This window comes from Miscanthus floridulus, chromosome 1, assembly GCF_019320115.1.
Source record: "Miscanthus floridulus cultivar M001 chromosome 1, ASM1932011v1, whole genome shotgun sequence".
In the NCBI taxonomy this organism is placed as follows: Eukaryota; Viridiplantae; Streptophyta; class Magnoliopsida; order Poales; family Poaceae; genus Miscanthus; species Miscanthus floridulus.
Window position 1 is genome coordinate 152,265,360 of NC_089580.1, and position 72,089 is coordinate 152,337,448.

Genomic DNA, 72,089 nt, shown 5'->3' on the forward strand with positions numbered 1-72,089 from the left:
TTACTTCTAATGCTAATTTACGCTATATACGATAAAGCAAGGGTAATAGCTACTCTATTTATCAACTCACTCTAAGGCTACAAGTTTTACAGCAAGTACATAATAACCTAGTGAGCCTACTATAAAATTTTCATAGCTATAGCTATCACCAATTTACCACAAAAATTCCTACAATTATTAATCTACATAATACTAAGCTCTTCAGTTTGAATTTATGAACCTACCATTGTTATAGCTAACTGTAATCTAACTACACTAATAAGTAGGTGGTATTTTTATGAACCTAACAAACTTAGTTTCACTATTTTTGGACATCTACACAATTTACTACAATTTATTAAAGTTCAGCTCAAACTAATATTGAATAAACATTCATGAATTTACACGAAAATGAAAACTGATTTCTATCTCGTGGCCCAACCCGCGATGCCCGCGTGCGCACTCGCGCAGCACACCGGCGCAGCCCAGCGTGGTACGGCTAGCGGCCCACGGAGGGAAAACCCGCGCGCGTGCCACATTAAGCAAAAGAGCCCTCGGATTCCAATCAAATGGAACCGCAGTCCATTCCACTATTCACTTCTCTCACTGACTCTAGCACTTAACCCCCTGGTTTACTTCGAATTTACGTTACGACATCCCTGGCCAAATTTAACAGAGACCGCGACCCTCCTGGCCTAACACCGACGAGCACGCACCTCCACGGCCTCGATTCTTACCACCATGACACTCCTTACCCTCCATGGCCCTAGTGCGTGCGTGTGTGCGCGAGTCGTGAGCCAGGCGTGCAACAGCGGTGTGGATCGAGCGACAGTGAAGGCCGAGCGGCCAGCGCGCGGTGACGATGGCGACCAGAGCATGGCGATAGAAGGCTATGGCCAGCAGCACAGGGACCACGCACGCGGACGTGCTTGCATAGGCGCGGCGGTGGTGACATGGCCGGTGCGGCAGCGCGCTGGTCAAGCCAGAGCAGCGATGCCAGGCCAAACAGAGGCGGTGACAGCGCCCGGAGGTGCAAAACATGTCGTGCATGCTTTTTAAAGCTGCAACAACACCCAATTCGATGATCCTAAAACCAAACCAGCCATTCTACCCTCAAGAGGGTACATAGGGCTATCGAGCTAAGCCAAGACATCTCGCCACATCTTAACCCTATCGCTCTACAAAAATTACCGAACATGGCTTCGTCGACCCATTTTCAAACTTATGCGAAACGACTAAGCTTCAAACGGTTTCGCGTTGAATTCCTTTTCCAAGCTACTTGATACACTAGCTAGCGAATCCCGTCTTTGACCGCACGTATTTTATCGTCGCCTACGAAGTTCGTACTATGAACTTTATCAAAGTTTCGCATAAGCGTTCTATAGCATTTTTGTTCGATAAAAATTCACTTAGAATACTAAACGATATAAAGCGACATGAAATGTAACATTTGTTTCTTGTTTCAAATGAACGTTTCAAGTTCCGAATATCTATGTATACCCTATATTACACACATTTACACACAAGTTTAATGCTCATGCAGTGTTTTAGCAAAAATTGAACAATGTAACACCGAGAGTGTTACAACGTCGAACCAGTGTGCTGGTCAGCGGTCGTACAGGGAGTAGGCAGCATAGTGACCATGCGTCCGTCACTATTGGCGATGTGAGTTCCCTGGAGTGACATGTCGTGGACACGGGTCATGTTGAGATGTACCCGCTCCCTGCACGATGCTAGAAGTTTGACCTTGGGTTGTACTTTCTGGCCTGTAGTGGTTGGCGGCGGTACGAGCTTCTGTCAGGAGACGCACCTGAGGGGTCGGGCAAGACGAAGCCCTCGACCTAGAGGCTGGGTAAGGCAGAGCCCTCGACCCAGAGGCCGGGCGAGGCAGAGCCCTCGACCCTCTAGAGGTCGGGCGAGGCGGGGGCCCTGACCCAGAGGTCGGGCGAGGTGGAGCCCGCACACTTGGGGGTTGGTTGGAGCTGTAGTCGCGCTCTTGACTGCTCGAATGAATCAATGTTGATGACAATTAGCTCCTCCTCTTCGGGCACCCTAGTATTAGTCCCCGACAAATAGTGAATGTATAGGATTAATATCGTGGAATGTCATCCATGTAGTTATACTCCCTCCGTTCCAGTTTAAGGGTCATTTTGGCATTTCTAGATATAAAACTTTTATTATATATCTAGACATATCATCGTATAAGGTATGTAGGTTCACGGCAAAGCTATGCTATCGAAACTAGAGGTCTTTAGCTAGGATAGTCCAGCTACGACTATTTTAGATCGACCTGCTTCGACACTCGATAGAAGCGCGTTGTCGGTATGTTTAAACTCTTCTTCTGAATACAATGATACACAAATCTTTTGCATATTCGTGAAAAAATTAGCAAAGCTATGCACCTAGAAAAGCTAAAACGACTATAATTTAGAATAGCGGGTGGTGGCATATGACATACCTTATAAGTTCCAATAACGATAATATGCACAATCTATCTGCAGCTACATATCACTTAATTTCTTGATCATTAAAGTCATTTCAAATAGTATAGTAAATTAAAATTTGATTTTAGATGTATAATTTGTACAAACAATTATAGGAAGTGATAAGACTAAAAAATTAGATTGTATCGAGACAATGCGCAAATGGTAAAATCAATAAAAGCCCAACATGTTTGTTCCCAAAATATCCAGTTTCAAATCTAGAATTCTAATAATTCTTTTTGACGGAAGGAGTATATAAAAAACTCATCCTTAGATCCGAATATGGCCAAAGCTATACCAAAATGCCCCTGAGGCCTTGGTTGATGTAAATGATGAGTCTGTCTACCTCCAACTCAAGTGTTTGAGACGCCGGGAACACTGATTTTTTTTTTGAGAGAATTTTTTGTGAGCTATTAAAAAAGATTGTAATCTTCTGTGAGTTATTGAAAAAATTTGGCGGTTTTCAACGCCACTGCTCTAACTTTTTTTTTTTTTTGCTCTTCATGCCACTACCGTCAGACTAGGCTCTAACGGTGTCAACTGCAGATACGAAAAGTCGAAAATACCCTTAAATCTAAATATATCATTAATTTTTTAAGTATCTTAACGACTTCATTGAAGTCGTTAAGATGCTAAAAAAAATTTAATAACATATTTAGACTTAAGGGTATTTTCAATTTTTTACACCTGCATTTTAATACCGTTAGAGTCTAATCTGACGGCAATGGCATGAAGAAAAAAAAAAATTAAAACAGTGACGCTGAAGAACGCTGAACTTTTTTTTTAATTACGATCTTTTTTTTATGGCTCACGAGTAATTCCTCCTTTTTTTTTTTTTTACGAAGCTTCTTCCTCCTCGTGTCCAGCCCAGCCGTACTAGTCCCAACCGTACTGGTCTTCTTCCTCCTCTTGCTGCCCGCCGCCGCCCGTCCCCGCCACGGCGCGGTAGGGTCTGGAGCTCCGTCGCCACCGCGCCCGCGGCGGCCACCCTCTCCACCCCCCACCCCACCCTCCTCCCGCCGCCGCTTTCTTCCTCAACTCCGGCGAGCTCGGCCGTCTCCATCTTCTCCAACTCCGGCGAAACTCCCCCGCCCCGACCTGGCCCGACCGCCGCTACCACCGCCAGGGCACCTAAAACGCCCGGCCACCATCCCCACCGTCTGGCCTGTCTGCCTCCCCCTGGCCGGCCCCTTCTATAGCCGCCGGAGTTGGAGAAGAAAGAGGGGGAGAGGCTCGCCGGAACCCTAGCCACCGCCATCGTCGTCTTAGGCTAAAACACTCGGTTACATGTACGTTGGAGTGGTTTCCCGTGAAATTCACCCATGAAATGGATACCTACCAAACAAGCCATAACGGCCCCGGAGTCCCGGACTCCGGTCAAAACAGGCGAGACGGGGTCGGCGATGCGCCGTTCCGCGGTCGCCACCCCTCGTCCTCCGTCGCGGGCTCGTCCCGTGCCCGTTCTGCACTTCTGCTGCCGCGACCCATTCTCCGAGGTTCGCTCCTCCCTCCTCCTTCACTCACTCTCGCAGTGCCTGACTTCGAGATCTCTCCCCAGCACTTCGCCTTCTCTGCTTCCCCAGTACGTTTGAGGAACCCCTTCTCTATTCTGAAGTTCTGAATCCCCGCCTCCCCCCCCCCCCCCCCCCTCCCCCCCATGCGCGGATACCTGGACGTCAATCCAGGCTCCATGATGGCTCTAGCACTGACATTGTTCAGTTTTGGGTACAAATCATTCAACATGCTTAAAACCTGCTCAGGATTTGGTACTAACTTATTTTCTTGTGCTAGCGACAAACTAGAGTTAGTTGGGCTCCTTGTTGCGCTCCAAACAATCAGAGTAGAATTACATAATTCTCATCAGAGTAGAATTACATATTTCTCTGTGCTTGCGCAAGGAAGTTGAACTAAAGGCTTTTTTATTAATATAATCAGCAGCTCTCCTGCTTGGTTCATTTTTTTTAAAAAAATAAATAAAGGCCATCTACAAGTGTAGTATATACTACTAGGGCCTCATGGACTGCCTATGATTCCATAGGCTGTGGAAGATGAGTAAATGGCATTTTAAAACCCTGCTAGCTTAATGGATCAATGTGGAGGGAGCTTCCCTTCGAGGAATGACGAGAATAGTGCCAATGCCCTGCGAGGCTGGTAGTATGGCACCATGTGCCCAGCTCCTCTGACCGTTGCGAAGACCAGCCCTTTGTACCCAATGACGTAGCCAGCAACCTGCCGATTAATGAAAAAATAGGAAAAATGTTGTTATTTGTCCACAGCTATTGCTAGACGGAATAATGCATTTATGATGTTTCAACATGCACACTCTTTTGCAGCAATTGCGTGCCAGCTATAACCACTTTATGTTAATTGCGTGCTCATAAGCAATTTATCTTCAAACATGATGAATGCTGATATTCAATCTTTTGTTTTTGCTCTTTATAGGAAACACATACACAACTTGATCCAAAGGATTCTGTTGACATGAATGCTGATATTCAATCTTTCATCTGATGAATGCTGGGCTATGCACCTCGTTGTCGACGCGCCATGGACGCCAAGATGCTTCTATAGGAAGCCCAAGATTGTCTAGCACATATTGTGTTGAAATGAACGAACACACTGCATCCATATCACCACTGGTACACAACGGCATAGTTTAAGTCATGTTCTTATGATGTAGCACACTGAGTTAGGTATTTTGACACACATAAATCTGAACATATGTACCTGTACAGCCATATTCTGGTGCCACTTGAAATGAGTTTCTTTATTGATGGCAGCATTGTCTCCGGTGAATCTTTCCAATTCCAATTATCATATACATGCTGACTGCTTGAAGGTATAAATTAATCATAAACATGTTGTACTGTTGACTTCCCCCCAGTCCTAATTGCTAATCTAGTAAGAGGTTTACTTGAGGCTGAACAAATTCTCAACAATTAAAGGTTTATACATGAATGAGTATGCAACACGCGCTAGGGGCATATTTGCACTCGATAGAAACCATCAAGGATGAATCAGCATACATGCATTTCAGTGCATACTCAATCGTGTAGATATCCAGTGCATGCAACCCAAGCCCCTAGGGGTGCCTTTGGGTTAAATATCCTATGATTTCAAATAGTTGACTGCTGGTCGGTCAGAATATAGGCTTGAGAATACAAGGGTTTGTGTTGTAAGGGTTCTTGCGCCCTTTTCTTTTTAATACAAACTACAAAGGTACGCAGCCCTCTGGCGTGTTTGAGAAAACAAAAGAATATAAGCTTGAGAATCATTTGACATTGTGCCCCTTTTAGTGTTGACTTACTAATACCTTTTTGAATACACCATTTTGTGCTAATGGAATAATTATCGGGAACTGTGGTTCACATACTCTTTGATGGTTGGCTGGAAGAGGCTGTTGATACCTTTTTAGAATCAATGCTATTGTGAAGTGAGTGATGGAAGATACATAAGTATTCTGTATATAAGAAATTGTTTGTACATAAAGCACCTACCTTTTCAGATTGCTTTAGGAAACCAACACCAGATTGCTAATAGGGTCACACAAGAGGTATGGTCTGACAGTGCACATAAATTGGAGGGAAATATGATATTCAGATATTCAATTTACATACCTACAGTCCATCCATGGGTAGCCTAACCCTGTTGTGTTTGCATGGAGTGCCCTTTGGACCTCAGGGCGATTTAGGTAAGAGGAGACATAGTGGTTTGTGCATGGATCACCAAACACTAACTGAAATAGTAAACAAAAGTTTTAGTATACCAAAAATTCATATAGAAATGGAAGTTAAAACATCTGTCAATCTGTGATGTGAAGTTTATGTCTGGTGTTGTATACCGAGTCACTTGATTTATAAGGGTTTGAGGCATCGTGGCATATTGGTGCATAGATGTCATAGTCATCAACATTTCCTTTTTCCTGGATAACTAAGTTCATGGCATTTAGACAGTCTTTAGTGTATGTCCCATTAAAGCTGCACTTATCCTTGATGGCTATATAAGCTTTTCCAGAAATCATAGCATGCATCCAATAGTAGTCATATGTTGCTCTTAGAGTCAAATTATCATCCAAGTCCGCATTTCCAATCTGTTCAAGTTTACAGTGTTACCATGATGAGAAATTTACCAAATTATAAGTTTCAAATCAGTTAAGACTGAAAACTTACCTGCAACACCTTTAAGCTTGACACTGGTTACATTGGTTGCTCTATTCTTAGAAACAATCAGATTAGCAAGCTCTGGTATATAGTGACCTGCGTAGCTCTCACCAGCTATGAAGAAATCACGGTCCCGATACTCAGGAAATTTCTCTAGCCAAGTAACAAGAAAGGTATATGCATCATCTGTTGTTCTTTGGTCACCAGTGTTATAATAATCGGATGTAGTGTTTGAATATGAGTATCCAACACCAGCTGGGATCTCGATGAACAACATGTTGGCCACTGCATTCATGAATGAACAATGGAATATCAGTATGGGTGTTAATCCAACTAACTTTATTTACTCCCTTTGCTTGAAATTATAGTTTACTTTAGTTTTGTCCTAAGCTTTAATTTTGACCAAGTTTATAGAAAAAATGTATCGACATCAATAGTATTAAATTAGTTTCATTAAATTTCCATGAAATATGTCTTGGTAGTGCATTTATTTGAACATGTAGATGTTAATATATTTTCTAAAAACTTGATCAAAGTTAGAACAAAGCTAAAGTGGACTATAATTTGGAGCGGAGGAAGTAACTATTAATCAAGTGAAGTTTAAAGCGGATGTTACCTCTGTTCCATGCATGCTTTTTCTTGTACAGTGTCTTGTTGTCACTATGGACAGAGAAAGGTCCAAGTTCAAGCATGGCCCCAGATCCAAAGGATGAACAGCCAGGCCCTGCAGATACAGTAAGTGTTTCATCTTATTCTTTTCAAACTAGGTGTCTTGCTGTAGCATTGCAAACATGGATGATGTATGTTCGAGAATTATGTACGTGTTTTTTCCAGTTGTTTGTTGACCCTCATTATAGCAAGTAAATAGACCTAAAAAGAATTATAACAGCATGTTGAAGAAATAACTCTACAGGACATATGAGCTGCCCCTGTTTATGCAGTAAAATTTGCTACAAATTGCGATGAACACAGCCAGCACATACCTCCATTCAGCCATAGGACAAGCGGTTTGTCTGAAGGATCTTGAGGAGCCTCAACAAAATAGTAGAACAAAGCCCTTCCAGCCTTTGCATCCACCGTCACATATCCTGCATATTGGTCAAACTCTGCTACCCCTGTTTGCCCTGGTATACGTACGATCTTATCCTGCTCCCGTTGATTGTTTGTTGAGCCTCTATGCACTGATGGACTGGTTCCATTCTTGGGAGTTGAATCTTGTTTTCCTTGAACATATTTCCTGGATATTTTCAATTGATTGAACTCAAGAGGTTGGTTGGCCTGGTTTCTAGTGTCTGTGTTTGCAACACTGAAGTAGAACAAGGACCAAAGTATCAGGAGGCCTCTTTTCATCTTGATAGGATGCGTGTGCATGGGTGTTTGGTGTCTTGGGCTAGGTTGCCATTGGTCAATCTTTATTTATAGAGGGGCACATTCTGTTTGCAGTACAGTTGAAGAGTCCTCCAAGGAAACCATAATATGATTGATTCTTTGACTTTTTCCGTGCAAGTTGGACTTAAAGCTCTTAGCATTCCATTTCATTTGGCATCTATATTTGTAGTGCCAATGACATTCATTTAAAATTTTTAGTTCCTTTAGGGGACTGCGACCTAACAAAGTCATCAAACTTCCTAGAAAGGTACAATAGCTATCTCTGGCTCAATTATATCACTATATGGGAAAGAAAAGGAAAAGGTATGCAAATCAGATTGAGGGTGCCTCATCCATGGCAACATTGATTAAGTATACTGTGTGTATCTTGATCTTTTGACTTTATTTTGCTACCTCCTCATAAGCTTCTTGTTTACTCAATTGTTTTCTGCCAAGATTCCCAGGCATCTTTACTTTGATGTGCTTTCCTTCTGTGGTCTGTAGTCCAAACAAAGGGGTTGCACTTGCATCCGTTGCTTCTTCTGACTGCCTTTTAACAGGAGTGCTGTAAACTGTAAAAGCACATTTGAAGAAAAAACCATTTGATAATCCAGCGACCCCTGAGAGCTGGGTGAGATTATTATCCTAGAGAAATTTGTTGTTTCCTAGTTTCTGTGATGGTTTGACTTGTTATTCTATTAAATTCAGGCTCTACTTTTGTTGATAAAAAAGCTGTGGAATTTAATTAGGATTCATGATTCTTTTGTGGTTTCAATTGGTTTAGGTGAAACTAATCACAATGATGTTGCAACAAATTGCTAAGTCAAGTAAACATGTTGATACCCACTACTCAGAGGTGACTTATGGCTCAAAAAAAAAAACTCAGAGGTGACTTGTTGATAGCATCTGGTCAGCGCCATTCACTGTATTGAAGCATCGGCAGTTGACATCTTGTCATTTCCACTTCAATTAACTTTTATATGTTGCTTCCTTCTCATACATATCTTGGAAAGAATTATTTGATCGACCTTCCAAGTATGTGTGCACATTCCATTTTGTTCTTGTGGTGTGGCTTTCAAGCAACCTGCCTTTTCATCTGAAACTTTCCTGCAGAAAAGGAAGATTCCAAACTTGAGCTGTGAGCATAGAACAGCTATTTTCACCAAACTGCCATTGACTGTTGACAATAGCCCCTCTTCTTCAGGAAAAGGGAACCTGAAAAATAAAATGTTTTAGGAAAGGTATAGTCTCCTGGTGTCATTTTTCTTTCTGGTCGTGTCCAAATTCATAACATTGCTATGCTGTCTCTGAATAGAGCATCTCTTAGCTTAAATCCGTGTGGGCATCATATAACCATTGTGTTGGCACATTTCAATCGTTCTTTGTTTTTTCTTTCCAGTTGGTGGTCATGCACTGAGTGGACCCACTCTTTTTGGACTTAGATTAGAGTTGAAAAACGAGTTGATGGGACAGGAAGAATCAACTTTAGAAGGGAATCCCACTTTCTAGTAGTGCACATATGCAAAATACCTTCCAAGACAACACATATTGTCAAAGAGAAGTGAGCAAGAGGAAGGAATGATGTAAATAGAGCAAGGCTACCAAGGCAGCAGGGAAAATCCCCCCCTGTTGGTATTCTGGTCCCTTATGAGTTCATATGCATAATATTACGAATAAAGAAAAACTCATATAGTCAAGTTTAACTCTGCCAAAAAAAACCCTATGAAAATCATCCTCCAGTGGCCATGCAAAAAGGATTCCCCAACACCAATAAGGGCAAAGTCAACTATTTCTTTTTTGGTCCGTTTGACTTCTGTAGGTTGCAGATTGGGAAGGAACCTGCCATACTTTTCTTGAGCAAACCAAGGCGCCCTCTGCTGTTTGATTGCTTGATGGACGTCTTGGATAAAGAGTTAGATGTTGTTAGAGAATCATCTTGTGGTGCGTTGAAACATACAGCAGTGAGGGAGACCTTAGTGCACCAAGTATAAGAATTAAGAAGCTAGTCCCTCACTCCCTCTTATTCAAAAGTATGTCGTTTCTGAATTCCTGCAGATCAAACTTTTTAACTGTGACCATCATGACTAAAGCACTTACATAATGTTTAAATATCTTTATTTGAAATGCCATATTTCAAAAGAAATTGTTAGCTGATCTCACATTGTAGATCGTGTCATTACCCTAAACATCATTTCTTTTGAATCGAAGGGAATATTTAGCTTATGCCGGTAATGTTGTTATAATGATAATAATTGTACATTTTTAGCTACTTTGTTCTCCTTGATAAAGTCTGCATTTCATCCAACTAAAATTGATTGGAACCACACAAGAAACATCCACAAACCTACACCTTCCACTATATCCTGGAAGCATAATTTTGTTGTTTTTAGTGAAACTCGAAACATCTAAGAATCATAAGTTATAAGAAGTTTGTATCTGCCACAAAAACCATTTCGATACAAGTATTTCATCAAAATTGTTTAGGTTGGACTTTTTGTAGAAATTGGATGATTCAGAACGCAGTGTTGGTTCTTTGTAATAATCTCAATGGAAGCAAGTATACTATGTTTCTATTATTTTTTCTGCAATCACTCAGGTGGCAGCTTCCCATTCAGGAATGACGAGAACAAGGTGAGCGCTCTTTGGGGTTGGTAGGTAGGAACCATATGTCCAGCTCCTCAGACTGTTGCAAATATCAGAGCCTTTGTATCCAACCTGCCATCTCATAAAGAAACAACTTCAGAATCTTATATGGACAATAAATTGTTATACAATATCGTTTAGTTTGTTCATACCTCACCATCATCAGAATACCATGCCCGCCGTGATGAATTTATCTTCAGCCCCAGGATGTCTAGTGAATACAGCGTTGAAGTTACTGGGCAAATGGCATCGATATCACCACTGAAAGGTAAAATAGATCATTTCTTAGTAGTGTGGTTTAAGCAGAGATTAAATAAACTTTTAGAGTGTGTTTGCATGAAGGGAATTGCTTGAGTCTTATTTTTTGGATTTCAATCAAAGTTTGAACTGATCCTAAGGATTTGGATCCAAATGACCTGTATCCAAACAGGCACTTCACAATGCTTGTGGACTTACCTATACAGCAATGTGCTAACTCCACTTGAAATTAATTGCTGAATAGATGGTAACATAGAGACTTGGACATCTTTCCAATTATATATATAAAGAACAGGAACAGGAACAGAGCAGAGAAAAAACCCAGAAAAGGAAGGAAAACAAAACAAAAGGGAAGCTAAGAAGACAAACAAGATGGAACCTAGCCATTCACTAATAACAGGGAGATAACTCTTCTTTGATGATGCATAAATCCATGCTTAAACTTTAATGCTTGTGGACTTACCTATACAGCCATGTGCTAACTCCACTTGAAATTAATTTCTGAATAGATGGTAGCATAGAGACTTGGGCATCTTTCCAATTTTCAGGAGAAAAGATATTACTGGTGCTCAGAAATAATACAGAACTTGGTTAACTGACTTAAGGCTAAATTTTATTAAGAAATACTTGCAAGAATATCAGCTATGTTGTTTCACCTGCAATCCGACCATGGTTGTTTCAATCTTGTGGTGTTAGCATGAAGTGCTCTCTGCACCTCTTGGCGGTTCAGATACGATCCAATATAGTAACTGGCACAGGGGTTATTGTTGGTTACCTGCAACACTATACTGTGAGTTAGGGAGAAGTTGAACTTGTTTAAAATCTCAGAGAACACTTATACCGAGGCATGCTGCTTTTGGGGATCAGAAGCATCCCAGCAGAACGATGGATAGATGTTGGATTCATCGATAAGGTCCTTATTGTTAGCGGCTTCTATCGCGGTTCTACAGAGTCCTGTGTATGTTCCATTAAAGCCGCAATTTTCCTGGACTGCGGTGTGAGTTTCTTTGGAGATCATAGCATGTGTCCAGTAGTAATCGATGGTTGCTCTTGTGTTTGTGTCATCATCCAGGTATGCATTCCCAATCTGTTCCCACAAGTAAAGGATTAGAATGTAATATGGTATACACTGACTCAATATCCTTTGTCGAAAACTTACAGCAACTCCTTTGAGATTGATCATAGTGGTGTTCATGATTTTGTTATTTGACAGAATAGTGTTGGCGAGCTGTGGTATGTAGTGGCCGCCATAACTTTCACCAGTTAAAAAGAAGCTGTGGCCCTTGTACTCTGGGAACCTCTCAAGCCAATTGATGAGGAAAGTATATGCATCTGCTGCAGTGCTCCTGTCACCAGTGTTATTGTAATCTGATGTTCTGTTCGAGTATGAGAAGCCAACACCAGCAGGGCTCTCAAGGAAGAGCATGTTTGCCACTGCCATCGAGAAATAATCAGTAACATGGAGGTATTCTAAGTGTAATTGTCATAAATAACTGCAATTAACATACCATTTTCCATGCATATTTGTTTTTGGACAGTGTCTTGTTATCTCTGTTGATGAAGAATGGCCCAATTTCATGCATAGCTCCTCCCAGAGAAGAGCAACCAGGCCCTGAAATTTCACGGTAACTCTTTTTTAGTTGTAAAGAATATCTCGCGATAAAATTGTCAGCCATATGTTTTTTCAGGGACATATTTGCTAAATATGCTAAGGGTAGGATAACTTGTGATTACTTAAGACCAGCAGCCAAGGAGCCCAAGTGTGAAATATACACACTAATAAAGTAATTGTTAGCATTTAGTGTGACAGATCTATTACAGATAAAACACTCTGTTATCCAATTAGGAAGAGTAATCCTCAACCTTCCACTTTAGGCAAGCAGCACAGAAATATGTCCTGGATATCTTAACGTTTACATAAAAACATAAAGCAGAGGGATAAGGGATGCTAGGGAGAGTGCCACCAGGACCAGATCAAGTTTAGATGGACAGATATTTGGTTGCCCTAGCTTTAGAAAGATTTCATCCACTTTGAACTCCCATTCGATGTGCGTCATCTTTTCTCCTCATCCTACCTGATGCCTCTGCCATCTCTCTGAGCCACCATTGGAGATCTCACAATATCACCTCCTCTCTCTGTTCTAATCTTGCATGTTTCCTGCATACCGTCCTCCTTTCCTCTACTTCTAACTCCTCCCTCTCCTTCCTTGCGTCCCCATGCTGCTTCCCTATTCCACCCACTCCATCCTCTTGTCTCCATCTCATGCCGCCTCAGCATATCACCATTGCCGCTGTCCCCTCCCATGCCGCTGGAAGGGAAAATGTATGTAATCAAAAGAAAACTTTGACAAAACTTCACTGTTTTTCGGTATGCTTATTTATTCTTCAACAGAAGCAAGATGTTTAAAATATCATAGATTAGCCTACCTTATTATACTGAAATGTGTAAATGGTTTTCTCACTTACTGATTCGAGTTCATAATTAGGTTGATTAATTGGAAGCTTTCTATGGTTGATTAGTTGAGATCTTGGTGGCAAGACAAGTATGGTTCAAATTATTCACTCCATTGAACCTAGCAGATTCAGTCCCCCGACAAAACGAACTGAGTTTTGCTGACTGGTGGCGCAAGACGATGAGCAGAGTTAGCAAGGAGCACAGGAAAGGAGTGAACTCTTTAATTATTCTAGGGGCCTGGATTATTTGGAAACATAGGAATGCATGTGTTTTTGAGGGGGCTTCTCCTTCGATTAGCATGATTTGGAGTGAGCTGAAGAACGAGCACAGCCTCTGGTGCATGGCTGGGGCGAAGAAGCTTCAAGGGCTAGGACTAGCGCTTGCAGACTAGTCCTTTTAGCTAAGGTCGAGTCGTGTTTGTTCACTATGTGTTTAAACCATGACTCTGTGTAATCGCCTCACTCATATCTGGTCCCCGTATGAGTGAGGATCCTGTTGGGGACCCCACCTTTTTTTCATCTCTATAATACAATGAAACGCAGCTCTCTTGCATTTTCAAAAAAAAAAAGTAGTTGAGATGTTGAGAGCTAGTTCATCAGGCTTGGTACTAGGAACTGTCAAATTTGGACACAGCCTGCCTTGATAACTTCCTTTAAATTAAGCTTCTCTTGTATCATTTTCTACAGATGAGAGGGTTATAGTTCATCCGTACTACTGTATTCTTCAACTATTTAAAATACCTTTTTATCCCCTCCATTTGATTGCCATGCCACATTATCCTTATCAGTGATATCAGATGATGAAAAGTATGTTCCAATATATTAGTGTGCAATTCAGTTACCAGAAAACAGAAAAAGAAAGAAGATGCTTATGATTGAACAATGACCTGAGTTTATGCAGGGATTGAAAAGCATGCATTGAACAATACAGAACTTCAAGTTACTGAACACAAGAATGGCAATGAAGATTTCAGGCTGCTGTTGATATTTTGGTACCAAATTAGTTATACGTACTAAATCAATTAAGGTTTTACAGGTTGGGAGTTGGGAGAGTCTTAAAATTAAAGCCTGTTATGCGGCGTCAAGGATTGGTGTGCTCAACAAAGTATCTACTTCGAGCATCGTGTTTAGGTTAGTTGGCTTAACAATAGAATAATTACATGTGCCCTGTTTGTATAAGCAAACATGTTCGGCTTACCCCATATTCGGCTTGTTCGGCTTCTTTTTTCAGCTGGAACAGTGTTTTTCTCTCACGACAATTCAGCCGTAACAGTGTTTTTTAGCCAGTTTCAGCCAAAATTCTGCCAGCCGAACGGGGCCGCTTCCATTTCAACAAGATAAGGTTGATACTAGGTATGATAGACTGTCAGCTTCCATTGTCCTTTGTCCCTCTTTAGGCATTCTTGGTAGTAGTGACCTTCACAAGCAGCAACGAACGCAATCAACGATGAATTCTTCCAATAAGTGGCTGTGGATGTTTTGTATTTGCTAGGCCTAGCAGGAGAGAAAAAAACCCTACTATATGGCACTGATTTGTAGCAAATCCCAACTGTTTTTTTTTCTTTCAATTTTGAACCTTGAAATCATGCTTGTATCAAATGGATGGTCAGGGCAATCTTCCCATCCCTTTTTGGTAGACTAACAAGATCAAATAAAACAGCAGGCAAGCAGAGCATAGAAGCACACTTGTATGATGAAAAAGTAAAAATAAACCACATACCACATACAATTGGTTAGTAGGCTTCCTTACCTCCATTGAGCCACAGGACCAATGGCTTGGTAGATGGATCTTTAGCAGCCTCTGCAAAGTAGTAAAAGAGGGCCTTCCCAGATGTTGCATCAACCATGACATAGCCGGCATACTGATCAAAGGCGGCCTTCTCCGGCTGCCCAGGAAGCTCGATCTTATCAGCCTTCTTCAACCCATCTTGCAGACCCACATATATTGGACGATCCATGCTCCAACTCGTAAGCATTTCATTGTCTAGACGATCATGTTACATCTCCATTCTTAACCTTGAAAACTCCTGCAATCGGCAAGCCTCATCAGCAAGTGATATTTGCTCGAGCACAAGGCTGAACAACTGGATGACAAATGCATCTCTTCTGATCTTGGAGACCAAAGGAGAACAACGCCTATGACAAGAATTGGACATTGCTGATGCTGTTTGTTTGGCCTACTCTGGATGGGTCACAAGGTTCTTATATAGAGGGGGCCATATATGATATTTGTCCCGTTGGGTTCTTTGATTAGAAATAGATACACTGGAATACTGGATCATGCCAAGGATATGACTAAATAACAACCATGAGGCAATAAATGATTCTTGAATGGACATATAGGTACAAATATGTAGTGTCTTGATTGTTTAAATCTTGTGTTCCAAAATTTAATACCTTGCTCGATTAGTTGGGTTCATCCAGTGGTAAAATTAAGGTGTATTATATAAAAATAACATATAAAACGTCGGTTTGCCTGTGAGTTGCACCGTGAGTTATCAGGGAATACTTTGGTACTCTGAACTTTATTGGGATGTGAATGGTGCAGCATCTGTTGCATCCAAACACAAGTGGGAACGAGGAGTTTGTGCACGGAGCACTGAGATTTGCATGTAACTGTATTATTAGATCTGCATCATCGTTCTTAATTAAGAGTATTTCCTAGCACTTAAATTTCTCTATTCATATATTTTGCAGTATCGGTCAAGCAAGAAGTGACCATACATAGCGACTGAAATGACGGGAATCTGTATTGTTAATTAAAGAGCACATAAATCATAAGAGAGATTGGCCATGCATCAGCATCAGGTATCTTGTTCTATTCTTTTCTCCCCCTCGTTCTGGCTCCACAGATTCAAAGAGACATCGTCCATTCGTGCTGCTATTGTAGGATAAAAGATGCTTCATGCTGCGTGATCCGAATATATATATTTTCCCAGCTTATTTATCTGACGGGGTCTACATAATAATGCACTTGTTCTTTACATGGTTCAAATTGTAGTACTAGTAATTAGTACTCCATCCGTTTTAAATTATAAGACGTTTTGGATTTTGTAGATACATCTTGAGTTTATCAGCCAAAATCAGCACTACTTTGCAGTCATAGAATAGTGTTTTTCTCTCACAGTAAATCAGCATCAGCAGCAGCCTAAAATCAGCCAGCCGAACAGGGTGGTGTATATCTAAGTGCACAACAAAAACTATATATCTAGAAAAACAAAAACATCTTATAATTTAGAATAGATGGAGTACTTTTGGCCATCTTTTTGAATGCACAGTGACTGTTAGGTCTATTATTCTTTTGGTAAGGTGGATATTAGCTAACAAAAACATCTTATAATTTAGAATAGATGGAGTACTTTTGGCCATCTTTTTGAATGCACAGTGACTGTTAGGTCTATTATTCTTCTGGTAAGGTGGATACTAGCTGAGTAAAACTCTGCCGGTTGAAGGCGTATAAATATTCTAGTTCTACGAAGCAGTGCTATGACGTTATAATCTAAACAATTTGTTAATTAAAGAAAAAAAGGACCACATTTCATATTGGACTTTGGGCTAGGTATTCGGATAACAGAAAATGAAGTGGCATGAAAAAACATATTTAATTTTTGAGATTTGAGCAGCAAATTCAGCAGCAGCTTGTTCCAGGCGTCAATGGGATTGGGCAAGATTTTTTAATCGGCCACTGAATCACCGATAGCAGTTTATCGGCTATGAACTGTTGGTAAGTTGTGCTGTTGAATTACCGATTGGTTCTATACCGGGTACAGCTTCGGATGCACGTATTCCGGCCTCTGTCTTCCTCAGCCTGCTGGCTGCTGCTATGCAGGTAGGGGATGTCTGGCCGGCCGGGCAGCTGGGGGTCACCGCAGGCGGCCGCGCCACCAACGCGCCGGTGGCTGCCCCGGATTCCTCCTTTTTTAGCAACGTAGTAGGCAGTAAGTATTGAAAATGGCAATGGAGTTACCTCCATCGTCTTCATGAAATATAAAGGAATTGAATCATTCAAATTTTTATCCTAAATTATAAAATACTTTAGGCCATTATTAATTCCCCCGGAGCACCATGTACCTGTTATTAATATCTATCACCAAGCTCAAATACGATAAGTACAAAAATCTCTTCATAGTTATTATGTGTAGTTTTTTTTAACTCGTAATCTGTTCTATGATTTCTAAGGTATCTTGAATTTTAGGGCAGAGAGAGTAGTTAGAAAACTAGGTATCCACTGTTATTAAAAATGAAGAGAGAACAATTACAATAAAACGAATAAACAAAACTATGTATAAAAGAATATTTACAACTAGTTACCTACTATTTGAGCAGACAATCTTACTAATTATATATCAGAAAAACAAATCCATGTCAAATGGCATGCCCTCTGTTTGTTTGTTTTTAAAATGACATGCCCTCTGTTTGAGCTCATTTTGCAACCGAAGCTTTAAATCGGACTAATATGGTGGACAACTAAGGTGGTGTTTGGATCTAGTGACTAAAATTTAGGAGGTGTGTCGAAAGGATGTTGCATGAGGTGTTCGGATACTAATAAAAAAATAAATTACATAATCCGTCAGTACTCCACGAGACGATTTTTTAAACCTAACTAATCCATCATTAGCACACGTTACTGTGGCACAACATTGTCAAATCATAAACTAATTAGGCTTAAAAGATTCGTCTTGCAAATTAGTCACAAACTATGCAATTAGTCTCGTAATTAATCTATATTTAATACTCCATGCATGTGTCCAAATATTCGATGAGACATCGACTAAAATTTAGGAGGGGCAGCTAAACACCACCTAAATCTGATTAGGTATGTTATCCGCCAAAAGGAGTTCATATACCACACGACATAGGGCAGTAGCGAAGGGAGTCACCATCCCTGCTGAAAAAGGAGGCACCCCGTCAGATCCGAACTTATTCCGAAGTCATGGACGAGGTCGGCGTATGCCGATGCGGCAGCAATGGCCTGCCTTTGTCAATAGTCAACGCCCGCAGCTAATCCAAGGATCAATGAATCAACTCATATACATTTCTCAATTCACGCAAGCTAAACTACATTAGCTCAACATAAAGATAACAAACCATGAACGAACGAGCATGATGATATAACCTGAAATTTTTACTGCGGTTTCTAAACAAGTCTGGTTCATATCAATCTGCTCTTTTTAAGAACCGGATAGTACACTTTTACAACGAACAGTAACAATGGTTTCCCCATCCATCCATTACCCTGTACTTTGTATTCACAGTCGTAGGGACAAATAGCTACGGAGTACAATTCATAGAGGACAAGCCTTCTTCTCTTTCCAGTGATCGGATCTGAGCTAGCTAGCTTCAAATTCTTCCAACAGGTGTGGCTATGCTTCATGCAGTTGTTGATCTTTCCGTTTCTTGGATTAGTAGCAAAGCAAACAGAATAAATATGGCCATTCTAGATGCTGTCAAATTTGATCTCAAATTAAGTCAATCAAGTTAACTGCTTGCTTAAGATCCATCTCCTCCGATCGATTCATGACATTCATCGATAGGAATAAGACAATAATAATACAATATTTTTGATTCTTTACCCTACAATGTCCCCTAAACAACACTTCTGCAAATCCTCCAAACGCACAATTGGATCTGTACATGATTTTTATTACGAAATGATACCTGTGTTATACAACAACAGCGACAAGGAAGGCAAACCTGGGGACAAGGCAATCCGGCGACCCCATACCATACACTCAGGCGCAGGCGCAGGGGTTGTCGACGACGACGAGATCCTCGCCGTCGCTGCTGCGGAACGCGAGGTACCCGAGCGCGAGGCCCACGACGACGGCGATGAACACGCCGCCGTTGAACGACATGACGGCGAGCATGAGCAGGTAGCCGAGGCCAGAGTTGACCCCGAACATCGCGGCCACGGCCACACGCGCCGGCCAGCGCCCGGCCGCGAAGGCGGGCGCGAGGAGCGGCGTCCGCGGGTCGGAGCTGGCGGGTGGCGGGATGGAGGAGGCTGCCTTAGCCTTAGCGCCGCCTCCTCCTCCTCCCGCGACGAGCTTCATGCGGATCCGCAGGGCCTCGAGGTACTGGTAGAAAGCGGCGGCGAGGAGCAGGGCCACGAGGGAGAGAAGGTAGCCGGCCCACGTGGAGGTGCGCCAGCCGTCGAATAGGATCGTGGCGGACTTGCCCCAGTAGAAGGTCATGTGCATCATGTTGGCCGGCGGCGAGGGCGGAGAAGGAAACGATTGGGTATTGGGAGGGAGCGGCGATGGGAGGAAGGAGGAGGATTGGGGAGGAGCGGCGATGGGAGGGAGGAGGAGGATTGCCGGCGAGGAGAGAGACCGGTGAGATTTACGGTGGGTGGAGGATTGCCGGCGAGGACACAGACCGGTGAGATTTTAATAGAGGGAGGGATACGGTGGGTGCGGCATGGAGAAAATTGAATATTTGACACCTAATCTGCGCGGCCGTGAACATTTGACATCTAATTCGTACGTCGTTGAAAATTTAACACTCTCGATGTGAATTCGTTGAAAACAGGTGTTTTCTCATTCTTTTCTTCATTCAATATTTTTTCTATTCTCTTTTGGCTTTCGAGGCCAGGCTAAATGACCAAAGTACCCTTGGCCTTTTATGCATCCATTTTTTCCGAGAACGAACATCGACGCGCTACGGGCCTGCCCCGAGCCGCTCGCACTGCCGAACCTCGCACGCCGCCTCCTGCTCCGCCTCCACCGCCGCGGCCCGCTCCACTTCCTCCGCCTCTTCCCGCACGTGTTCCACCTCCGCGCCCTGCTCCCGCTCTCGCTGTCCCTGACCCCGCCGCCGCGGGCCTCCTCTCCGTCGCCAGCTCCCCCGCCGACGCGGCGCGGACGCTCCACCGTCTCCTCGCGATGTCGGTCACCCGCTACCTGCCCCTCCGCGCCATCTTCCGCGTCTGGCGCGAGCTCGCCCTCCCCGACAACTTCGAGGACTCCGTCGTTGAGGGGCACCCGCACCTCTTCAGGCTGACCAAGGAGTACCCCGCGCTTCAGGCGTTGAGGAGACCGAGTACAGAAGTTCAAGATGTGTTTTTTTTTGTCTGAGATGAACAATTCTTTTGTGCAGTGCTGTGAACTATGCATCGGTGCAATTTGTGAATGATGTATATGAAGCCGATTTATGAACAATTCTTTTGTGCAGTGCTGTGAATTGTGCATCGGTGCAATTTGTGAATGATGTATATGAAGCCGATTTGTTCAATCACTTGAAACTGAGTAATCCTGTAATGCAAGAAATTGAAGTAATGGAACATGTGCCTCTGTGGCCTCTTACTCCTGCAACATTGAAAATATCTATATCATTGCATTGCTGCCATATCACAACACGCATCAGCATAACCAAACCGAAGACCAAGAAAATGCTCAATTGATTCTTCAGTTCAGTTCAGTTTTCAGTTCTCACTCAAGACCTCACTGTGTCAGTTGTGCAACTCTTTGCCATCTACAACTGGAAGCAAGCACATAGAGCTGAACACACACAAAGGATACCACGCTCTGCCACAGGCACAAGAATACCTACCGCCTGTTTCTTCCCTCCCTTGGTGCTTATGCTTCAGACGACAACACACAAGATACATACATACTCTGAATCAAAAGACAGGGAAATTAAACAAGCACAAGTTCGCCTCATGTGTAAGGATGGCAACGGATCGGGTTTGGGGCGGATATCCGCGGGTTTCGGGTTCTGCGGGTTCGGGTTTGGGGATGGTTTTTCACCCACGGTTTTCGGGTTCGGGGCCCCGAAACCAATCGGGTTCGGTTTCGGGTTTAGTTTTCCACCCGTGGATATCCAATGAATATCCGAAATAAATCATTTGGAATTAAAACTCATGTTTTATAATATACTAATAATAATTTGTTTACTTAGATTATTAAATTTATTTAAAGTTGACTCATGAAAATATTTATTATTTGTTGCCTCTTGTTTATACATAAATATTTGTTGCCTCTTGTTTATACATGTGAATATGTGTATATATATCCGCGGGTTTCGGGTATCCATTCGGGTTTCGGGTATCCGTTCGGGTTTCGGGTATCCGCAGGTTTGGTTTTGGTGATGGATTTCCACCCGAATCGGTTTTCGGGGCGGATTTGGGTTTCGATTTCGGGTTTTGGTTTTGGGTGCACGGAGACTCCACCCGATCCGACCCCGACCCGTTGCCATCCTTACTCATGTGGTGCCACATACTATCATTTCACGTTCAGACTTCAGAAACATGCCACTGAGGATCAAATAATTCAGAGCCAATCACGGGTTGTGTTACTCCTTCACGGTTCCACAAGTACATGTACATCTGGCGTTGCCGGAGGGCACGTGGCTCTCCATTGCCCACAGATGCATCATGCATACATTACACCCAAACAGATGCCACAGTACCACATACATTACAAGGTTTCTTAGGAATTTAAGAGGTCCACAGTTTAACATAGGTAGAGGTATCATCTAGGTGCACATGTCCCTGGGAATTTAGAATTACAAAAGATATGACAATATTCTTGGATTGTCTCATGCGGCATAAATTTTCCCCTTCCTTGGAGTCAGCTTTTTGTTGATAGCTCTCTTTGTTGGAGACTTCTTTGGCCTAGTTGGGGTAGTCATAGGATCTGTTGCTCCACCAATTTGACTGAAAAAAACATAAAGTCTAAGGCAAGATGAACGAGCTGCAAAATTTGTCTTTCATTTGAACAAGGATTTTTACCTTCTTATAACAGGTCCTGGGTTAATATTGACGTGACTTGTCTCTCCCATATTCTCCATGGTTAATTGCAGTTGGCTAAAAAAAGAGTAAATGTTCAGTTTGGAAATGGAAAGAATAAAATGTACAGATTCAACTATTGTACCTTCTTGTAACTGGCATGGGAGTTAAACTTTCCTGCGCATCAACCTTTTGCCTTTTAGGTGTACCACTAGTTGCATCTCCTTTGTTGGAGGCAACTGGATTACAAGGCCTCCCTTGCTTGGCACGACTCTTCCTGTAAAATTAAAAGGGTTGAGATTAAGAAATCTATTTCACTCAAATAGTAGAAAAATATATTTTTGTACCTCTTTTTAGTTCCAGTAAGCGGGCACTTTGGGGATCCAGTTCTATGCCCATAAGCAAAGCAAGTCTTGCATTGTACCGCCACTTGCCTTTGGTCCTTTTCTTGTTTCCCTTATCTTCCATGCAGCCAGGAATTCTAAGCTTCCTTAGTCTCCCTACTGGCAATTTAGATAGAGGTGGCAGCACCCTAAAACCAAGATTCACTTTTGCCCACTGAGTTTTGTCCGGCAATGGTTTAATGACACCACCATAGGCAATCCTAAAATGATAAACTAAATAGTAAGGATGCATGTAATCTTGCATCTTAGGATTTCGACATGTAGTAATGAGTGCTAATGCATGTGGGCATGGTTTCCCCGAGACTTGCCACTCCCTGCACGTGCATACATGATTTGTAAGATTAACCACGTGTCTTATGATCTTGTGCTTCTGAGTGATCTCTGTCATCTCTGCTTCATCTCTTCCTGAAAGTGCATGTAGCCCTTTAGTGGGTTTTGGATGATTGAATGACAACGTGATTAAAGAACTAACCTGTTTGCTAAGTGTGGACAGGTAATAGGTTATCTCACAGGTACTTAATGAAAGCCAAAATGATGTGTTATTGTGTAAACAATCTAGTTCAAGCACAAGACAACAATGCAAATAGAATTCATGCAAAGGCTTATTTATTGTGGGATTTCCATGTTCTATGTGAAAGCAAGCTTGTAAGAATTAATTAATGAGACATAAGAGATTGCATATGGATTGGTCTCATATTTGAAGCTTGCTAAATTGAAATGAAAAAGATAATAATACATATGAATAAATGATTCAACACAAGATGTGACTTAATGGCTTGAGATGGTGAAGATAGCAAGGAAAGGCTTCGAGGTACTAAGCAAGGGTGAAGGGCAAGCGACGGCTTGGCGGCCGAAGAACCTAGCTAGGGTGAAGAAGAAAGTACTTGCATTTAGTTGAGGTACTAATCAAGCTAAGATGGTCATATTGATGTGAAGGATCAAATCTATATTGGACAAGTTGACTAAAGTGACTTGATGCATTTGGAGTTATTCATATTTGATGAATGGAATCAAGTCACATGCTCAAGATGGCTATGCTCAAGTGAAAAGATCAATATTGACATGTTGGCACCCTCACTTGATGAAGATTGAAAGACACGGTATCAATTTAAAGAAGATCAACTCAAAAGGTTTAATTTCGTTTTTCTTTTGATCTTGAGTTAATAGGTATGCCGTACTATTAAGAGGGATGCAAGTTTAGGTGGTCTGAGGAAGATAGAGTGCTCAAGCATAATAATTAAATCAAAAGAGAGACACTCTAGCACTTCACGAGCACAAAGAATAATTTTCTGTGACTGTCGGTGTCGGAAGTCCCGACGTAAGCCGGAACTCCCGACAGTCGGAAGTCATGACTCTTGCCGGAAGTGCTGACTCCCAGTCACTGCCTGTGCCATGACTGTGGACGTCGGAAGTCCCAACATGAGTCGGAACTCCCGACAGTCGGAAGTCCCGACCCAAGCCGGGAGTCCCGGCATCGATGGTTCTACTGACCTGCTGACTGTGCACGTCGGAAGTCCCGACGTTTGTCGGAAGTTTCGACCGTCGAAAGTCCCGACGTTCGTCGGAAGTTCCGACGCTGGCTGTCTCGAGTGGACTTTGACCTCGCATGAACAGTGTTTTCTTCATACGTCGGAAGTCCCGAGATCTGCGTCGGAACTCCCGACGTAGATCTGAACGGTTAGATTTTGCCTTGGAGTATATATACCCGTCTCCTCCATTCTAACCGTTGCCCACTCATTTCATTGCAACAAACACTCGGCCAAAACAGCCCCCAAGCATTCTAGGCTCGCCACTCTTCTCTCCTTTGCCTCCAACTTCAATTCCTAAAGGGTTTGAGTGATTGGAGAGTGGATTGAGTGAGAAAAACACTTTGAGCAAGCTTGAGCACTTGATTTCTTCGTCAAGCCGGTTTGATTTGCATTTGTTACTCTTGGGGATTTTCCCCTAGCCGGCTAGACGTCGCCCAAGAGCTTCCATCTTGTGGAAGAGCCTTGGGAAGTTTGTATTACCCTTGATTTCTAGTGAAGAAACTCAAGTGACCTTTGTGGTATCCTTGAGTGAGGCAAGGAGGTGAAAGAGACTCCGACCTAAGTGGTCACCTCAACAACGAGGACGTAGGAGCTCCTTTGTGGGGCTGCCGAACCTCGGGATAAATTCTTGTCTCCCACGTGCTTGTTGTTGTTGTGATTTGCTCGAAATTACTTGTATTTGGTTGTCTCCCTCTCTCTAGCTATTTCTTAGGGTTTGGGACTCGATCTACGGAGTGGTGGCTTATCAATGTCAAGAGAGTGACCCAACACCTTATCTTACCACTAGGAAGTGGGTTTGTAAGTTATCGGCATCACAAAGTTCATTTTAGCACTTGTAGTTCATTTCCCGTAGGGGTCGGAAGTGCTGACAGTTTGCGTTGGAATTTCTAACCCAAACTGTCGGGACTTCTGACACGTCGGAAGTTCTGACCCAAACGTCGGGACTTCTGACACGTCGGAACTTCTGACCCAAACTGTCGGGACTTCCGACATTAACTGACTAGTGCATTTTGATTCAACTCTTTGGTTGCCTTTGTTTGGCTCCCTAGGTTTATCTAGTATCTTTTGTATACTTTGTGGCTAACTTGTGAGGGGTTGTATTACTTTGATTTGGAGTTTCCATTTTGGAAACTCCTATTACTAATCATTTCCGCTTTTAAAGGTGTTGATTTTTCAGAAATGCCTATTCACCCCCCTCTAGGCGACATCCTAGGTCCTTTCACTTCCACCTTCTTTGACATGTAGGTGACCCAATTGCCTACTCATTGCATAGAGTTGGCGAACTACAATAGGGAGCATTACATGGCCTTCTAATTTTTCACCAATTCTTCTCCTTTTTGCATACAACTCCATAAACTTAGACCGAAGAGTGTCTGCAAGATCAGCCATGGGAAGGTCCTTGCTCTCCTTCACCCAATTATTCCAAGACTGTGCAAGATTATTGGTAATGTGATCACACTTTATCTCTTCTAAAAATTTGCTCCTGGACCATTTCAAACTATGGTGTTCTTCCAACCAAGGCTTCACATCTGAACTTGCTTCATATATTTTATTCATCAGGTACTCATGATATTCTGGCTAGAAAGTCCTAGCTGCAGGATACATTCTCCCATATGTAGGCCCTCTAAACTTCTTGAGAAAATTCTTCATCAAGTGGACAAAACATTCTCTATGTTCTACCCAAGGATACACTTTCTTCACAGCATTTGCTATGCCCTTACAAGCATCTAAACATATAGCTAGATAAGGTGGATTGCCAATTGCCTTTTGCAGCTGCTACATAAACCAAGTCCAATTGTCATTTGTCTCACCATAAAAAAATCCAAATGCAACCGGAAACATACAGTTGTGTCCATCTAGAGCAGTAGCTGAAGGTAGGTGTCCATTCCACCTACCATTGAGAGCCGTGGAATCTGTACTCAGATATGGCCTACAACCATTTAGGAAGCCATCTATGCTAGGTTTGAAACAACAAAAGAATCTATGGAAATATACACCATCTGGCTTCTGTATTACATCTATCTCTACAACACTTCCAGGCATTCTGAGCTCAACCTCTGCCTTGAAATTGAACAAGTATCCAAAGCTCTCTTCCCATGTACCAAAAATGTGTCCAGCTGCCTTCTTCCTACCGAGGCACACTGTATGATATCCAATTGAGACCTGATACTTGTCCTCCAACTCTTTTTGTAATTTCTTGGGACCCATGTTTGGGTCCTTCTTTAGAAAAGGGATTGCCTTCTCTGCTACCCACGGGTAGGTTGCCATCTTTGTCCTCACCCTCCCAGTGGATGGACAAAAATGTTCTTCCTTATTCAAAGTAACCTGCCAATCAAAATAGCATATATTAGTAAAATTAAAAATATAGTTAAGTTTGTCATATCAATAATTTTAGTTAAAAGTCCAATCAGAAAATCACAAAAAGTTAGCAAAGTATACCCTGACATGCTTTTTATCACTCATCAACCTTGCTACAATAGCCCATGGACAGCCCTCGGCTTTGCAGTAGCCCCTGAATAATGTTGTACATGATTTTTCTGTTCCAAGATCAAATTGACCCATTATAGCATGTTGTCTCACAGCTGATCTGAACTCATTCATACTAGCATATATGGTTCCAACTTCCATTGGAGGGTTTTCCTTGTCATAAAAAATAGAATCTTCACCAGGAATACAATCATCAACAGGCAACTCAGCACCCTCTAGGTCCATAGGCCCAGCATTAGTTTCATTTTCATTTTCAGCATCAAAGCTAGCTTTCTTTGCTCTCTCATCCTCTGCTCTAAGACCAAGAAATTCATACATTGCATCTTCACTCATCAAAGGGACTGCGCTACCAATCTTATCTTCTGTAAGTGGAATTATCTCTAAATTATCCCAATCAATTCCATGTTCAATAGCAGGCTCAAAGCTTGATTGCACTGGTGCACTATTATTATCATTAACCACATTGCTCAAGATTTCTGTTGCTTCTGAAACAACTGAGGTTGCAACCAATTCTACAGGTTTCTCTTTCACATCAACATATAGAAACATCTTCTTATCGATCAGTCTTTCGGAGAAGGCAACAAACAAATCATTATCATCCACTATTTTCCTTTCCCCACCTTTGCTCATATCAAATTCAGATATTATAGGATGCTGGTTGCTTCCCCACTTGGCCCTAATTGTCAGGTCCTTTTCTAAGTTCTGCAAATTATAATAGCGATAGTCCACCACCCATTCATCATATTTGCATTGAACATCAGCTGAGTTAGTATTATCTAGTTTTGCTGTGAAAGGTGAAACCTAAACACATAGTTTAAATGCCCCATCCGGATCGACCCTACCGAGTTGAAAAAAGAGAACATAACCATGAGCATCAGCCATGCTTCTCCCCCAAATCCAAAAAAGCAACCTTGGAGAGGACAGGGGAGGGATAGGGATCTGCGTTCTTACCCTGGGGGGACCTCGAAGGGGATCATAGCTGGCCTGATCCGGCCACCCAAAGCTCCTCCTGTAGTCCGAGGACCAAACCCTAGCAGCTTCTGTTCACTCGTGAGAGAGAGGAGGCAATGAGAGAAAGAGAGAAACTGGAGAGAGAGAGAGAGAGGGAAGGAATGCAATGCTTCTCATCCAGCAGATACGTTCCATAAAGAGATAAGGCTAATAGGTACTTTGGTCATTCAACCTTGCCTTGGAAGCCAAAAGAAAATAGAAAAAATATTGAATGGAAAAAAGAAAGAGAAAACACCTGCTTTCAATGAATTCGCACCCAGAGTGTTAAATTTTCAACGGCGTGCGAATTGGATGTCAAATGTTCACATGCGCGCAGATTGGGTGTCAAATATTCAATTTTCTCGTGCGCGGCATGAGGCACGCCTTTTGGGTCCATTTAATTACATCCGAGCCACTGGAAATCTGGAATCGGGTCGGTTTTCCGGCGAGTGGGCGGCGGTAGATGAGGGTAGCTGCCGTGTCCGATAACTAGTAGAGACACGAGACACGACTAAGCGAGGCATTCTCCACCCACGCGGCCATGCCGCCATCCCGGCCCGCATCCGGGACACCTTCTTCTTCCCGCGGTTCCACGGCACGCGACTCCTCCCCACCGGGGCGCGGCCCGGGGAGCCGCATCCGCACCTCGTCCTCAACGACCACCTCGCGGGGCTTGAGGCGGCCTGCGTCGCCGACATCACGATCGGCGCCATCACGTGGCCACCGAGCTCGACGGAGCCCTACGTCATTGACCACAACTTCCTGGGCGGGCTCTGCTCGCTGATCAAGTTCATTTCTGACATTCTTCTAGAGACCCCTTAGACGCATCCTTTGGGTCCTTATTATTATTATTAAGAGGATCTGGCATTTTCGAGTTGATAACAAAGGTAATGCTCACCCTGGATATGTTAATTGTTCTTTTTGTTTGTTAGATTTGCTGCTTTATATGGAGGTATTGTCTTATTTTATATGGGGTGTTTAGATGCTTTTGGAATGGTAAAACTTTTGCTCCTAATCTTTTACTGTAAAACTTTTGCCATTGCATTTGGTGTTTAGATGCATGGCAAAACTTTAGCCATGCAGACACAGCACGCGCTCCCAAGATGTTTTTTGCCCAGTTTTGGGCCTCTCAGGTCGCAAATGCCAAAAGTTTTGCAGCCCAAGTTTTATTGTTTTTGCCTATGATGTTTAGATCTATTTTGCCAAAAGATAAGATAAAACAGCAAAAGTTTTAGCTAAAATGAGGAACTAAACTGGCCCTTCGATGTTGTCTTGCCATGGGAGCAGGGGATAAAGTAGACGAAAGATTTGCTCATGTCACTGTGGTCCTCAAATCTGCTAGGATATTTGATCTATCTAAATAAAAGATTATAATATTGTCGCCTCATCGAAAGCTAGGATGCCAAAATAAATAATTGATTATGCATCTGGCGATGTTAATGGTAGACTGGTAACTTTAGGCATCTTCACAATTGTATAAAAGTTAAATGATGATAGGAACATGCTATTCAAAAGTACAGGTATTTGTTCTTGAAAACATTTTTTACTTGATTGTTGAGTGGTATGTGTAGCATGAAAATAATTCGAGGGAATCAAGGTATTGGAATTGGAATGTATTGTTATTACAGCCTCCGAATTTGTTAAATGATTCTAAAATTATTTGTATTCCTGATGATGGGGTCATGGATAGGTTTTACCCTTTGAAGTTGGGATATGTTATACATTGAAGATAATCCTCTTTAGAGCAACTCCATCAGATCTCTTACATTATGTAGTAAATTTTTGTAGGAGAGTACTCTAAACCATTTGAGCATATAGGCGAGCACTGCTGCAGCAAATTACCTTAAATTTGTCTCCTATATTTCTTTAAGAATAGGGGAGAGGGGGTTCTCTCCTTTCTTTAGGCGAGAAAGGGCTGTTTTTAGGAGATGTCTTAAAAACTATAGGTGGGAGATGAGATAGGAGATCTGTTGCAACACCTCTATCTCCTAAAATGCTAGTTTTTAGGTATGGGATATTTAGACAGGAGACACTACTGGAAAACTGTACTTTGCCGAGTGCCTGATACTTTGCCGAGTGCAAAATATCGTGGCACTCGGCAAAGCAATATTTTGCCGAGTGTAGCACTTGGCAAAATTTTGCACTCGGCAAAGCAGGCTTTGCCGAGTGCCAGACACTCGGCAAAGTCAGGCACTCGGCAAATCTAGACTTTGCCGAGTGCCTGGCACTCGGGAAAGCCAGGCGCTCGGCAAAATTTAGCCGGACCGTGACGGCGGCCACCTACCGTCAGATTTTGCCGAGTGCCAGTCATCATGCACTTGGCAAAATTTTTTTTTTAAAAAAAAACTTTGCTGAGTGCCATCCTTAGGCACTCGGCAAAATGTTTTTTTATTTTCTGAAAAAAATTTTTGCCGAGTGCCTCCTCGGCCCGGCACTCGGCAAAGACATTTTTGCCGAGTGCTTCCCATGGCACTCGGCAAAATATATATATTTTTTTGATTTTGGACCCAATTTTTTTGTGTAGCCTTGTGACAGTATTTAAAGCTCTACTCTAAAATTTGGTGAAATTTTGACTTTTTTAGGTATATTTTATTAATTTATTTTGTTTCATTGATTTTTTCGGCGTATTTCAAATTTGAACTGCAGGTCCATGGAATAATGGAATTTGGTCATCCAAAAATTGATATTCATGATATTTAGCGTATGTTGAGGCCATATCCAAGGAGTCACATGAAATCTCGAGCATCTCGTTGACGTAACATGTCGAGTTAGTTGCGGGAAAAGTGAATTTAAATTATATAAAATCTAAACGAAGTCCGAAAATCACGAAACTTATGGAGGCAGTCGTGTTATCGCATGTGGAGGTTGTGGTAAAAAATTGAGAAGATTTCGAGCAAGTAGTGACGTCGGATGCCAAAAACCCAGACATCTCCACATGTGATCACTTTGTTTTTGGCATCCGACATCACTACTTGCTCGAAATCTTCTCAATTTTTTTACCACAGCCTCCACATGTGATAACACGACGCCTCCACAAGTTTTATGATTTTTGGACTTCGTTTGGATTTTATATAATTTAAATTCACTTTTCCCACAACTAACTCGACATGTTACGTCAACGAGATGCTCGAGATTTCATGTGACTCCCTGGATACGGCCTCAACATACGCTAAATATCATGAATATTAATTTTTGGATGACCAAATTCCATTATTCTATGGACCTGCAGTTCAAATTTGAAATACGCCGAAAAAATCAACGAAACGAAATAAATTAATGAAATATACCTAAAAAAGTTAAAATTTCACCAAATTTTAGAGTAGAGCTTTAAATACTGTCACAAGGCTACACAAAAAAATTTGGGTCCAAAATCAAAAAAAAATATATATTTTGCCGAGTGCCATGGAGAGCAATCGGCAAAAATATCTTTGCCGAGTGCCGGACCCAGAAGGCACTCGACAAAATTTGTTTTCAGAAAATAAAAAAACATTTTGCCGAGTGCCAAAAAAATAATACTCAGTAAAATTTTTTTTTTAAAAAATAAAAATAAATTTTGCCGAGTGCCCGACCCAGTAGACACTCGGCAAAGAAAATCCAAAAAAAACGCCCGCGGCCTAAATGCCCAACCGGCCCACCCTCACCCCTCCCTCCAAACCCTATCTTCAGCCGCCCGTGCCCGACCCCCGCACGCGCCGCGCCACCGCCACATCGCCGCCCGCCGCCGCAGCGCGCCTCCGCGCAGCCCGCCCGCCCACACAGCCCGCCCCCGCAGCGCCACCCGCCCGTCGCCGCAATGCCTCCGCGGGTGCCACCTCCTGCCCGCGCGCGCCTCCACGTGCGCCGCCGCGCTCGCGCCACACGCAGCGCCGCGCCCCCAGCCCATCCCCTTGGCCACCTGCCGCACCCGCGTGCCCTCTCGTCCTCGTCCTCTTCCCCGCTCCCGCCGCCGGGGATGGAGGCTTCCTACAAGTTCGGGCCCTACAAGATCGACGCCAGGGAGGTCTTCCACGCCACGTCCCTCTCCTACGCCATGCTGAATCTCCGCCCGCTGCTCCCAGGTGGGTCACACACATACCCATGATCCCTCCCTTTCCACTTCACCTCTGATGGTTCTTGCTTGCTTCGTTGCTGTAGACGCAGCCACTCCCGAACTCACTGCACCGTAGCATTTTTTTAGCTTGGGAGTTGCTGGAACAAGAAGATTAGTCGCCGCGACAGAAAGTGGGGGAAAGTATAAAAATCCCAGCTTTCTCGCGGAAATATGGTTGATGGAAATTAGATTGATCAAACGTTGGGTCGCGAAACGCTAAATAAAACTTGTGTATTCAGAATCATGCCTTGCTTCTAAGAAATTCGGCAAGGTAACAGTGTACCACTGCACCATGACCAATGGGGATTGTTTTGTTTCAGTAGGCAAGGATCAATGGATCATGGGCATTGCCTTCTGTTTTGGCTGGGAAACCCAACCCAATTCCTGCCATCTCATGGTACTTTATCTAATCCCTGCCTAGTGCCTACAGAACAAGCTAATAACAGTGTCATTCTAGATTTCCTCCTGATGAAACCTGAGACTACTGGCTAGTCCTTCCCTTAGACATTGCATTTAAGCTTTGCATATCTCTAAATCACCACATTGCATTTCTTTTCTTTTTTTTTCTCATAGACACTGCATTTAACAATACGAATCTTTCTTATGCAGGTCATATCCTTTTATTTCAGCGAAGCTGGCACTGTAATTTCTTGGAAGCTAGTTTTACAGTTTTTTCCACTCTGCAGGCACTGTCTAATGATTGCTCACTTCAGTATAGTTCATGAAGAGCACTGAAACAGATATGAAAGAAACTGAGCGATGGCATTTTTCGACAAACCTTTGCATTGGCTCTCTTATTTTTAGACCTGGTTATCTAGTCTGTCTAGGGGGATCAAGTTAGCTGTAGGTACTCATTTTGTGAGGACTCTGTTTTATCGAGCCACTGACTTCATATTTGGTCATCTTTCCATGGAGACCATCTACAACTCTATGCCATGATTATCTGTTTTTCATATCATGCAACAGTTCCACTTGCAGAATAACTGTATGCCTACAACTCAAGTTGACTTTATTAAAGCAATTTTTTTTTGACTCTCTGATTGGAATTGTTAAACATTTTTTGTTGTGTTGTCATTTGGTGCAAAGCTGTCATAACTCATAACCCACCTGAGTAAATTTATTTAACTCAAAGATTAATACATCACATGTTGAGGAAGATGTGTTCTTCTATATGCATCATTTTTTCCTTGACAATACATACATGTTCTTGTGTGCCCCAAGCGTGAAGTGAAAAGATTCGCTGATCTAAGCTCTGATGAGATTAGTGACTTATGGGTTACTGCATTTGTTATATTACTATTCGTACTATGCCATACAGGCTATGGTAACTCCATTTTGTTCTTTTACTATTCGTACCATTGATTAGCTTGTTATGGACTTATATTTGTTATATTATATTCTATGATGATGCCATGACGTTTCTTATTAACAAGTGATATTACTTGTCAGGATGGTCCTCAAGCTGGCCAAACAGTTGCACATGTCCACATTCACCTCATCCCGAGGAAGAAAGGGGATTTTGAGAAAAATGATGAAATATATGACGCGGTTTGTGGCCCATTTTTCTATTAATCTGGTTATTTTATTACAATATCCAATCAAACAAAGTTTACCCTTTTCCTTGCTATGATAGATTGATGTGAAAGAGAAAGAACTGAAGGAGAAGCTTGATCTGGACATTGAGAGGAAAGATAGAACCATGGATGAAATGGCTCAGGAGGCCAATGAGTACCGTGCTCTTTTCTCCTAGAATTACATGATAGTATAGTAGTTAGTTTCTAAGTTGAGCTGACTGTTTGCTAGAAATAAGGCTTGCTACTTGTCCTTCGTTGTTGCAGTTCAGTTATGATTGCGCACTGACATTGTGATGGTGTCCAGTTCTGGTGTTATGTTCTGTACTGTGGAGAAATAATCATTTGTTGCAAGGAATGCATTCCTAGTGCCAACTCTTTTAGATAGATTAGAAACTATTTTTTTGTGTGTACTACAGAGCGTCAACTGTTTTCTGAAAGAATTATGTCTTTACTGCAATCTTTTTCTTTGTGGAATTGTAAGAGAGGATGTACCATTAGTCACAAATTACCCCTTCAGCAGTTTATGCAGGATTAGTTAAATTAGATGTCCATCTACTGTTAAACAGAATTGATTAGGACAGAAAGATTGTGTTTAGTTCTTTAGTAGCGTGCTAAAGTTTTATTCTAGTGCCAACTGTCCATTATGTTTTGTTCTGTGCTAGGAGAATATTGGTTGACTGTAGCCTTTTCACTGACTAAGTTATTTATTTGGATGATGCTACTGTCCAAATATCAAAAGTTGATCTGATTCATGAATGCAAGATTCTGATCCTCTCTAGCTGTTGTAGGCCTAGTTAAGCTTTATTCCATGCCCCCTGCTGATGCTTATGTTGTACAGTAAGTTCTTGACAACTCAAATGTTCTGATTAAAATCATGCTGATTGTTTCAGCTTTATGTCTTTTGTAGCAGTCCTTTGAAAAACATTGATCATAGCTTTTCACTTTTTGTTTTCTTTGTCTTTATTGTTGTCTTATCCTGAAAACTTTTTTTGGGGGTGGAGAGGTTATGGTCCGTTGATCACAGTTGATGTGATATAAGAATGTAAAGAGGGCACTGGCTTTGCTTTGTCTTGAATGTTAACACTTGGGTTTGCTTTACACATACGTGAGCACATCTCTTGTAACTGGATAGATCTTCAACCCCCCCCCCAACTTTTACTGATTTGCGTCTTGGATTTCATTGACTTTAGTCACTTTTATCCTTTCCGTTGCGCTCTGTTTGCTTGGTATCTGGAATTCGAACTTTGTTTTATTGGATTGGATGCCCCTTGCTGTGCAGGCCATTGTCCATTGTCATGATGGGATGGCCTGGGCTAAATAGCTCTTAATCCATCAAGCTTTGTGTCGCGAATAGCGGTCTGGCACCATTTGTAGTGATGAAAATGTACATGTTGCCAAATGGCCAGTCTATTGGTCAGGGTCAGGGTGTTGCTATGCTGTCTCCTGTCGCCATCAGAAGACATTGCTGCTGGACTAGGTCACCTGCAACTGCAAGCCTGCAACAACTAGTTTCTGGTTACAATTGTGTGCTTGCCCTGGCGTACTTGACATGTGCAAACAAGTGGTTGCTTTTGTGGTGGGAATCCAGACTGTTGCAATGGAATGTAATTTTTTTTTTTGCAATTCTCGGGGTCTTTGCCGAGTGCCATGGGCAAGGCACTCGGCAAAGACTTTTCAAAAAAATATATATATAATTTCTTTGCCGAGTGCCTCGCCGCGGCACTCGGCAAAGTATTTTTTTAAAAAAATTCAGAAATTCTTTGCTGAGTGCCTAAACAGGGGCACTCGGCAAAGAAATTATTTAAAAAAAAATAAAAAAACTTTGCCGAGTGCCTGGGCAGGGGCACTCGGCAAAGTAATTTTAAAAAAAAAATAAAAAAAACTTTGCCGAGTGCTTGGGCTGGGGCACTCGGCAAAGTAATTTTAAAAAAAATAAAAAAAAACTTTGCCGAGTGCCTGGGCTGGGGCACTCGGCAAAATAACAGTTAACGGCCGGTGCCGCAACGGCCGAAAATATTTTGCCGAGTGCCACCCCAAGCACTCGGCAAATTTTTTTTATTTTGCCGAGTGCCCCGATAAAAAGCACTCGGCAAAGACCCTTTGCCGAGAAAAATTTTGCCGAGCGGACTTTGCCGAGTGCTACACTCGGCAAAGCCTTTGCCGAGTGCAAGGGGATCTTTGCCGAGTGTAAAAACACTCGGCAAAGCCGCGGCCTCCAGTAGTGAGATCGGGGGTAGATGCGTGGTTGATCACTAAGGCAGCAATGTAATGGTTTCAGTCCAGCGTTTTTTTGTCAATTACTGCTCGAGTCATTCATGCTTTTACTCAATAAGAAGCTAAGGATAAAGATTGTGTGTAGAACATCTTGTTGACCTCAGTGGCTGTATGTCTACAGATTTGGACTAAAGTAAATTGCACTTAAGTTCTAGTCAAATAACTCCCTAATTTTTTTATGCCACACTCTTCATGACCAATTCCATGCTGCATTGACCATTGGTGTGACTTTCAAAATCTTTATTTCAGCACTTGCGTACTTATCTTATCGAGCTAGGGCAAACAGGACCATTGTGTCACTTCTATATATGGGCTTATGAAAGCTATCTTTTTTTACAATCTTTATTGCTAACCTCAATAAATCATTTCGTCCATACAGAGGGAGGGAGAGCCCTCCATAGATCCTATTTTCTTATTATTTCTGGACAAAGAAAGAAGACCATTATGTCACTGCTTTGCACCATGCTATTGAAAAATACTAGTAACGTTTTTATAGAAACAATAACAGGTACTTATTCATACCATACGTCACTTGAGATTACATCTACCTTGCTATTGCTAGCTATTAGTCTACAGCATCATTCTCTCCATCAGGTTATTATACAGCAACTGTGTCAGTATGGAAGTTAACACTGTCACACCATGAATAGTTATTTCTCTTTGATAATTTACTGTGTCATCACAGCGTATATGTTAAATCATATGCAGTAACATATCTCATTAAAATTGATGTTGGTGATGCTTTTTGGTGGTAAGCTTTAGTGTTTGATGTTGTTTCCTCCGTTTCTGCTTCTTTGTGATGCTAATGCACTGTGTTTCCTATAATACATGAAACTGTGAAATGTAAGCTTAGGTGCAATACCCTAGTCCCACACTCCTATTATAATTGTTTTTTTTTTGTTTCAGTTGATTTACAAATGATAGATCTGAGTTGGATAAGCTTGTTAGTCCCTTTGATGCACTAATGAATTCCACAGTAATTAGGTAGATTTACATTTGAGACATGAGGTCTTTTGAGATAGTATCAATGCCTAGAAAGCAAGAAGCTGCTGAAGCAACAAGCAAGTCCTGCCTGTATCAAGGACAGGACTCTAAATAGAAGCCAGAATTAGAGTATGCCATATTGTCAATGTAGGTGTTTGTGCAGTAGTCTTTTTTTGGTGCACTTCATTTATTCCCCGCCTTTGAAATGTGAGTGATGGTACTTGTGACGGGGTTGTGTTAGTAATATGAACAACTGGTGAAAGTCTTATCTGTGGTCATTTCTGTATTTTGGCAGACCCAAGAAATTCCGGACACTTTTAACGATTGTGATTTTCCCTGCATAATCTATTCTCTGTGAAATCTCAGTTATTTGAAGCAACTTGTTTAACTAGGGGACCAGAATAGCAACTTTTGTTCAGCATTATTTAGAAACACTTTGGTTGATTTATATAACACATAAAATGTGGCTTTGTGGCATCTTGTATTTGTCCACACCACCGATGAATACAACAGGTTTATCCATCTCAATCAATTATTATCTTGCTTAGCTAATTTTAGAACAGGGTTGGCACAACACAAGTATGCACATGAGTAATAAGCAGAACCTTTTTTTTATCGTTTGGTGATCACTATTGAACTTGCATTGTTGCTGTCCTGCAGTCTTGTCCGGAAACCTCCGAGCTGCTGGGTATGGAAATTTGAGACGATCGGCTCACCACCTGGTTGCCTTCCTGCGAACATACGGCAACCTGTTCCTTTTTTGAAACCCTTTCTTCTGAAGAACTTTGGGGTTCGAGTACGTTGGATCTGATTGCATTGTAGAGGGGGAGAAACTAAAGCTCGGCACTCACTCAGAGGGGCCTGGTAAGCATGCAGGCGTGTTGATCCGGCCGGCAACTGTACTGCTAGTCTTGCGCTGCTTGCCGTTCCTGTGTGAACAGATTTCTTTTCTATACAGTGAGAATTTCCGGTGACCTGAACACGGTGAGGGCGCATTCGATGCAGCCACTCTACTATGTAGCTGGTGGGACGCGACGGATTTTGCACTGTAAAATTTAAAATTCAACCAGATTTTAAAATTAATACCTATTAGTCGCTTAGCAAAGGAAAGAAAGTAGAGTTTTGGCTTCACCATGCGAATAACTAGGTGAATGCAGGATAACAAACGCTACGGCCCACCAGCAGAGAAAAGATGATCCACAAAAACATCTGAAATTGAGCAGCTGAATGCAAGGGAGCATTGCTCCTGTGCATGGCGCACAGTTTGTGCAGAATAAGCTAAGCATGCGAGCTTTGAGTTTCAGTACCTAATATCCAAGTAGTGAAGAGTTTCTATCGTCTCGTTTTTTAACTTCCGCCCTCCTTGTTTTGTACGTGACTTAGACTCATGATCCCTACTCATATGAGTTAGGATAAATCACATCTAGCAACGATAAATCTCATTCCAATACGTGTTGGGTCGCGTCCTATGTATCTCGTACGTGACCCAAACTCATGGCTCGCGCTCGAGTTAAAACAACTCGCATCTAACGATGATATAGAGTCTGATTCATATACGTATTGGATCCCGTCGAAACACACACATATGTTTGCCAGTAATAAATGAAAATTCAAAAATAAAAATTTGGCAAAGCACAGACACCTCACCGAGGCGGCTAGGCCTGAGTTAGTTTGTGAAACAGTATTAGGATCATGGATTCATGGTCCATTATCGTCCCTGTACATCTGGACGCCACTGGCCCCAACTCATTCATGCGGCCTTACATTTCGAGAGCTTGGGATTTCTTCCGTGTAAAATGGGTCTAGCAAGCCGAGGCCCATCTTGACTATATATATACAAAGGCTGGGCCCTATCTAATATGCATTTAGATTGCCTCATGCTCTATTTGTGAAATTATGAATAAGAGCATTTCTATTGCTGAATTAGGCTTTGATAATTATATTATTATGTCAAGCCACATAAAGGAGAGAAAAATAAAAAATATAGAACGTCCTAAATTGACCATAAGGGTTGAAAAATAAAATAAAAAATATCACAAAATAAGAGAACCCTACGAGGCTGAGCACAGTGCTTTCAACGTCGAAGCGCTCTTCCATGGCGTCGGGAACGAGTCGCGTCGGAAGCAGCGCAAGCGCAAGGCCTCTTCCTACGCTGTGTCGCTGCCCTTTTCTGGTTGTCTATCATTTATGAAACATCAAAATATGTATCTGTTTGCTAGGATAGTCTAGCCCACAGCTATAATTCTAAAGACCTTCTAGGGCTCTTTCCACGAGCGCGTTGTTTGTATCAAACTTTTTTATACCTTAATTACAACGAGAAAAAAAAATCACAAAATAAGATAAAAGCGCAAAAGTGAGATATATCCGATGGGCCCTCGGGGGCTATTTTTCTGAAATACAGTAGCATGTTTGTTTGATGTGCCAGACTTGCATAGAGAAGCTACCGTTAGTATTATGAAGTAGTTCTTTAGTAGCACTACATCCGTGTTTGATGTTTCTTTAACTTCGTGTTTTGCTTTTCCCCCCCTGTTCCTATATACTGAAAGCTGCACTTGAACAAGTACCATCAGGAAATCAAAGGAGAAAAAGGATTGGGAAAAAGAGTCCCAAGTTATTGGTCTCGTTCAGTACGATCAGTTTCATCCTTAGCTTTGAGCTTTGAATAAAGCCAAAGGACGTTCCAGATAACAGATTATATAACCATAAAGAACAAGCAACTAGTCGATGTCACAAACATGTGCTGCGTGTGTGTGTGTGTGTGTGTGTGTGTGTGTGTGTGTGTGTGTGTGTGTATTCCATTGATATTCGCTACCTCTGACAATTGCTTTTGAAGGGAAATAAAGTATTGGAGCAAAGAAACATTGAAAAGGCAAATGAGCGGAGGAAGTTAAAGACAACAGATCATTTGGTTTAATTAAATATGGGATTAAAGAGAGGCTACCAGTTTCTTAGGGACAAACAAAATCATACTTTTTTTGAAGCAAAATCATACTTTTTTCGGTGAAGAAATAAAGTGGACATTGCTAGCTACCGATGATCTAGTGTGCATACCAAAATTCGCAACAAGAAACTGTGGCTTTGTCGTGTGCCACAGGCACTCGGCAAAGCCCACAAAACACTAGGCAAACGCTTTGCCGAGTGTAATACTCGCCAAACAGCACACGACATCTACAGTGCCGGCAAACGTCTCTTTGTAAGTGTTTTCTATCGGGCACTCGGCAAATACTTTGTCGAGAGCAGAAACCGACGCTCGGCGAAAAAAAGTAACGCGACGGCGCGGAAACGGTCACGGCGCGTTTGCCGAGTGTCCCGGACCTGACACTCGGCAAACCTACCTTCTTTGTCTAGCGTCAAATCCCGGGCATTCGGCAAACCTGCCTTCTTTGCCGAGTGTCAAATACTAGACTCTCGGCAAAGACTGACCCAGAACGTACAAATATTGGCTTCTTTGCCGAGTGTCACAGCGCAGACACTTGGCAAAGAAGCCATTTTAGTCTCAGAATGCACAGAAATTTACCACGTGTCCGCTTATCCGAGTGTTTTTACCCTAGCACTCGGCAAAAGGCCTCTTTGCCGAGTGTAACACTCGGCAAAGCGACCATATATTCCCTGTTTTTATTGTTCGGTCACGTATAACGTACCCCACTCAAATAAACATTACAGGCATCACATATAGTTCACAATAAGCATCACATGCAGTTCATATAGATATATCGACAACACATAAGTACAAATAAACTTCAGAATCACTAGAAGGTTCATTCACAACCACAAATAGTCACAGGTAATCCATAAATGCAAATGCAAATAAAATCACAAGTAGTCACTTAGGCCATGGGTTCCACTGCGACCACGTTGGGTCATGAGGCTCATTCGATGCCGCCGATTGATTCCGCACAAAGGAGAAGAGATTACATGTGTGAGACAAGATTGAATCTGATGGCGGGGAAACGGGCGGCTATGACCCGCCTCCGCGTCAGTAGAGACAAATTTGGTTTTAGTTAAATTTAATTGGGACAAAAGAAAAAGAACAGGTATTGTAAGTCCATACTTCCATAATTCTTATATTTGCATAAAAATTATGTTAATTACTTCTCCGTAGAGAACACCTCTGATTAAGAGCTCTAAAATGAGTACATAAAAAATAAGATTACATCATATGGTTTTCTATTACAAACTACAAAAGAGAACAAAAGGTCTCCAATCTTATAGTCGCCGATAGATGAATATGCATGCTTGGCATAAACTTGGATTTGATAATTGACATCTCTTTTCAATATGACATGAGTTCATTTCTTGATAAACTAATGCACACTCTTTATAAATACGAATGACCGATAACTTATTTGGGTCTTTTGGGAGACCACGGTGTGCATGTATCTAGTTCATGCAAAGCTTTTATGAATATCGTGTTATTTATTTAGGCCATGACGTAGTTAAGTCTTAATAACTCGGCATAAGGCCTCTGTATGATTATTTGGACATGTATGCATTTTGACACCATGTGCATGCCGACGATAGGAAGTTTATACATTTATGTGATAAACATTTATTTGATGCATTGTATCATATATATATGCACGTGATTCATTATATCATGCAAGATTATGGATTGGAATGCTTTGACATATATGATGTAATATTTTATTTAGGGCTAAGCCAGTATGTTTATTTTGCCATGGCTTAGAAAGATATGTTGCATCACCAGACTAGACCGTGACGTATGTAGTTAACTTATTTTATCAGAGTTAACGTGCGTACTCATAGCATGGTATTTGGCCATGGATTAGCATATATTATGCAATTTACTTTAATTTGAATGCTAGAATTATTATTCATGGATGCGATCACTTACTTGGCATCATATTCTCTTTTGTGCAGTTACCTAGGCAAACAACGGCACATATGCATGCCGGGCGGAGCATATTGGGATATTTTATTACTTAGGGCGTGCAAGTAGGTGTTAGCCAAGCAGTATATTAGAATGGAATCCTTTAGTTGCAAAATTGTGTGTTTGGAGATGAACCGTGTAATGCATTTGATCTTTCTTACGTTAACAAATATTTAATATTGAAATGATGATTGGTTTTGTGCCGGAAGATGCCTGGAAGCTAGCAGTATTCCCAGCATATTGCATATGCATGGACTGAAGATTTCTACATGCAGAACATGGCTATCTTTTATTTTGGCATAATTTCTAATGCACATATGGCTATTTCTTCGATTTGATATAAACTAGCGCACGAACTTTCTTTATGGCCGTAGCATGCACTTTATTTATTCTCTTTGATGCACAGTATGAAAATAGGCCGACGGGGCCATGGCCAAAATATATGCAGATTTATTTGAGTATGGAGCCAAATCGCGTCCATATCAACTTCACCATGAATCAGGCAAAGCCAAAACGCATCCGTTCCCAAATTTCAACGAGGCACATCTGTTGGCCTTTTACATCTTTAGCGGGGCACGAAACCCACGTGCATCGCGCAAAGATGGCGCTGCTGACCGATTCTTTACAAGGGCATCAGACTCATATGCATAATGCATTCATCTTTTTACCATCTCTTTTACCTTTTACCAAGACATGACGTTCATGTGTGGGGCACCGCCCTCACTAGCCCTATTTACCAGAATGGAAGAGGACAAGAAGCTTGTCGATGAAGTTGTCGCAGATCAAAAGGGAAGTAGAGAGACAGGAGCGAGGCTCCTTGATTCATCTCTGAAGATTGGACTGAGAGTCCGAAAAGAACTGGGGTTCCCATCTTGTTTCGGGCACCGATGAACGAGCATAGCTGCTTCCGCCGGCTGATCCTGAGAGGGGCCTCCAGTGTGTGCTTCGACAATGCAGGAAGGCAGCCGGACGGTGCTGTGTTTGAGGTGGGTGAGTGTGGTGCAGCAGCCTGACGGTGCTTCTCTGGTTTGTGCAGCAACTACGACAGCCTGACGGCACTGTGGATCAGAGAGCAGGGGCCTTTCTCAGTCTCATGGTGCCCACTATTTATAGAGCAGAGCAGACAAAAGTTGCCTGGTTTGGCGCCTAGAGTATTTGATTTCAAATGATCGCCATAAGCGGCGCTCGGTGTCCTTCTTTGTATCCCTGCGCGCGCTGGCGAGGACCGTGCGATCGTGGCTTCATTTAGACTTGGTCAGAGGAGTTCGCGATGAACCTGGTCAAGGCAGAATCGTCTCCTGACTAGACTGCTGGAGACGTTCAAGCTTCAGTGCCTGCTTTGTGGGTCCATCAACTAGATTAACTTGCTGGTTGAATTTAAGCCGAGCAATATTCTGGTCGTGCACCCGACTATGCAAGTGTAAACTACATGCATGAGGTTTCTTTTCTTTTCTCACTATCTTTTTTCTTTTCTTTTTGGTTAATCACTACGTCACTCATTGCACCAAATTAATTGATCATTTAATCAACAACCTTTTTAAATTCATATTTTGTCTGTATTTACCATATAATATCCGGCCAGTCACGCATTCTCGAATACATGTTATTTAATTTATATGTAGGAAACAAATGTGCATACGCCTTCTACTCATGTATATTTGGGTGTACTATATTTCATAGCCAATATCATTTCTCTTATTATTCATTTCTTATTTATGTAATTTGGCCATATATAATATTTATTTAAAGCAAATATTGCACATATTATAGGTGAGCCAAAAACTGTGTCAACATGAACAACACGTATGGTCTCTCTGCAGCCTAACTAGTATAACCCTTGCAACTATCAGTAATATGTTCTCAGTTGCATTGTGCTCTAGTATGATTGCTTAAGTACTAGTTGGTAACAAACATATAGCATTAGTCACTAAGTTTCTAGTGTCTAGGCATCTTATAAGATTGATTCTGCATAAACTAGAAACGGCGATTATAATGTTGTAAAGTGACTCAGTGCCTGAAACAGTATTTAGAGCAGGTTGAGGAGGAGGGACTAGCATCGGTGGCCGAGGTTGACTGATTGCAGCGTAAACACCCCTCATATATTCAAACATCTGCAGCCGCTCTGCCTCCATCCTCTGCCTCCACCCTCTGTCGCTCTGCCTCCATCTTCGCCTCTAGCTCCTCCTGGTGCCTTGTTTCTTGTTCCAGCTGAGTCTACAATATTTCATCCTAATGTTACAATGCAATGCAAAAGTATGTAAAAATCAATGAACGATGAATAAAACCAAAATAACCTAGAGTGCGTTCATCTGGACCGTGCTCCGTGCTCGAATCTAGGAGAGAGTGGGAGTACTGGTCGCGTCGATTGTGCCGTCGCCAATCCAGAATCGGCCATGCTTCTTGCCTCCTTCCGCCCTCATGACTACTTCTCCATCAAGGTCATGGGTGCTCAGATCGTACTCTAGGCCATGGACTGCCCTTGCCATCGATGTGTATCCATCGAGGCGGCTGTGGACGGACTCATTGGTGTACGCCGAGGGCGGGTCCTCCGGGTTGTAGGCGACGTCGGTCGTCGCCTTGCCCTTGTGGGCCAAAGCATATGCCATGAACTGGGACCAAGGCTCGCCACCATGTGCTGCTGATTGCAAAAAAAGCAATATGATTAGAAATTATGCAGAGTTGAGTGTTAGAATAAAGAAATGAATTCACGTACCCATCTAGCTGCGTATTCTGAGAGGTTGAGATGGCCTTGATGGTGTGGTGCACTCGGCATCAGCAAACGCCGCTCCCGGCAAGCGTTGTGATTCTCCTCCCACGCGGGGTCGCACCACCTATCCACCATCCGGGCCCAGCACTACAGATCATAGGCGCACCACCACGGAGGCACCTACGTCATCAAGTATATGACATATAAGAAGATGAAATTAAGCATAATTAATCTTAGAAAAAATAAGTATTAATGTTCTATATTTACCTTTAGGTATTGTTCTGGGGTCAGCCTCATGGTTCTTGTCGCACTTTTAGGGAGCCTCACTCTAAGAATTTCCATGTGGTATTGGATCATGACCTAGATGCGCACCTCGTAGTGCATGTCGTTGACGAGTTTCTTAGCGGCTTTGTTAGCCACAGCACCCGCCTTGGCCTCGTATCCCTCCTCATATCTAAAGAAATCATGCATATAGACGCGATGTATCCAGTTATTATTTCAAGAATGTCCAATCAATGCGATGTATTGAGCAATGTAGTGCGAGATAGACTTACCCAAAGCTCAGCCTTGACACGATGCGCCTTGTCAGTGAATACCCTGCCATCCCAATTAGGGGCATCGGGGACGACGACATAGTGGGCCCACGTGTAGGCCGGCTCGATAGTTCCGCCGAACTGCACCAGGCCAGAGAACTTTTCCTTGATAAAAAGACCAAGGATGCCGTTCACATGTCGTGCGTGATCACCCCCACCGACCTTCCTCCAACCCCTGTCCAAGTGATTAAGATAAATTATTAGTTTCTATTGTAATTTTGAACATATCAAATGAAAAATTAGTGATAACATCTAAAGTTACTTACTTGTCTCCATCGGGTCAAAACAGCGGGCGTCTCTCAAGAGGTATCGGTCACCTTAGGAGGGTCGAGGGACCTCGCAACCACACATGCGATGAAGTAGTGGAAGAGATACCCCCTATCTCCTCCTCCACCCCTGCTTCCTCCTCCACCTATACCTCCTCCTCCTCAGAGGATGAGTGAGCGGAAGGTAACTCAGACGACAATGAAGGTATAGGCGACGGTGGCCTCGTCTTGCCTCCACCCTTCCCTCGACCCCTGGGTCTACCCCGAGGTCTCTTCCTGGACCCCTCAGCTGCATTGGACCCTTTATGCATTGCTGTTGCTTTTGAGTAAAGCGACGTTATCCTCTTCATACCACCCACCATTGTTCAATCATCTACAATTAAAAAGAGTAAACTAATTAGCACAGATAATACATCAAAATAGATGCAAAATAAACAAAACATACTTAGAAAATAACATGGTATGACAAATAATAAATCAATTAGCACGGATCATACATGTATTAGAAATAATCATCATGATCGGGATTAGCTGGATCATAAGTCTCATCATCACTATCACGCATGTCGATATAATCATCCCCGTGCTCCGAAGGAGGAATGTCGTCATCACCGTCATTGCTTAGATGTAATCGCTGAAGTAATTCTAAGTCATTCACATTCTGAACCTTGTCTCCGGTGTCCTCGTTAGCACCACTTCCATTGTCTACTTCCATACCCTGAGCTTCGGTTAAGTCTATCTCAAAACTCCCTTCGAGCCCATCTTCTTGAAAGAACTCTCTATCATATGTGTTGGGGTCTATGTTGTAATCTTGATTGTTTAGGATAGGTAGTTTACCGTGTGGTGATACCTTGTACATAACATCTCAACCCTTAAGATGGTCTACAGTTTGGCACGGGTATGAGAGATAATAAACTTGCGTGGCCTGTTGAGGCACAATATAGACATCGTCTCCTGGTAAGACGGATGGTTGTTGAATTTTGACTAGCCCAAGATTAGGGGTCCACCTCACTACTTCAGGATCAAACCAATGGCATTTGAATATAACGAGATTAAGAGGTTTGCAACCTTGAAATATGAGTTTGTATATTTCTTTAATTCTTCCTTAATACTCAACCCATCTAAGCCTTGCGTAAAAACTCCAGTATTTGTGGTTCTTTGATTGGGCCGACTCTGCTAGTGGCTTATTATGTGAAAGCGATATCCATTCATGTCATAACCGGTAAATAACCTGTCTCAACTCGGCACTCATTGACGCATCGGTTTGTCTTCTCAATCCATTTATCGATCAACGAAACCTTACTAGAGCGGCCCATGTATATCCACTCACGATCATCCATCCTCTAACATATCAGCAAGTAATATAAAAATCAATTGCATCTACAGGTTCCTACATGGCGGTCTAATAGGTGAAGATAGGTCCTAATCTCACCTGAGAATATGTAGATGGGGTTAGTTTCCATGCTCTACTCCTATTTGAGACAGAATTTCGGCAGCACCTCTCCGCTGTTCTCCAAATACATGGAGATTGTGTATCCAGAGAATAATAGGGAGATGCTGCCAAAACTCTATCTCGGATCAGAGTACATCATGGAAACTAACCCCATCTACACATACTCGGGCTATCAAAAAATTATGGACAATTCAAAACAGATACGGTTATAGCTTTGCAAAGATCTACATATTTCTAACTGTATCTCTTTTGAATAGGAGACACCTAGCTAGGTTATGTGATATACGAACATCATATGGAAAGAGGGGTGTAGGATGCCTCACCTTGCTATCCCACAAAGTGATGAGTCAAGGACAGTGGGGAATGATCTTTGCAATAGCCTCTCCTGCAACAAAGGAACATAATAGTGTCAATTGTAAATTTTGGTAGCACCTCCCCTGCATGGTGAGGTAACCAAACCTACAACAAACCAATGACACGATGGCCGACAACCACATACACAACAATATAACACTCATCAGACCATTAGATCGAACTAAGAATAAAATCTAATCGAACATTTAGCAATAGCAGGTACTATCTAGATTCAGATATGGAAGTACACAAGAGTTTATTCTACTTCCAATCCTAGTAGACAAAATCTTGTTAGCATTTGCTATGTAGCTTCATCCTCATTTGACACATCATATGCTCCAAAACATGTAACTACTTCTTGTGAAAACAGATGGAGCTGTGCTAAATAAATGATGCTCACACAACGATATCAAATTCTAGTGCATTCAATTAGCTACAAAGTGCGAAAGTAGTGCCTTAAGAGCAATACCATCTTTATGTTTCCATCAACTATTATGGGGTACTAACATTGACACATTGCTATGTTAGTGTCACTAGATAAGGTAATGTTGCTAAATAGGGTGCTTACAAAATAATATTGCAATGATTAGTCATTCTAGAATCCTAGGGTGCTTACCTGATCGAGGCGCAGGGGGCGGCGGGCTAGGGCAGGGTGTCGGTGGCCGCAGCGTGATGGCAGCAGGTGCGGTGTAGGGGCCGACGGCCGTGGGGTAGGGCACCAGGGGGAGGGCGCACAGGGCGGCAAGGGTGGCTGCGCACAGGGTGGCTCGCCTACTCCTGCTCGGCTTGGGCGCTTAGACGAGTGCAAGAGGGGTGCGACCGCGCACACGACGCCGTGAGTCAGCAAAGGTGCAGCCGTGCAGGGCGGCCGATGGCAACCACTAGAGTGGGGCGGGCGTGGGCGTGGGGCTGGCGGCGACATGTGGGAGCCAGGCGCGAGAGGCTAAGTGCCGGAAGCCAGCAGCTGGCGTGGGCACGGGGCCAGCGGCTACCTGCGTGTGTGTGGGGGGGGGGGTGGGTGTGCGTGTGTGAGTGTGTGTGCGGCTAGGGCTATGTACGATGGAGGTTTGTCAAGTGCCCATGATCTAGCACTCGACAAAGCAAAGGTTTGCTGAGTGCTAGATCGTAGGCACTCGGCAAACCCATTTTGTTTTTTATTTTAGAACCATAAACTATTGCGTGTTGTGGGGCCTTGAAGCGGTTTGCCAAGTGTTCTTGGTCTAATACTTGGCAAACCCTAGTTTGGTCGAGTGTTAGATCATAGACACTCGGCAAACATATTTTTTTCATTTTCCTCCTTTTCCATAATGTGTTTTCCTCAATTTGTTTCAATGTACTTTGAAAATACCTTCTGAAATTCACTGAACAATATATATTTGATTTTTCTAGGAACATTATTTGATTATTTTATGAAGTTATAGCTCAAATTCAATCTATATCAATTAAAATCCTATAATTGCACTTAATAAATTAAAATTATCAAACGGATCAAAAAAATACCAAAATTTCACATGAATCAATCTTTGTTCTCTATTGCCTATACAAAAAAAGTTTTGAAGTCAAACCCTAATTCGATCGTCACTTTGACTCCAAATCCTACTGAATCCTTCTCAACGCTACGATTCTTCTTGTGAGATACTTCGGTTTGTAAACATCGTACGTGACAGATTGTGCGAAACCTCCTCAAATTTTTTACCACATCCTCCATGTATGATATCATGAGATCTTGATAAATCTCATGATTTTCAGACTTTGTTTGCTTTTTTAGAATCTAAAAACCATTTGACCACATGTTCGTGGTCGTGTTTCCTGAACAAGATGTTTAAAATTTCTTTTCATTTCCTGGGTAAGGCCTCACACTGGACTCAATAACATGAATATCATTTTTCTACTCATTTTATTCTATTATTTGAATTACTTACACTTCAAATTTGACTTATACCAAAAAATTCCTTAAAATTCAATAAATTAATTAAATATAGCAAATAGATCCCGAAATATACCAAATCTTAACATGGAGTACCACATGTTGTATATGGAGAGTAGAAAAAGTTTCAAGATCAAAAGAGAAAAAACTTATTATTTCATGCAGTTATAGCTCAAATTCAATCTATATCAATTAAAATCCTATCATTGCACTTAATAAATTAAAATTATCAAATGGATCCAAAGAATTACCAAACTTTCACATAAATCAATCTATGTTCTCTATTACCTATACAAAAAGTTTTGAAGTCAAACCCTATTTCAACCGTTAATTTGACTCCAAATCCTATCGAATCCTTCTCAACACTATGATTCTTCTTGTGAGATACTTCGGTTTGTAAATATCGTACGTGATAGATTGTGCAAAACCTTCTTAATTTTTACCACATCCTCCACATATGATATCATGAGATCTTGACAAATCTCATGATTTTTAGACTTCATTTGCTTTTTTTAGAATTTAAAAACCATTCGACCACATGTTCGTGGTCGTGTTTTCTGAACAAGATCTTCAAAATTTCTTTTCATTTTCTAGGTAAGGCCTCACACCAAACTTAATAACATGAATATCATTTTTTCTACTCATTTTATTCTATTATTTGAATCACTTGTAGTTCAAATTTGACTTATACCAAAAAAATTCGTTGAAATTTAATAAATTAATTAAATATAGCAAACATATCCAGAAATATACCAAATTTTTACATGGAGTACTACATGTTGTATGTGGAGAGTAGAAAAAGTTTTAAGGTCAGAAGAGAAAAAGAACTTATTATTTCATGCAGTTATAGCTCAAATTCAATCTATATCGATTAAAATCCTATAATTGTACTTAATAAATTAAAATTATCAAATAGATCCAAAAAAATACCAAAATTTCACATGAATCAATCTATGTTCTCTATTACCTATACAAAAAGTTTTGAAGTCAAACCCCAATTCGACCATTACTTTGACTCCAAATCCTACCGAATTCTTCTCAACGCTACGATTCTTTTTGTGAGATACTTTGGTTTGTAAACATTGTACATGATGGATTTTGCGAAACCTTCTCATTTTTTACCACAGCCTCCACGTATGATATCATGTGATCTTGAAAAATCTCATAATTTTTCGACATTGTTTGCTTTTTTTAGAATTTAAAAACCATTCGGTCACACGTTCGTGGTCTTGTTTCCTGAATAAGATCTTCAAAAATTCTTTTCATTTTCCAGGTAAGGCCTCACACCAGACTCAATAATATGAATATCATTTTTCTACTTATTTTATTCTATTATTTGAATCACTTGTAGTTCAAATTTGACTTATACAAAAAAATTCCTTGAAATTCAATAAATTAATTAAATATAGCAAACAGATCCAGAAATATACCAAATCTTAACATGGAGTACCACATGTTGTATGTGGAGAGTAGAAAAAATTTTAAGGTCAGAAGAGAAGAAAACTTATTTATTTAGCGAGTGAAAAAAAAACACTCGACAAAATTATTTCTTTGCCGAGTGCTAAAGGAAAACACTCGGCAACCTTACTTCTTTGTCGAGTGCCACTAACGTACACGCGACAAACTCCTAATGGCAAGCACACTAACTGATGGATGTCCACATGGCGGTTTTTTACTGTGTGTCTCTGTTTTGCCGAGTGTTTTTTCCTAGTTTACCGAGTGGTCTTTTTTCAGCACTCGGCAAAGAGTTTGGTATGCCAAGTGCCATTATTTTACCGAGTGTGGTTTCTGCAGCACTCGACAAATAGCTTTTTTGCCGAGTGCCCGATGAAATGCACTCGATAAATATTTTGGCACTCGACAAATCACCTATTTCCGGTAGTGGTTAACTCAAAAAAAGAACACTCCAGATGTAGTATGTTTCTTTTGCAAAGAAAAAGAGAACAAGCATAATAAAGCCAACCGTATGCCAGCTAAACTTTAGCCACTAAACTTTCTGCTAGAATTGAAATAGAGGCAGTTAATAAAACTCATCTAGACTTTAGCTGAAGGCTGAAATTTACACAATCCCTTTAGTTGTTGCAACCCAACTAAACCCATCTAAAGCATGGTTAGAGACGAAATTATCCATTAGTTTTTTCGTATCCACATCGAGCTCAACAAAAAGTAAGGACAACATGGTAAATAAACACCAATTAGCTAGAGGATCCAAACAGTCGCAACTAAATTTTAGTTGGCTAAAGTTTAGCTAGGGTGAATCCAAACAGGACCTAGTGTACACTACTCTAGTTTTCGACATCACTGCCGGTTCAAAATCCTCCTTTACTGTCGGATTTTGACACTGATGTGGTTTTTAGGAAATTCAAAAAACAGGCCAAAAAATAAGGAATTTTTTTAATTTCGGGAGAGGCCCCATTGGACAGCCTCATGGTCGGACATCGCAAGTCATAAATCACATGATTTTTCACATGAAAATCACACTCTTCGCGGCCACCGGCGCTCGAACCCCTGACCTCCTGCTTCGTGTCTTCGGCCCTTAACCACTCCACCTGCAAGTTGTTTGTATCTAAATGAGATTTTCGTCCTAACCATTTTATGTTTATCTGATTTTGAAATAAGTATTTGGGACCCTAAACAAATTCAAATAAAAAAGTTGTCAACTATAAAGTTTTATAACTTTTTGAGATCTAGAACTTTCATTTTGATAGTTTCTCCATCTGAGGTCGTTTACAAAATTTGAATTTCAAATTTAAGAAATTCAAACATAGTTTTCCATAACAATATGATTTCAAATCAAAAAGTTATCAACTACAAAGTTTCATAACTTCTTGAGATCTACAACGTTCGTTTTTGCTGTTTGTCCATCCAAAATCATTTAAAAAATTCAAATTTCAAATTTTTGAAAATTCAAACATAGTTTTTCTTGACAAGAGGATTTCAAATCAAAAAGTTGGTAACTACAAAGTTTTATAACTTTTTGGGATCTACAAATTTTATTTTGGTAGTTTCTCCATCCAAGGTCGTTTACAAAATTTGAATTTCAAATTTTAGAAATTCAATCATAGTTTTCCTTGACACGATGATTTTAAATCAAAAAGCTGTCAACTACATAGTTTCATAACTTTCCGAGATCTATAACTTTTATTTTGGTCATTTGATTATTTATTCATCTGACATAGTGGTAGTAATATTATTCACAAATGTAAAATATCCCTCTTGTAGTTTATGAAACTATAAGAGAGGTACATAAATTTTGTGAACAATATTACTACCACTTTATCGGATAAAGAAATGATCAAAATAAAAGTTGTAGATCTTGATAAGTTCTACAACTTCTATGTTCATGACTTTTTCAGCTGAAATCATTTAGTGTTCCAAAATAACGTTTGAAGTTGCTATTTTTTTAAATTCAAAATTCAAATATATAAAACACAATCACATGAAAAGATGGATAAAATAATAACTATAAGAACACAATAAATTGATAGAGCATGATTTTAGAATTTTTTAGGAAAAATCATTAAATTTGAAGCTAGTTTAAGGGAGAAAAGACTAGTTACAAGTTTTAGCCAAAAATTAAAAAGAGAAATCAAAGTTCTTTAATAATTTTAAAATTTAGTTTCAAATAATATTTTAAACTAGTAAATGATTTTAAATAAAAAAGTTGTCAACTACAAAGTTGCATAACTTTTTTATATCTACAACTTTTGTGTTGGGCGTTTTTTCATCCGAGGTCGTTTGAAAAATTCAAAATTTTAATTTGAGAAATCAAACGTAATTTTTGTTAGATAGATGATTTCAAATGAAAATATTTGGACATCCAAATGATCTTAAATTAAAAAGTTTAAACTACAAAGTTATAGATCTCGTCGAGTAATAAAACTTTGATATAAAGTTTGTCTTAATCGGACATGATATAAGAAACTTATGAAGTTTTCTTGCAGCATATCATTGTCGGTTCAAGCCACGAACCGACAATGATAGTATCAGTGTCGGTTCTTGGTTAAAATCGACAGTGACGACCCAATATCACTATCGGTTCTTGGTTAAAACCGATAGTGATATGAACCGACAGTGAAGACCTGAATATCAGTGTCGGTTGATCCTAATACTGTCGGTTTTAGATAAAAACCGACAGTGATGGACTATCACTGTCGGTTTCTTAAAATCTGACAGTGATGATACCGACAGTTATGTTCAATTATGTAGTAGTCGTACGTGTTACTCTAAGCCATCTCCACGGAACCCCTCTTCTCTCCTTATTTTATTTATAGAACAACAATCAATGACAGCTCCCTCCCTCTGTACACCTTCCCCATCCGTGCACCTAGGTGGCAGCATACTTTTTTGAAGAAAAATGGCTTTCACTGTCAAATACGGGATCAAATATTTAAACAAACTTAGCGGTCGTATTTCTTGTAAATAATCAATAATTCAATACCCGTATTATCTATGTTTTGAGGTTTAAAAAATTGTAACTTGCAAAAAAATCAAAGTTAAATTCGAGCTATAGGCCCCGTTCGCTTCACTGAAAAAACAAGCCGAAACACTATTCTGACTAATTTGTTGTGAGAGAAAAACACTGTTCCGGCTGAAAAAACAAGCTGAAAAGTATGGATTATAATAGAAGCGAACAGGGCCATAGCGTCTAAAAATTTAAATTTGAATTGCTATGGAAGGTTATGCGACTGAATATCTATAAAATTTGAAATATCGTGATGCCGCAAAATAGACATAATTATAGTGTTGCATGTTTTTTTTCCCAATGAGATCAGAGGTAGAGAGGTCTCAAATCTCACCATGGATTTGGTTGCGATGTTGGTTGTGCTTGCCTTGGTTCTGAGCTCAGACGAAGAGGGTGGTGACAGTAGTGCCCTGAATTCATTTTGAGCGCCGACGTGTCTGAAGGGACCATGACGCCTAAGAACCAAGCATATATGCTTCATCATAACTAACTTTGGGTTATACGACCTTGAACAAAATTCAACTATGTTCCTTGTAAACCTCCTCAAACGATCATTGCATCATGCATATATGCTTCATCATATTTGTTGCACTGCATGTTCATTCATATACTCCATCCGTCCCAAAATACATGACGCTTTTGACTTTTAGATATCATGTTTGACCATTTGCCTTATTCAATTTTGTGCAAATAATAAAATAGATAAATCATTATTAAAATATCTCTAACAATAGAATAAGTCATTAAAAAATAAATTATATTTATACAAACTTTTTGAATAAGATAAACAGTCAAATAAGATGGTTAAAAGTGAAAAATATCATCTATTTTGTGACATAGGGAGTAGGCTGAGGACCAACAGTTCGAGGAGGAGATCCCGACTGACACCATGGTCCCTGAAGGCACCCCAACCTAACTTTCACGGTACATGCATCCAATGCATGCCCCGGTGTACTCATAAGTTTTTTTTTACCCTATATAGGCACCTTATTAAGTTTTTATATAAAGCGAAAAAATCTACAAATTAATACTATATGTTATAGGTATTAAATATGAACATCAAAACAGATGCATGAGAAGTGGTTGTTGGACTATTACCGAATTCGAACGAGGCTGCAAGCAAAGGGGGTTACGCGATCGACAAGTGTTCTCAACTTTTAACATTGGTTGTCACCAAGCTAGACAGTACGTATCCATCACCTTTTGAATCTTTCTTTTGGGCGGCAACAGCAATGCATGTATGAATCGAACTGTTGTGTACTTGTGTGTGTGTCACTGATGTGTCGCAACACTTGGGGTACCATCAGTCTGGATCACGTACACGCAGACGCACTGACGCAGGAAGGAAAGAAGGTCGAAGCAACACCGGAAAGGGTGCTTTTCATGCGCTGTGGCCTAATTTCCTGCAGTTGTTGCTCGTCCTGACGCTTTAGTCGCGGCCGACCGCGCGGGCGCCTTTTTCCCCGGCGTGCTGGCCACTACGCCGCCCGGGCCGCCGGGTCACGCCACCGCGGTAGCCGAGGACCACCTCGCCTCTCTGGAGCAATCACGTGCGCTCGCGGCGGCGGCGGCTTAGCCGGCCGCCTTCCTGCTAAAGAAACTGCTGCTTAACCCTCGCCGGCTGCTTTAGGGGCAGCCGGCAAGCTGATCGAGGAGAGAGGAGAGGAGGATGGCCGGCATGTGACTGTTAGCCAGCTCCGATCGATGCTTGTAGCCCCGGCGAGTGACAAAAAAGATTGTAGGCCCTTGTTTATTGGCCCCGATCGATCGAGATCCACCATGAATATATATATATATGTATTATCCCTCGTTAAGCAACCATGAAAAGACAGAGATAGAGAGATTCACTGTCATCGTCAGTGCACCATGCATGCATGATGGCCGGCGCCAAGCCAGCAGGCCAATCATTTGTTTGTTGTTTCATCTGGTGTGGTGTGGATGGAGCGATGAATGATCGCACGCACCCACCCCTGCAAAAGCGGCCCTGCTTTTTGCTCGTGCGTGCGGTTGCATTGGCCTGCAAGTGCAAGTGCAAGCAATTAGCAAGTTCATTATTCCCTTGTGATGTTGGTAGTGCTACATTATTCTACTAGCAGCTTGACTCCAATAATTATCTGATGATCTCGACCTATAGTACTACTACTACCATATATGCCTAGCTAGAGTATGTATTTGTAGTGTATATGTGCCTGCTATAGTAGGCTAGATATTAGCTTGTTGGACGTATGTAGATGTACACATGCGAATTGCATTGTAGAGGAAAGATCCCCCACATGCCCACACACCACACACATATGGGTCTCGATGGCGGCACAGAAGAAAAGTCTCATGAACCTTTCTTCTCCAAATTCAGATGCAAATCTGCTTGCGTATGTTTGATGTGCTCTCCCTTATAGTTTGGGTATAGCCGGCCTTTGGCCTATACATGAGATGTATCGATGCATATGCATGCATGCATGGGCATTGAGAACAGTCAGGGGCGGATCTAGCGGCGGGCGAGGCGGGGGAGGGGGCTCAAGCCGCTCTACCGCCACTGATCCCATGAAGCCCTCCTAGAGCCCCTCTAATTTTTTTTTTTTTTTTTTGCTCTGGCTGCTTTAAGAAGGAGAGTCTGGAGGTTGAAGAACCATAAAACCGCAACTTCAGCCCCCTGAACTTACATCCTAGATCTGTCACTTTAGCCCCATGAATCTTTGTCACTCGTCGGGGCTAGAAGCATCGATCGTAGCTAGCTTACCGGACCATCCTCCATGTGGCAGGTCTAGGATGAAAGTTCACGGGGCTGAAGTTGCGAGTTTATCGTCTTCTTCAACCTCTGGCCTCTTCTCCCGTAGCCAAAATTCTCGGAGGGGCTCCATGGGACGGAGCATGCCTGGAGGTCGATCTTGCACCGGTGAGGGACGGAGCAATGCGTAACCATAGCCGACAAGCCAAGCACGAGTAGCTAGGCCGGCCGCGATCGACCCAAGCACCGGGGAGACGACGCGCGCTTACCATAACGAGCCGCCCCCACTTGTGCCTGTGCTCGCGCGCGCGCTGGACCTGCAACGACGACAACGATATCGCAGTCGAGCGTGACGTCATGCCTGCGCCATAGGCTGATGCTAGCTTCAGCTGCCAGCCCAGACATGAAGTTAGCTTAGGCTTAGCTAGCTGCTTGATCGATCGGAGGAGAGTAAAGATCGAGTACAGGATGACCAATCAATGCGTATGTCGATCTGTTTATTGGAATCGGCCGGCCACGAGACGTACGTGGTCGCGAACAAGGCAAGGTACACAAAGCATGCATCTGGTTCCGGAATCCGGATCCGGCAGAATTATTGACTGCATCGATTTCTGGTAGTATATTCGTGTGCATGATGATTAACTAATTGGAGTATTAGTTACCGCAATGCAAGCAAGCGTGCCCAAAGCAAAGAGTAGTCTAGAGATATCAGAGGACATGCGCGTACGCTTTGTGGGGCGATGCGCCGATCGATGCCTCGCTAGCTTTCCGGTCAAAGGCAGATCGAGCAGCGATACTTGTAGTAGATGCTTGGCAGCGCTGAGATCCATCGGCTCTGCTCCGAGTGCCTGACATGATCCCCGGCTGGGCTGAGGCTGACCATGATCACTGGCTTTCGATCACTGCGTGTGTTGTGTTGTGCCGTCGTCGAGCCTAGGTACACGAGTGGGAGAGAGAAGAGAGAACACTGCACGCGAGACGTCGCATTCATGCTCTGAATTAGGCACGCCGCCGCCGTGGCGCCTAACGGGCAGGAAAGCATTCAAGCAGGCAACTGAACGCTAGCTATAGGTAGCTGACGGTGCCAACCAACCAAAGCTTCGTTTTCCTGCCTCTGCACTCTGGAGTCGGATGCCCCTGCCATGAGTCCATGACACGCTCCATGGCGCTGAACCGCTCCTTTTCCGCGCGGCAGCAGCTGGCATCGGCGCCGGTCGACGATGGCGACGCCGCATGGGCCGGCTCCGAGTCCGCCGCAACGTGCCGTATTCATTGTTCATCCATCGGCTGGACTGCCGCGATCACCCACGCCCACCAGTGTGCCAGTCCGACGTCCGTCCCATCCCATCCCGGCATCCTATCCTCCCGTACCGTTCGTGAATGCTCTCGTCTCGTGATGCTGCCTGCCTACCAGTACGTGTTGTTTTCAGCACGATCTATCAAGCCAGGCGTCGCCGGCCGCGTGGTGGCGACCGACGATGGAATGGGACTTGTGTTTCCCGGCCCTGACCTCGGGCGCCTCGGGTATATATGGTGGCGATAGGACGCACGCACGCACGCCGGGGGCATCGCCGCATCGGAGCGGGTAGGGCGGCAACGTCGCCGGCACCGACGCGCGCTAGCCGCTAGCTGCCGCCTCTGCTGCACGTTCTCGTTAATGGCGACGGTGGCATGGCCTGTCCTGACGGAATTCGTCTCCGATGACGCTTGCCAGACACCGAGACACCGAGCCGGGACGGACGGAGAGTGGCTACGTACGCAACGCGGGGTTCATGTGCACCTGTCTCAGCGTCGGGACTCGGGACCTTCAAGAAATCAACAACGCAACGCCATTGTACTTGGTTTTGGTCCTTCGTTTTGGTTAAGGCTGTGTTTAGTTCGTGAAATGAAAATTTTTAGATGTCACATCGGATGTTTCGGAAATATCGGAAGGGGTTTTCGAATACTAATAAAAAAACTAATTACATAGCTCGCCTGGAAATTGCGAGACGAATTTATTAAGCCTAATTGATCCATCATCAGCGCATGTTAGTTACTGTAGCACTTATGGCTAATCATGAATTAATTAGTCTTAAAACATTTGTCTCGCGATTTCCAATCAAACTGTGTAATTAGTTTTTTTCGTCTCTATTTAAAACTTCATACATATACCGCAAGATTCGATGTGATAATTTAGGGTGAAAATTTTTAGGAAATAAACCAGGCCTAAGCTGCATGGTGAGTCGCTCAGGCCTCTTACGTGTTAGTGCTACTCTCCTAAAGAAAAAGGCAAATGCAGATGCAGTTGCGCTCGCTCGCGTGTCATTTCGATCGGTTGCCATCACCAGCTCCATCGTCCTCACTGAGAAAGAACACGGAAAAGAGTACTCTGTGCCTATGAATGCGAAGCGGAAACTGACCACTTCAGAAGGCGTACGAGTTGCAGTTACTACTCATCTGTCCTCCGACCACTCCCGTTGCTGCATTCATGGAAAAATAGTACTACTACTGTGACAAGTGCATGTTCCGTTCATGGCGTACTGTCACCACAGCGACAAGCCAAAAAGAACCCAACCCAAAAGGCGAGCTACTGTTCCTAATCAACGAAAACCAAAAATCGCGCACGTTGTTGTTGTTGTATGTTCCGTAAACGAGGTGTCGTTTAAATCCAGGAGTAAAGATCAGCGTGCTGTTCGTCTGGATTGGTTTGACTTATAAGCCGTATTTTTTTAGTCAACGAACAGTATTTTTCTCTCATACTAAATTAGCTAACAGTATTTTTAGTCAGGGCTTATCAGCCAAACAAGTCTAAACGAACAGGACGTAGGGATGTCACATTGACATGTCACACGAGAGCGTTTGATAGTCCGAGATAGTGGTGGTTTTTTCTCCCGTCCTCTTCAAAAAAGAAGAAAAAATGGTTGAAGCGGTTTTCGCCGCATAGTTCAACACTGCTGGTTTGCAATTGGTAGAGACGCCGGAGCAACCACTCCTAGAATTTCAATATGTGCAGTGCAGTGCAGTTTCTCTTGCATTCGATCTGGAAGTGTGACGAAAGATGGGAGTTTCTTCCGGTGAACTTCACCACCATTTCTGAAATGGTGTGGAAATCTGTCAGAAAGCTACGGGTTCCTGTGGACAGCAGCAGCAGCATACGATGTTTGCTTGCTTGGGACCTGCTGTTCTCAAATCAAAGCCTTTGACAAACGCACGTTGCATTTATCAGCAGCACTGTGCTGTGCCCGTGGTCATGGCCTCTTCCTTGTGTTTCGGTTTCTTGCCGCTGTCTCCACCGACAAATCCCAAATTAAAGTGCCTCCACCAACAAATCCCAAATTAAAGTGGCAGCCATAATGAACGTGTCGGGTTCGTAAACCCGGGTCCCTCGGGGATCGGCTTTCACGCCAATGCTCGGCCCAAGCCGACATCACATAACTCATGGGCCGGCCCAAGAGTCTAAATCGACAGACTAGAAGGACGGCCATGTCACCAACCGGAAGGTCTGGCCGAAAAGGAACAGGGCCCGCTCGTCGGTTGCTTCGACCCACCTCTCCGACCGAAGCTTTCGCTTCGACTCCAGCCACCACCGGACGGCCTCTCCGATCGGAAGGCCTGGCTCAAAACACTACTTCCGACTCCGACCCCACGTCTCCGACCGGGGGTTGCAGGAACCCTGCTCATCGCTCTTCTCCGACCAGCGTGCTCAGAGTCGACTAGAGCCATCCGACCGGGGACGCCTGCTCAGTAGGAACCAGAAGACGTGCAGAGAAAGGCAAGGCAAGGCTCACAAGTCAAAACCACTGTGCCAGGGACCATACCCTGCACGGAACAGTACTTTGCAGCCACCCTGACATCTCCCTCTACAGTATTGTAGGAGCCGCTAAAACTCTCATATGGTAAGGCCCTCCATGTACCTCTGGGCATCGATAGCGGTATGGGCGCCAGGATTTACCGTACCGAGTGAACATAGCGAGACTCCTCACATGCCTCTAAGCATCAAACAGTATTTGCAGGTACCGATGCCCACCATCCCTAAAAAAGGCAGCACGACCTCCCGTGTGTATCTGACATTCTACAGTGACATCAAAAGTGTTGTAGGCGTCTACCACTATCTTATACCCGCCGGTGTGGGCAACAAGGCTCGTAGCATACGCACCCTTTCCCTCTTACTTGTAAAGCCGTCCCCTTCATCTATGAAAGGGGGTGCGCTTCCTCCAACGAGGGGAGACCGATTCCAGTTGACCAGTGTTCCTTAGATCAATAGCTCACAACCACAGAACCGCTAGGTTCGGACCTCAAGCACTCGCTTGAACACTTAGCTCATAGCGAAGTTCCTGTCACTCTCGGCCCTTCTGACCAGAGCCGACCGGACCTCTTGTACACCCCATCTTTCTCCTTCTCGTTTGTAACCCCACTGCAAACTTCGAGCACCTGGGCTCAGGACTAAAGTCACCGACCGACCCCGATTGGACGTAGGGCACGTTGCCTAAAATAGTATAAATCACGTGTCATTGAGTGCTAGGCCACCTCCGATCACAACGTACAACAAAACTATAAATATTCACTAGTTGGTCACTTTCTGCACCGACAGTTGGCGCCTTCCGTGGGGAAGACGCTGTACGTTCAACACTTTTTGGTCATCGGATGTCCCACTTTTCTGCCACCCTCGCCGTGGCGGGCTCGGGCGATACGATTCACTTCGGCTCGCTGGAGTTTCCCGCACTCTCGCCCGCCGGGATGCGGGTTCCACCCGTCTTCAAGCCATCCCAGGCCTTCCTCTTCGGAAGCCTGAACTTCATCGCCGACCAGCTCGACGTGCTACATCTCCATGAGGAGGCTCACGTCCCGGCACCCATTGGAGGAGCGCCCTCCATCGACTCTGGGACACGCGACTTTGACGACGCAGCATCTGCGCTTCATTCCGAGCAAACTCTCTGCTCAAACCACGCTGTGAGTAATATACATGCTGTTATTTACTTACTATTCTTTATCTTCCGCCGATTACCCGGCAGAACCCCGTTGTCCCCAACGCAACCGCTGTACAACTGGTTCCCCTATGGCCTCGCGTCTTCCATGGACGCATACGCCCGGGGGCTCCGAAGGATGCCTACGCCGCCCCTCTTGCATCCAAATTCGTGGGAATGGCGAGCTATGCTCCCACCTATTTCCTCGACCTCATGGATGATGATGGCTAGAGTGACAGCTCCAGCATCGACGACATGGCACCTAGCCACCATCCGTCCCAGGAGTGCACCGTGGCGGAGCCTCCGAGACACCCACCAGTGGAAGCGGAGTCCTCACAGACTCACACCTCTCCAGACCCTCATGCGGAGACCCCCGAGCTCACACTTAAGCACGGGGAGGAACAACGACAACGGTGGCTGCATTAGCCACCAACTGTGCCGGCATGCCCGGCGCACCACACTGCGCCCCGCGTGCATAGACCGGCGAGCGGCGCCCGAGGTTGCACCCGTCAGGTCCAGCACAACACCATGGACATGGGGAACGATCCCCTGCACTTCGCTCGGGCGAACTGGAACATCGCCTCCGTAGTAATGCTTCTACGTGGCTTGTCCGAGCCGAACGACCCTCATAAACAGGCGATCCACCGGAACCTCCGAGCTCTAGTGGAGACCGCCGCCGTTCAACAAGCAAAGTGCTCCATATCGCGATGCCGATACGCATCCTCGCTCTCCGCCAGGGGAATGAGAATGTGGCAGATGGGTCGCTGCACCCGATCGCCGCTATAATCGCCGAGTGCGGCATAGGAGGCCGCACCAGCACCTCGTCTTGACTCAGCGACCGCTCCGCACCGACTGTCTGTATTCGGCTCGGACCGAACCAAGACACACACAGCAACGACCGAAGTCCCAGCCTTGATGGCCTAGGACCGTGGACCTTTGTCCAAAACCCCCAACAAACACCGCTCCCGCCGCACTCCGATGGAGGCTGGGGCAAGGGCAAGGCCAAGCGTCGGGATCAAGATGAAGGCCCCTCCACGCAGAGGGGGAAAACAGAAAGAATCATCGCTGTTCGGCCAACTCCGCGTTGGTCACCACGGTTGATCATGCGGGCATGCAGCCCCAGTAGGGCCCTTCCGGCCACTTCCATGAGCTCATGGAGAGCCCATGCACCAACCACGACTACCTCGTAAAACACCTTTACAAGGACTGCCAGCTCCTCAAGCACCTTCTACGATAGGCCGGCAGGCCGAAGGAAGCAGCAACCAAGAAAGGGGGCATAGCGGGCTAGGATCCAGACGACTGAAGGACGAAGTGATCCGACCGGACGTGTACCAACCGAAGGATGACAACAATGCCTATCCCTCCGAACTACTAGAACAGCTATGTCATTTTCCCTAAGCTTTAATCTTACCATTTGTTTACTTAGTATATGCTCCTGTAAAAGCACCCTGACCCAAACACTTTTTGGCCCGGGGCGCTTGGAGGCTCCACTAGAGTACACTACTATCATTATGCTTAATGACTACCTCCCTGTTTTGTTTACATATGGTGGAATTTCTTCCTACCCAACCAACGGAATAGTTTGTTCCTTAGTTTTGCTTTACGTAGCTTTGCTTTAAAAACATTCCAACCGATCGCATCCCGCCTTTCTCTACGGTTATGAGCAGCCGAGCCTCGTAGGCCATGCCTCGGGCTCCCATGGTCGTGGCCTACGAGACAAATGAGCAGGTACGAGAAAGAAAGAATAAAAAATAAAATTATGCTAAGGGAAAACTAAGGAACGAAAGGGAACAGGCTCCCCCGAACGGAGCAATTCCATCACAGAAAACAAAACCGACGGAAGTCATTAAGCACATAGTAATATTTACATGGGGCTCCCCCACAAACTAAAACTTCTACCTTCACTAAACTACTTATATTTTGCAAGCTATTGGACCGGCCCGGCGGCATCTTCTATCAGAGCGACCGATGGGGGAGCAGGCTACTCACTCCCCGACGGCACGACATTCGGCTCGGTTGGGCCAGGGCGACGTTCACCTCCGACCTAGGCTCCGCACCATCTGCAGACTAGGCAGCGTCTTCTCCACGCATGCTTCTGGCCATGTCTTCACGACGGACGTCCATCACCCACTAGGCAGAGACTTGCTCTGCCACCGACCTTGCGTGCGGCAGCAAGCCCTCCCCGATCGACTGGATGTCCTCCATGCTCAAGCCTTCAGCATACCCGCTGCAGATGGCGGCGAAGTCCAGGTTCGGATGGTGCATCACCACCGATGTTAGCACCCCCGATGCCCCATAGAACAGCCCGCTCCTGATAAGGTCCCGAACTGCATCCGGGACCTCCGCCAGCTGGACCGCGGGTGCGCTAGTGCTGGGCGCCGACCCGAAGATGTTCGAGATGACAAGCTAGGCAATGTTGTGGATCTAGTCAAGATCCCCCTCGAGAGCACATCGCTCTTCATGGGACTTGGCCAGTTCCTCTGCATTCCGACCGAGGGTCACCTTGATCGTTTCTAGGTCCCGCTCCAGCGTCTTCACCTTTCCACCCAGCTCTGAGAGAAGAGCGACAAGCTCAGAAATAGGCTGAAGGAAAAAAAACCAACAACAAAGAACAAAAAAAACACGTACCGACGCAAAAGTTCTCAAGGATGGAGAGATCCTCCGCCTACTGGGCCTCCTGCTTGCGCAGCCGGGCACTCGCGTCCTCCGTTCCCATCACCCGGCCCTAGAGCGCGAGCACCTCCTGGTCCGCCTCCGACCGGGCCCTCCGCTCCATCTCTAGGGCCTTCCGTGCTGACTCCAGGGAGGCCCGCTCTGACACCAAAGCGCTCCACTCCGGCTCAAGGGCCGCCAAGGCCTCCTAAAGCGCTGCCTCAGTGTTTGCCAGGGATGCCCGCAACCCTGCCTCAGTCTCCGCCTGGCGGGCCTTCGCTGCCTCGAGCCCTTGCTCGGTGATAATCGCCCGCTCTGCTACATGCTGCCCCTCTGCCCGCGTCGTGGCCATCTCAGTCGCCCGGTCCTAGGACTCACGGTAGGCGAACTCTACCTGATGCTTGAGCTCGGCCATTCGGGCGTGTTCCATCCGGAGGAAGCGAGACTTGCGGGACGACATCTCCTTTAGACTCTACAAAAATCAGGCGCGCTAAGGCAACCAACAAAAGGTTCAAAGGTCAAGGACAAAGTATGGAAAACTCACCATTCTGGCAAGCTGCAGGTCGACCTCCACCAATTGTTGAGCAAACCTAACCTGCCTCTAGGCGTTTCCAAGCTTCTCGGACAGGTTGGTGAGCTCAGACACCGCGGCATGCCCTTGCTCCCCAAGGATGTCCCAGAGCTGATGCTCCTAGGAATCCTGAAGGACAAACCGTGCCTCTATTTGGTCCTTAGGGTAGGCCCACTCTAGGTCACCCTTCGGTAGCCCATCGGAGGGCCGAGCCTCCGATTGGACCACTGCCAGCTCCCATGGTGACACCGACGGCCCTGCCGTGATATTCGCCTCGTCATCAGACGGAATGTCCACCACTTCATTCGTGTGGACCGCCACTGGGTGTCCTGACTCCGTCCCGGCTGCACTTTCCTCCGGCGCCTTTGGCCTAGGCGGCAAGGATGAGCCAGGCGGCCCTCCGCCTGACGAGGCCGGGAGCTCGGTCTCCCTCTCCTCTTCTATCATGACTGGTGGAGGAGGGGCCATGAGGGTTACTTCCGACGCAGCCCCCGCCATCGACACTAGAATTGCCACCAAAGTTGCCGCCGTCGCTATCACTATGGTAGCAACCGCCCCTGAAAGGGAAGGGCTCACCGCCACCACCCTGCTCCCCCATCGCTCGTTGTAGCACACTGTAGGGTGGGCCTCCAGGTCTCCTGCATGGGAGTTGAGGCGATGCTCAGCCCCGTCATCCCTCAGCCACTGACAAAAATTGCAGGTAAGTCACACTCCAAAAAGACTCAACTAGCAAAAGATAGAAGAGCAACAAAGAGAAACACACCAAGAGGTGAGCGGCACGACTCTAAAGACAGGCCCCGACGATGATGGACCTGCAGGACGAGGACCGCTCCTAGGATACGACCCACGCCCCCTCGCTTCAGATGAGGGCAGAGTCGTCCTGATCGGCTCATGCCCGGCCTCTCCTCGACCAGAGCAACGGGCGGAGTGTCCGCCGGCTGCAAGTCGTGCGACATACGGGCACCAGTCTGCTCCCCGAACCACCCGACTTGCTCAACCACGTCCGCCATAGGCGATGACAGGACCGGCGACACCGCCAAGGGGCATGGTGACCGCGTCCGTTTCGCCGCCCGTCCACCAACGGCGTCCGCGCTCGCCGCACGCTTCCTCGGTGCGGGAACCACAGCACGCCACGTGTCCTCATGCTCCGCACCAGCGGACGTCGCCACAAGGTCATGACGCTCCACCGAGGTCACAACGACCTCTCGACTCTCTTCCTCGTCGGAGAAGACCATGTTGGCCGCATCCGTAGGATCATCCGACACAAGTTCTGACTCGATGTCGCTCCTACGTTCCCTGGCCTTCACGCGTCTGGTGACATCCCGCTCCTTCTCCTGCTTCCACCAAACCTCCCTGGTTCTCTTCTTCTTCCTAGCATCTACCGCCTCCTTCTGGGCGGCCTGCCAGGCCACGCCCTCTGGTCCCTTAGGAAGGTGTGGCCGAGACTTGTACTTTTCAAGCCTCTATGGAACGAATGACCCAAAATCAAGAAATAGGAAAAGCAGAGGAAGAGACATGAACGAAAAAGAAGGGATCATACTAGTCTGGATACGACCGAGGCATTGAACGGTATGGGTTTCCCCACAACCGTATCCTTGGGCCTCAGCTGCAGCACCTGGCCCAGGTGACTCCAGACCTCGTCGTCTGGCAGGTCCTCTGGCGACGCACGGTTCGGGTCCGACTGGCCGCTGTACCTCCACATCGGCCGCGTCCTCTCCACCAATGGCGCAACCTGGCGGCGGTAGAGGGTGTGGAACACCCGCACCCCGTCAAGGCCCCACTTTTATGAGCTTTTGGAGCTCCTCCTCGATGACTCTCACCTTGTGCTTATCTATGCGGGCGCAACCCCATGACCAACTATCCTGCTTCTCCAGCCTCCCACTGGTGATGCCGGGAATGGCACCCCCACTAGATTCCTAATGTAAAACCACTCCCCGTGTCACCCCCGGTTGGAGTCAGGAGGTGTACGCGGGGTACGAACCTCCCGCTCTCGGCTTCCTCTGTAAGGCAAAACCTCCCACTGGCGCGGTCTCGTCCGAGTTCCCCGCCGTCAGGGTCCTCCTGGAGAACAGTCACTGGAAGAAATCCACGTCTGGCTCCATCCCGAGGAAAGCCTCGCAGACAGTGATGAAGCCGGCGATGTGCAGCACCCCCATCGGATTAAGGTGCTGCAGCTCCAGACCCCACTCATTAAGGAGTCCACGCAAGAACTAGTGCGCAGGGTATCCCAACCCATGCTCATGGAAGGTGAGGAAGGACACCACCTCGTTGGGCTGAGGCTGCGGAAACTCCTCTCCCCCAGGAACCCTCCAGTGCGCCATCTCCTGTGGTGGTAGAAACCCCTTCTTGACAAAGGCCTCCAGCACCGAGTTCCTCATGGTGGACAACCTCTAGTCTAACATTTCACTGTGGGATTGCAAGAGGATTGGTGAGTTCTTCTCTTCCCCCTTGCTCTCTCCCCTTTCTTTCCTAGAAACCTCCGTGGCTCTCAGGAACGCTCACGGCAAGAAGGAAGAAGGAAGGAGGGGGCAGACGAGGAATAGGCAAAAGAATGGGGCAAAAAAAACCCTCTCCCTTCTCCTACTTAAGGAAAAGGAAACAACAGTCAGGGAAGGGCGCGCCGATCGGGGAAGACGAAATGGCGGAGCAAAGAATTCTCTCTCTTTCTCTTTCCCATTTAATGCAGATAAGACACGCCCTGACCAATGAGACATGCCCTATGTGATGGAACGACTCCTGATCAGTAGGGACATGGCCTAGCCATGGCCCACCACTACCGCACGATGGGCATAGGAACCGAAGCGCCACCACATGCGGGTGGCTCCCCGCTTCCCCAGGCCAGACCTAGAGGAACCCAAAGTGAAATCTTCCACCGAAAGAAACCATTCGACCCCCCGAGTTGATCGAATCACTTAGGATAGACACCAAATGACAGGTAAGGAAGCAAAGGGGCACCCCATATAGGCCATGCCGACTCCATCACGAACGATGAGCATGGGTCCTGGTCGGACATTTCTGACTAAAGCTCTCCGAACCCCGTCACTCAGGTCATCAAGGTGAGCATGTGTTCATTAATACAAAAACTGTTCACACAAGGACTCACCCATGACTGATGAGCGTAGGTCCCGGTCGGACATTTCCGACTGAAGCTCTCCGAACCCCGTCACTCAAAGCCATCAAGGTGAGCACTACCAATTCCCTCTATTTCCTTACAATCATTTCATACATCCATACGCTCGAACCTCCCGGACAATTCAGGCCCTAAACTGCCCGGGGGCTTGGGAACTAAGCATCGCACGTGCAGCGAAATGCATCATAATGTTTCGTGTTGCGTCATGAAGCGGCGGTTGCCTTATTTGACATGAGCAACCAACAGAGCCAAGGGAGAAAATCATAGATGAGCCTTGAGCGGCCCTCGCTCGATCTGGCAGACCATGTCATCTCAACCTTCTCGTTCGATCCTGAACCTCTCGCCAAGCCCACAGAATCTCCATCGAGGGGAGGCCGTTAGGCCACTCGGGTCGGTCTCCGAAATGACCCAAGCATCTGCCGGGTTGCAAGTAATGGAGTAGTGGAATATCACAAGAGGTCTTTGCTGACCCCGTCATGAACGATGGACCCGGATTCCACTTGATCATACCCGTTAGCGAACTCACCGAGCAACGTTGTTCAAGCCCGAGCGATTGGGACAGGCGACAAGACTTAGCCCCTCCGGTTGTGAGGAACCGAGGATGGGGTAACGCACACAACTCACATCAACCCCTATGAAGGCCCAACAGGGCTCGAGGGCTCAAGACAAACGCCAGGGACTACGACCCCGAACTCGCTAGGATCCATGACTCTGACTCGCCTGGTCCCACGGCGCGCACCGATTCCAGGATCCACGAGCACCGCCTGGTCTGATCTGTAAACTAACCAACTAACTACGCTTCCGACTGCGCTCCAAAAAAAACTAGGGACCGCGACTCCAAACTCGTGTCGACTCCGAACTGACGTTATCCGGCTACACTTCCAACTGCGCTCCAAAAAACCAGGGACTGCGACTCCGAACTCACGTCGACTCTGAACTCATGTCATCCGGCTACGCTTCCGACTGAGCTCCAAACATCTGGGTCTGCGACCCCGATCTCGCCCCATGACTCCAACTCACTTGATCCCATGGCGCGCATCGACGCCAGCATCAATGAGCTCTATCTCGTCCAAGACTGACTCCCTCGCTCAATCCCACGGCGTGCATCGACGCCAACATCAGTGAGCTCTGTCTCATCCAAGACATGACTCTGACTTGCTCGATCCCATGGCGCACATCGACGCCAGCATCAGTGAGCCCTGTCTCGTCCAAGACTGACTCCCTCGCTTGATCCCATGGCGTTCATCGACGCCAGGATCTGTGAGCTTTGTCTCGTCCAAAACATGACTCCGACTCACTCGATCCCACGGCGTGCATCGACGCCAGCATCAGTGAGCTCTGTCTCGTCCAAGACACGACTCTGACTCGCTTGATCCCACGGCATGCATCGACGCCAGCATCAGTGAGCTCTATCTTGTCCAAGACTGACTCCCTCGCTCAATCCCATGGCGCACATCAATGCCAGGATCAGTGAGCTCTGTCTCGTCCAAAACTAACTGCCTCATCCGATCCCACGGTGCGCATCGATGCCAGGATCAGTGAAGCTCTGTTTCGTCCAAAACTAACTGCCTCATCCCACAGCGCGCATCGACACCAGGATCAGTGAGACCTGTCTTGTCCAAAAACCCTTGACTGTCTCCCTCGCTCGACCCCACGGTGTGCACCGACGCCGTGATCCATAAGCTCCCTCAGACGGTTTTGTCCGAACCACCTGGGAGCTCGGGGGCTACACCCGCGGGTGCGCTCGCGCGCACCCGCCAGCAAGACAAAAATCCTCCGGACGATTCTGCTCGAATCACCTGGGGGCTCCTATCGGGTTCATAAACCCGGGGTCCCTCAGGGACCGGCTTCCATGCCAAGGCTCGGTCCAAGCCGACAGCACATAACTCATGGGCCGGCCCAAGAGTCTAAAACGACAGGCCAAAAGGGCGGCCATGTCACCAACCGAAAGGTCTGGCCGAAAAGGAATAGGCCCCGCTCGTCGGCTGCTTCGGCCCACCTCTCCGACCAGAGCGTTCGCTTCGACTCCAGCCACCACCGGACGACCTCTCTGATCGGAAGGCCTGGCCCAAAACACCACTTCTGACTCCAACCCCACGTCTCCGATCGGGGGTCATAGGAACCCTGCTCGTCGCTCTTCTCCGATCGACGCGTTTAGAGCCGACTGGAGTCATCCGACCAGGGACGCCCGCTCGGTAGGAACCAGAAGACGTACAGAGAAAGGCAAGGCATGGCTCACAAGTCAAAACCACTGTGCCAGGGACCATACCCAGCACGGAACAGTACTCTGCAGCCACCCTGACATCTTCCTCTACAGTATTGTAGGGGCCGCTAAAACTCCCATACGGTAAGGCCCTCCACGTACCTCTGGGCATCGATAGCGGTATGAGCGTCAGGATTTACCGTACCGGGTGAACATAGCGAGACTCCTCACATGCCTCTAGGCATCAAACAGTATTTGTAGGTACCGACGCCCACCATCCCTGAAAAAGGCAGCACGACCTCCCGTGTGCATCTGACATTCTACAGTGACATCAACCGTGTTGTAGGCGCCTACCACTATCTTGTACCCGCCGGTGCGGGCAATAAGGCTCGATAGATGTGGGCAACAAGGCTCGGCAGCATACGCACCCTCTCTCTTACTTGTAAAGCCGTCCCCTTCATCTATAAAAGGGGGTGCGCTTCCTCCAACGAGGGGAGACCGATTCTAGTTGGCCAGAGTTTCTTAGATCGATAGCTCACAACCACAGAACCGCCAGGTTCGGACCTCAAGCACCCGCTTGAACACTTAGCTCATAGCGAAGTTCCTGTCAGTCTCGGCCCTTCCGACCGGAGCCGACCGAACCTCTTGTACACCCCATCTTTCTCCTTCTCGTTTGTAACCCCACTGCAAACTTCGAGCATCTGGGCTCAGGAATAAAGTCACCGACCGACCCCGACTGGACGTAGGGCAAGTTGCCTGAACCAGTATAAATCATGTGTCATTGAGTGCTAGGCCACCTCCGATCACAACGTACAACAAAACTACAAATATTCACTAGTTGGTCACTTTCTGCACCGACAGAACGTTTTGTTGGAAAATTAAAGATTAACAGCATGTTCGTTTTGGCCGAAACCATCGTGGATTATAAGCCAGAAATACTGCTGGCTAGTTTGATATGAGAGAAAAATACTGCTTATAATCCACGATGGTATAAACCGAAATGAACATGCTGAAAGATCTGATGGACGAGGACCACGGAATCATCGTCGTCTCCGAATCGAACCTCTCAAGAATCAACATGAGCTTGGAAGGAGCTTGTTAACACTGGATTTTGGTCAATTCTGGAAGATGACAGGTAGGCCCACATGCGGGGAGAAGGGTGTTCGGCAAACAACGCAAGCGGTCGGCTAAATGCTTGTGCGGTCGGTTATTCTGGAAGGCGATAACTCCATTCGGGAAAACAGAAGATGGCAGGCAAGACCGATCGGAAAGATGAGAGTTGTATTAATAAAGGAATTTATAAGTTTAGGGTAAGGAATCGTAAGTTTCCAAGTTTGTTTAGAAGTTCCTTTGTAGATCGTAGTCCTTTGGGACTCCCATTTTGTCTAGGGTATAAATATTGACCCTCGACCATTGTAATAAGGGTACACAATCAAATCAATACAACCGGCCCCGTGCCAACTTTCGAGTCCTCTTGTCGTGTCGTCGAGTTCTTCGAGAGGAGTCATCGATCCGTCGACCTCCGTAAGTTCCGACAACCTTGTTATCATGTTTAGTATCATGCGGTGGATTTAGACATGGTGCAAGTAGTCTTGTTTGCTTTCAATGGTCGTGCGGCGGATCTTTGCTTGACAATCAAGAAGTCTTTGCTTATGCTTCGTTTATGAGTGGATACCGTGCGGCAGGCGTTTACTCACATGCTTAGTGAAAGCGAGATAGTTATCGGCTCTATATTAGATATGGCAAATCTAAATAGATTCATTAAGTTATCCAGTGTTGCATGTTCTAAACTTCTTATATATTTGTAACACACTTCTGCCCAATCTAGATTGATATTGTTCGGCCTTCTTTCTCTTGTGGTTTTATTCGTGCTTCAACGATCATTGTTTATCTTTATATTACCCTTGCAAAATAGATAACATGCTCATAGTGGCTGAATTGTCTTAATCTAGGTTGTCACATGTTGCGGGTTCATGCATGTTAATCACGTTTAAGCTTTAACGAAACTAGGTGTCGTGCGGCAGATGCAGGTTTTAGTTTAGTTTAATCGCTTTTATTTGTATGTTCCTTCTTCATGGATCCCAATTCGGCTGGATTGCCGAGTTTGGTTATGCGTTAACTCATAATTAATTTCACTTGTTCAAACATGTCTTCCCATGCACATGCATTCGGCAATTAGGTCTTTACGTGCATTTACCCTACGATTCGCTGAATGGTTTATGAACTTGTTGGCAGACAGCTCTCTATAGCCGTATGTCGTTGTAAGTGGCTTCAGGGCCGTATATGTGGAACTGTCCGGTATTACCTGACATGTTCCGGTTTGACATTTAATTGTTTTATCTCTTGTTAGTTTTTAGGTCAAACTGACTGGCACGCTTCCGGATCACGAAACACCCGGGAACCCGATTGAAGCTACGCTTTTCGGCTTGCTGTGTGTGAGACACAGTGCGTCACATTTTGTGTCAACACACTTTTTGGCACGCCCGGTGGGACAATCTGCTAGTTCAAGATGGCATCTGAGATCAACAATGATCATGTTCTGGATGTAAGCATGGCAGAATTGCCAGATAATTACAAGGAGTTAGTGCTACAAGCATGTGAGCAATACCAACGGAAGTGCTTGATGTCTTTTTCCAAAAACAAGAGCAATAAAGTATTTCAAAAGCAATCAATGCCAAGAGTTCTTCTTCCGCATCAAACTGATTACACTGAAGAAGAGGATGCTCAGAAGATGGCAGCCCTGGTTTATAAAGCTATGGGAGAAACCATGACAAACCATCACACAGCTTTTCTGAATACCTTTC

General features: G+C 44.4%; 2 protein-coding genes, 1 long non-coding RNA gene and 3 pseudogenes across 3 annotated transcripts; 2 read left to right on the forward strand and 4 right to left on the reverse strand.

Moving 5' to 3' along the window:
* The first annotated feature begins 3,450 nt into the window (after positions 1–3,450).
* On the forward strand, positions 3,451–5,241 carry LOC136544320 (uncharacterized). Its single transcript, XR_010780807.1, has 2 exons — positions 3,451–3,958; positions 4,905–5,241. It is a non-coding gene; the product is annotated as an uncharacterized lncRNA (long non-coding RNA).
* Positions 4,170–8,627, reverse strand: LOC136544298 (serine carboxypeptidase 1-like; annotated as a pseudogene).
* Positions 8,628–10,578: 1,951 nt separating this feature from the next.
* LOC136544308 (serine carboxypeptidase 1-like) lies at positions 10,579–15,502 on the reverse strand (annotated as a pseudogene).
* A 3,285-nt stretch (positions 15,503–18,787) lies between these two features.
* LOC136498110 (copper transporter 5.1-like) lies at positions 18,788–19,747 on the reverse strand. The gene has a single exon (XM_066494051.1). The coding sequence runs from the start codon at positions 19,546–19,548 to the stop codon at positions 19,078–19,080; it is 471 nt and encodes a 156-aa protein (XP_066350148.1). The 5' UTR covers positions 19,549–19,747; the 3' UTR covers positions 18,788–19,077.
* Positions 19,748–21,883: 2,136 nt separating this feature from the next.
* Positions 21,884–28,196, reverse strand: LOC136465560 (uncharacterized; annotated as a pseudogene).
* Positions 28,197–31,146: 2,950 nt separating this feature from the next.
* Positions 31,147–37,465, forward strand: LOC136544290 (bifunctional bis(5'-adenosyl)-triphosphatase/adenylylsulfatase FHIT-like). Its single transcript, XM_066536510.1, has 6 exons — positions 31,147–31,541; positions 31,894–31,970; positions 32,183–32,215; positions 33,023–33,121; positions 33,207–33,301; positions 37,066–37,465. Exons 1-6 carry the CDS (start codon positions 31,277–31,279, stop codon positions 37,214–37,216), a joined length of 720 nt encoding a protein of 239 aa, XP_066392607.1. The 5' UTR covers positions 31,147–31,276; the 3' UTR covers positions 37,217–37,465.
* Positions 37,466–72,089: the final 34,624 nt, after the last annotated feature.

Bases quoted from the DNA above. Each gene is read 5' to 3' on its own strand.
- LOC136498110 (XM_066494051.1), bottom strand. From the start codon at position 19,548: ATGATGCACATGACCTTCTACTGGGGCAAGTCCGCCACGATCCTATTC.
- LOC136544290 (XM_066536510.1), top strand. From the start codon at position 31,277: ATGCCTCCGCGGGTGCCACCTCCTGCCCGCGCGCGCCTCCACGTGCGC. The intron at 32,216-33,022 runs GTAATTTCTTGG...ATTACTTGTCAG, and splicing joins ATTTCAGCGAAGCTGGCACT to GATGGTCCTCAAGCTGGCCA. The intron at 33,122-33,206 runs GTTTGTGGCCCA...TTGCTATGATAG, and splicing joins ATGATGAAATATATGACGCG to ATTGATGTGAAAGAGAAAGA.